A 72089-nucleotide genomic window follows, 5' to 3' on the forward strand; every position below is an offset into this window, starting at 1 on the left:
AGTCCTATTTAATGTCATCATAAACAGATTTACACTATTTTTCGTGTGCAAAAGAAATATTTCACTGTTTACTGAATATGTACATTTCATAATGTAATATGAATACGAGGATTTTTTAATTACTTTTATTTTTTTATATTCCAGTTATTGCACCCCCTCCTGGTCTCCCACAGTTCCTTCCAACTCCTCCTCCCTGCTGTGTCTGAGAGAGTGTCCTGACCCACCCCTTCCTGACCAGGCCTCCCTACTCCCTGGGGCCTCAAGTTTTTAAAGGGTTAGACATGTCTTCTCTCACTTAGGCCAGACCAGGCAGTCCTCTACTGTATATGTGTCAGAGGCCTCATATCAGCTGCTATATGCTGCCTGGTTGGTGGCTCAGTGTCTGACAGATTGTAGGGGTCCAGCTCAGTTGAGACTGCTGGTCTTCTTATGGGTTCGCTCTCCTCCTCAGCTTCTTCAGCTTTTTTCTAAACCAACCACAGGGGTCCCCAGCTTCTGTCTATTGCTTGAGTGTAAGTATCTGCAACTGACTCTTTCAGCTGTTTGATCTCTCAGAAGACTGCAATGCTAGGCCCCTGTCTGTAAGTACACCACAGCATCAGTATTAGTGTTAGGCTTTGGAACCTCCTCTTGAGCTGGATCCCAGTTTGGGCCTGTCACTGTACCTCTTTTCCCTCAGTCTGTCCTTTGTTTTTGTCCCTGCAGTTTATTTTAGACAGGAACAACTCTGGGTCAGAATTTTTGACTGCTGGATGGCAACCCCATTCCTCCATTTAATGGCCTGTCTTTCTACTGCAGGTAGACTCTACAAGTTCCCTTTCCCCACTTCTGGGCATTTCATCTAAGGTTCCTCACTTTGGGTCCTGAGAATCTCTCCCCTATCAGGTCTGTGGTATATTAAAGAGGGTCCCTCCACTTCCCACCTCTCATCTCTGGAGGTTGCTTATTTTCATTAATTCTGCTGGCCCACAGGGCTTCTCCCCTGTCCCCCAACTCCCCGAATATCTGACCATGTTCCCCCTTTTCTCTCCCCTGCCCTCTCTCACCCAGATCTCTCCCTCCCTCTGCCTCCCATGATTGCTCTCTTCTCCTTTCCAAGTCTGTTTAAAGCATCCTTACTTGGACCAAATGGAACTCTTTTTAAAACACTGAAAATGCTATGTTATCTTTTGTGGTCCTTAGTATACGGTAGATTAATTTTTAAATCCTGTACTACCAGAAAAATTTAAATTATTGGAGAAAAAAGCAAAGGTAGGTGGACCTCAATCCAACTGTGTATGTGTGTTTGAATGTATGCATTTATAAATAGCAAACTATTTTATTAATAGTATTTTCAGAATAATTTCCCCTGGAGATTACTATACGATGATAGTTTTTAGTATGAGATTTGGGTAATATTTCTGAATAGATCATTGTATCATATATTTAAAATGTTTAGGAAGTTCCATGCACAAAAAATATTTCTTTTTATAAGAAAAGTTTTCAATCTGTAAACCGGCCTGGAGACTTACATAGACCAGGCTGGCCTCAAACTAATTGAAATTTAACTACCTCTGTCTCTTAAAAGCAGAAATTAATTTGTGTATCAACATACCCCATCCCATCTAATAATATTTTTCTTGTTAGAATTATTTAAATTGTGTACTATTAGTAGTCCTTCAAAGTTGATTATAAAAATGTGCATAGTGGTATAAAAGTCAAAGAATATAAATAGTGTGTTTTGTTTGCATAGTTACACTTATAAAGCCAGCATTTCCTTTATCATCAGCTGCCAAAGACTCTAGTCTATTATGTATAAGGTATTTATTATCTAGTCAAAGCTTAGCTAGAATGTGTGGAGAAATGCAAGACATTCAAGAGGAAAACTATGAAGTCAGTCACTAGGATATCTTGAATGTTTCCTCATTTGCATTGGTTGTGTGAGATTTCAAAGAGAAACTCTTTCTGATTTTTCATTTATTTAATAGACATAGCATCTTAGATGAATATAGTGATAAGTAACAGACTGTGGGATTCTCTTGCAGGCTATGGCTGCTATCATACAGATCATATTTACAACCATTTTCATTTTGGAATTTATCATTGGGAACCTGTTAAATGGATTTATAGCACTGGTGAATTGCATCAGCTGGGTTCAGAAAAGAACAATTTCTCCAGTGGATCAAATCATCATTGCACTTACAATTTCCCGAGTTACTCAGCTCTGGCTTGTAGAAATAAATATATTTCTTTTTCTTGTTTACCGAGTAAAAATGACAGAAATAATTGTAAGAGTGACCAATATTGCCTGGGTTGTGACCAATCACTTTAATCTTTGGCTTTCTACTAAACTCAGCATTTTTTACCTTCTGAAGATAGTCAATTTTTCGAATTCAATTTTTCTTTACTTAAAATGGAGAGTTAGGCATGTGGTTTCCATAACCCTGATGCTGTCTTTGCCCCTCTTGGTTTTGAACATCACACTCATCAATGCCCATATTGATGTTTGGGTTGAACTAAACACAAGAATCATGCCTTATAATTTTAGTTCGAGGAACTCAACTTTATTTCTCAAACATCTTTTATTCACCAACTCTCTATTTTCGAGCATCCCCTTTGCTGTGTCACTGGTGGCTTTTTTCCTATTAATTTTCTCTTTGTGGAAACATGAGAAGAAGATGCATCACAATACCAGGGGTTCCAGAGATTCCAAAACCAAGGCCCACATTAAAGCCTTAAAAACTGTCCTTGCTTTCCTCTCTCTTTATGCCATTTTTTTACTTTCTGTTGTTATACATGTCTGGAGCATTGGCTTACAGGAGAATTATATGATATTTTTACTTAGCCTATTTACTGGAATAGCATTTTCTTCATGCCACTCCTATATCCTGATTCTAGGAAACACTAAGCTGAGACAGGCTTCTCTTTCTGTGCTGTGGTGGCTGAGGCACAGGCTCGAAGATGTAAGATCCTCTGGTTCCTAATAAGGTTTGGAGCATCATGCATGTTCTAAAGCCAAGTCAATTTCTAAGAAATTCTTTCACATTTATCTTTGTTTTTATTTCTGATCTTTTCTTGTTTACAATATTATTACATTGTTTATTTAAAAGTACGTTTGGAATTAGCATTACCCAAACATGCTACAATCAAAATGTGATCTTTATAAAATATAATGATTTTATCACCATTATAATAGTGTAAATTAAGGCTCACAGAAAAAAATTTCATTCATGTCCAAGATTCTACTAAAAACCTATTTATTTACTAAAATTTCTTCAGTAGTGATCAATTTGAATCTTACAGAATCAGAGTTGTGTTGTCAGGAGATACCTCCCTTACAGGTAATAGCTATTCCTCTGTGTCTGACCTAACATCATTTAGACTAACAGGTAAAGTCTTTGTAATATATTCTTAGAAAAATAGAGATTTTTTCCAAATCAAAAGCTAAAAAAGTTTCATCAGGTAGCATTCAAAATCTCCATAGACAGTTGTATTGTTTAGTCTAAATTGTCTAACTGTGGTCTCCAGCAGTGTATTTGACAAATTACATAGTACATGATATTTTTGTTTATTTGTTTTGTTATGTGATTATTAACACATTCTGTACTATCTCAGTGTTGGAATACATATTTAAACATACTGAATCCATATTACTTGTGTAATTATCATATTGGTGTTAATAAACTACCATTCATTCCATCTGATGGTATAGATTCACATTCATCAATAATAGTTTTTTCCAAGATTTTAAATTCAGACTCTTAAAAAAGACATATTGTTTATGTGTGTGAGATATAGCTATTAATATATAAATTTATAGTTTTAGATAAATTTAAAATAATTGTAATGAAGGTATGCTTAAAGTTGTATATTTAAAATGAAGATGCAAACCTGATTTAGAAATCAGAGCTTCCAACTCTTTACTCCAAATATGAGATTCAATTAACAAATCTTTCAGATCGCTTGGGGGAGGTTTATTGATATTTTACATCTTTATCATTATATTTAAGATAATGAATCTTAAATATATCTATATAATTGTGAATATGTATTTTACATTCAGAAATGAACTATCTTCCCAATGTAATCTCCAAATATGCAGAACATTGAGTTGAATTTAACCTGTAAGCTAACAAATTTTGACTGATATAGTCTTCTAATTGAGATCAATGGATGTATTATAATTTATATCACTATGTACCCATAATAGATTTGGCAGAAACATAGTATGATTATAAAAAGAAATTTACATAATTTGAGTGATCAGTATATACCATTAGTTTGCTTATATGGATATATTATTGGTATGACTTTTGTGGAAAATTGGAGGTAAAAGTTTTAAAAACTGTACAAAAATTATAAATATATTAAATTTATATTAAAAGGTATTCCTTTTTCTTTGTCTTATTTTCTGTCTTCTAAGTTGCTAACACTTCAGCAAGACTTTGACTTTTTCTATATTTTGGAAATGAAGATTTATTTATTTAAACTCATTTTTTCAAAAGAAATCAGTCACAGTGTGTTTTGGTTTAATGAATTTCTTCTTTCATATTTAGGCCCTCACTCTTATTAATTCTTTGACTCCGTATTACAGTGTTTTTAATCACTTCCTTTTATTTATGTACTTTTACACTCTAGATTTTATCCCTCTCCCAGTCCACACTCTGACTGTTCCACATCCCATACCTACTCCACTCCCCTTGTCTCCACGAGGATATTCCCTCACCCACCCCATCCCACCAGACCTCTAAAGTCCCTGGGGCCTCCAGTCTCTTCAGGGTTAGGTGCACCTTCTCTGATTGAACCAAGATCCGACAGTCCTCTGCTTTATATGTGTTGGGAGCCTCATATCAACTGGTGAATGCTGTCTGATTGGTGATCCAGTGTCTGAGAAGTCTGGGAAGGGAGGGTCCAGATTAATTGAGACTGCTGGTTCTCCTAAAAGGTTGCACTCATCAGCTTCTTCCAGCTTTTCCCTAATTCAACTACAAGAGTCAGCATCTTTTGTCCATTGCTTGGGTACAAATATCTGCATCTGACTCTTTCAGCTGCTTGTTGGGTCTTTTGGAGGGCAGTTGTGATAGTTTCCCTTTTGTGAGGACACCATAGCCTCAGCAATAGCGTCAGACATTGGGGCCTCCTCCTTGAGTAGGATCCCAGTTTGGGCCTGGTGCTGGACCTTCTTTTCTGAGAGTCCTCTCCATTTTCATCCTTGCAGTACTTAAGGGAATGTAGAATAATCGAAAGACAAGCCTCCGTGTGGGCCTACTTGAAATAGGTTTTCTATATGTCTATAGAGAATCATCTTGAATATGTTAATTGAAGTGAGAAGATTGATTTCTTATAGATCCCAAGGTTGGGATTCTGTGCTACACACACACACACACACACACACAAATACACACACATGCACACACACACATACAGACACACACACAGAGAGAGAGAGAGAGAGAGAGAGAGAGAGAGAGACAGACAGACAGACAGACAGACAGAGACAGACACAAAGAAAGGCAGAGACAGAGGCAGAAGCAGAGAGATAGAGGAAGAGATAAAAACATAGAGAAAGCTGTGAAGCAGTGAGCATTCTGTTTCCTCTGCTTCCTGACTTAAAATTTGATGTGATTGCTTCAAGCTTTTATTACACTGGTTTCTCTTTCACTGAACTGTAAGCCAAAATAAACCCATGCTATTGTTACTGTAATTTGCTTTCATCAGTGTATTTTGTTATAGAAATGTGAAGAGAAACTAAGATACAAAATAAAAAATAATTAACAGCTATGAAAATAACCCCTATTACGGTTTCTACACTCTATACTCAGTTAAACTGAAACTTTGTAACACATTTTCATTTGCATACACTGGATTGAAACTGCAGCCAGTACAGGCAAACTGAAACTTAAAACATAGAAATTATTGTGGGCTATATGTTTTAATGTCAGGACTCAACTATTTAAAGGATTGGATAAATATTATCAAATTATGATCCATAAGGGAGTAGAATCATGCTTCTCAGGGTAAAAGAGGTATAATTATAATTCTAAATATAGCCCAAAACTTATACAAAAAATTATATTAATTAATATAAATCTCAAAATATGCTGTTGGTACTTTCTACTCCAACTAAATCATTGTAATAGCTGTAATGGTTTTATTTCAGATTATGTGTCATGGACAGAATTGTTTGAATCCCATACAAAACAAAGCAAAACAAAACTCAAAAAAAAAATGCCATCTATTCTGCCTGCACTACACAGGGTGACAAATAGTTAAAATTGTCAGGAGGATTAGGCCTCTATTCCAAACAGGACTTCAAAGAAATAGGAACTAAATCAGGATGACATGTGTTTTGCAATGACTGCACAAGCTCAGAGAAACTATCAAACACAATGACTGCACAAGCTCAGAGAAACTGTCATCTGATAAGGTGACATACCAGCATGCCAGTGAGAGACATGTCTCTAGAAAACTGTTAAGGCTAACATCAGATATCAACTTTTCCATACCACATATCTTTCCAATTGTTTCATTTACAGAATAAAAACATCACTGAACACAGTTTTATGAACCTAATCCATAAAACTGATGTTTCTTTACTCCAATGAATCTGCTTTCTTTGAGAACATCAGCGAGTCTCTGTTCATAGTCATATATCATATGATATTTCAGTTCCCTAGATTAAGTTTTTGTGGGTAGTAGAAAATTCACTTTGTGTTTTATATCTTTGTCCATTTAGCCTTCTTCTCAGTCTATACTTAACTTTCACTCTTCTCTAAAGAGAAAATATTAAGCAGACCAAATTTCTGCTTTACAAACTAATCAGTCATGGTAATCTTTCATACCTTGCCTTTGTGGTAAACACAGCTAACTAGATACTGTGAAGCTAAATACATTAAACAGAATGTAAAATTTATGGATATTAATCTGATAAATATCTTTTTAGTTCATGTTGGTTCTGCAGAAAAATGGAAACAGTTTAATGTTGGATTACAACAATAACAACGGTCACAACTATTCAGTGCAAGGCTATCTTGTCTTTTATTCTCCAATGGTCATGTTTTTATTTTAGGAGAGGAGATGGAAATTGAAAAGTGAACCCTCATACAGTTATGTCAAAATGAAGTAGTTGATTCTCTAAACTTGGTTGTTGCTGTGCCTCAGTCTTAGTATCTCATCTTTTTATATGACCTTCAGGAATGAACTTAATCATCTCAGTGACTATTTTAAGGAACCACAATGTATTTGTATAAAAGAACCTATTACACAATGTTAAACAGTTTAATGTATACTTTGAAACAATTTCTGATAACTTAAAAATGAAGACCAAGCTCAATGCATGAAAATTGTTAAGTAAAAAGAAGAAAATCTTTATTAATGAAATGAAAATAATGAGAATTTAGATTTCAAATAGGTATGGTTATATAATGGTATAGACATTTTATGTTGTAAATGTATAGACACTTTATCTAGACAGTTTAAATTGTCTTCAATATTTAAGAACTCTCATAGTCTGACAACTTGTTGTCTCCAAAGGTCGTAGAATGTTTTGAATACATCTGGCCCAGAACTCAAATTGTCAATTAAAATATGTAAAGAAAGAAAAACTAAGAATCCAATGCAAATCAACACACCTTTATTTACATTTCAGCATTGAGGTCCCAGCCTTTCCTTCATCATCAGAGGCAGTAGATTCCAGGTTACTCTAGGACACACAGAATCTGGATGTAACTCAGTGGGATCATTTCAAAAAACAATACTTCCATAAATACAGCTACGTTCACCTACATTGATAAATCTTGATGTTTTCTTGTTTGTCATTATATTGGGAGTTTTAGAAGAATGTTATAAATTTCCAGAAAAAGTATTCAAATTGAACACAGTAACAAATTCTTCAGTGATTACTGATATCAAGACTTTCTCTTATGGACGATGGGTATTGCCATAGAGATCATATGTGCAGTTACTATCATTGTACAATTCATAATTGGGAATGTTGCCAATGGATTCATAGCACTGGTGAACATCATAGACTGGGTGAAGAGAAGAAAAATCTCTTTAGCGGATCAGATCATTACTGCTTTGGCAATCTCCAGGATAGATATGGTATGTTCTATATACTTCATTACACTAATATCTTTACTGCATCCAGATTTACAAATGGCTGTGAAAATGGTAAGAATAAGCAATAACACCTGGATTGTTGCAAATCATTTCAGTATTTGGCTTGCTACATGTCTCAGCATCTTTTATTTTCTCAAGATAGCCAATTTTTCAAATTATATTTTTCTCTATTTAAGGTGGAGATTTAAAAAAGTGGTTTCAGTGACATTGCTGGTCTCTCTGGTCTTCTTGCTTTTGAATATTTTAGTGATGAACATACATATTGATATCTGGAATGATGAATCCAAAAGAAACCTCTCTTTTGGTTTCAGATCAAAGAATTACACTCGTTTTTTCAGACTTTCTCTTTTAATCAACACAATGTTCACACTCATCCCCTTCACTGTGTCCCTGCTTGCTTTTCTGCTCCTCATCTTCTCCCTGTGGAGACACCTGAAGAACATTCAGTACCATGATAAAGACTTCAAAGACCTCAGTACCGCAGCGCATATAGAGGCCTTATACATGGTGGTGACCTTTCTCCTGTTCTACATACTTTTCTTTTTGTCTCTTGCCATACAACTTTGGACCTCTACGCCTCAAGGGAAAAAAAATCTGTTTTATGCCTCTATTATAATTACTTTCCCCTCAGTCCATTCCTGCATCCTGATTCTGAGAAACCGTAAGCTGAGGCAGGCATCTCTTTTGGTGCTGTGGTGGCTTCTGTGCAGGTCTAAAGAGGTACAGACATTGGTTCCCTGATATATTTGTCAATATTCTTTAGTGGTGAAGAAGAAAATAACTTAGGTAAGAAAGTTCTTTTTTATTACCAAAGTATAATTTCAAGTTTATCTATCCTGTGTTGCTTTGTTTATTAGTTGTGTTTAGGATCAATGCTATCTAAACATCTTAGAAATTTATCTGGATATTCACAAATATATATTAGTATCATTTTACAAAGGAACTTAAGATTTTGGCCTACCTAAATGTAAGACTACCTTAAGTTAGCAGATATAATTTACTAGCATTAAGACTCTAAACTGAGACTTTTAATTGGTTATTTTATAAAGTATAAATCATAGGTCAATATATATGCAAGCAAGATATAGTAAAAATAATACTTTGCAATTTAATACTCATAAGAATACATCAAAATGTAGAAAAAAAACATTATTTGAATTAGAAATTAAGAATTACATAGAGATATTAGACTAAAATGTTAGTAAAATTATCTCAGACCCTTGATTATGTGATTATGTTATAATTCAGTTATTCTGTGAGTATTATTAGTTTGTAATGTATAACACTTGGACCATAGAGAATGCATTTAGAATATGTAATTCATGTTTGGAAGTATAGTACACATTTCTTGATAGTTGTCTATCACAAATCACATTCCAGTTTAATTTTACTGCTAGAAAAAATCTATGAAAATGAGTTTGCTTATTCAACATCACACTAGGATATTATTGTTTTGCTTTTCTTTATCCCCTCAGGTACCACCAGTATTTTACTACAGTCAGCATCCTGTTTGTCATATGAAGAAAATTTAATCACATAAAGTTAATAAAATAATTGCATGAATGGTTGTGGTATGCAACTGCTTTCTGATTCATTTTACAACCTGACTCAGGTGATGGAACACAAGGCAGTTAATGTTAAATGAATTAAATACAGACTTTTATAAAAAAATATTGCTATAAAACATCACTATTAATTAGATTATATTTTATAACAAGTTTGAAATGCCTTAATTCACTATAAAATTTATAATTATTTAATAAGATTCAAAATTAAACTGAAGCTAATATAAATGGTTGGCAAATTTGAAATAAAATATGTATATCAAATTAAATGAATAAAAATAAACTAACGACAGAACTACTGTCATGAGGAATTTTGTTGCAAAAAATGTTGGATGGTGAGTTGTCCTGAGAGAAGGCTGTCATCTGTTACCTTATGCAGTAACTGATTTCTAAGTGACTGGTTGATCTTGGCACGTTGAAAAATCATTTTCTAAACACTAACATTTGAAATCTCCATATCTTATTTTTGTGTAGTTTTTATGTATTTCCTTGAGCAATACTGTCTACGATGCTGTTGTCATATTTCTGTTTCCTGTTGACTGCTAGTTCTTTGAATCTGACATTCAGGATGTGAAATATTTTCATAAATCAATGAGTGAACAGGTGGATAGATCAACTACATTAATCCTGGAAATGGGCTTAAGTCTACATTGAGTGGGGAACAGGATGACTGCAGGAGGTGGAGGAAGGGATGTGGGAGGAAGAAAGGAGGAATAGGAAATATGGGGAGCAGTATCAAGTACTGGAGGGGACTAAATAGAGGTACAGAGGGTCAGGAAATCGAATAAAATTATGTAGTGGGTGGATGAGGAATTGGAGATACCCACTGGAGGGTCCCAGATGCCATGGAAACAAGAGACTCCCAGGAACCCTCGGGGATGATTTTAGCACAGAAGAGGAGATAAAACCTGTACAGATCACCTTCAGTAAATAGGCATGGTCCTCCCTTGGGGATTGGGCCACACAGCCATCTCAAAGTTTTAAACCCAGAAATGTTCCTGGCTAAAGGAAGGACAGGGACAAAAAATGGAGTAGTGACTGAAGGATGGGCCATCCGGAGCTGCCTCACCAGGGGATCCATCATATCTGTAGACACTATACCCAACACTGATGACCTTGCCAAGAGGCACTTGCTGACAGGATACCTGCTTCTTGGGAGGTTCAGCAGCAACTGATCCATACAGATGTGAATGATTGAAGCCAACCATCAGACTGAGCTAAGGGACCCTGGTGGGGGAGCTGGAGTAAGTACTGGACGAGCTGAAGGGAATTGAAACTCCATAGGAAGAACAACATTAGCTGGTCGGTCCATCTCCTGCTCCCAGGGACTAGACCACCAACTAAGGAGTATACAGGGTGGGATCCATGTCCCCAGAGACATAGGTAGCAGAGGGTGGACTTTTCTGACATCAATGGGAGGGGAGATCCTTAGTCCTGTAGAAGTTTGATGCCCCAGCAGGGGGATGTTGGAGGGGTGAGGCAGGAGGTAGTAGGTGGGTAGGTGAGAACACTCATAGAGGTAAACAGGAGAGAGGAGAGAAAGGTTATGGGTGGGGGGGGGCTTGTGGGCGGGAAACCAAGAAGTAGGATATCATGTGAGATGTAAAGGAATGGAATGATTAATTTTAAAAAGTTAAAAAAAACTGGAAAAGATGAAAATAAAACTCATTACTAAATCTATAGGCAGCATAAATATCCTGATCTGGTTTCGTAATGAGGTCATAAGGTTTTCCAAATAGAAGCATGTTTGAGAGCAAAACATGACCATTTCACAGTTCCACTATTTACCAAGCTATAACCTTGCTACAGCCATATCAGGAAAGAAATTGGAAAGATAAGATGAAACTATTAAAAGTTATTATGTTGTGCCAAAATGTTCATGAACTCCAAAAGATCACTAAGGAGCTGAATGCAGTGAAATCACACCTGGGTCTTTATTTACAAGCTGGAGCTCAGCTCAACTCACCTCCAACCCACAGGATGGAGGAGACAAGTACCAAAAACACTCACCCACGACAAGGTTTTATAGAAAGTGACAGGAAGGGGTGAATGTTTCTAGCCTGGTTAGCATCTTTTTGGGGTGCTACTGTGGTCTTTAGCAAAATTGTCTAGTGGTGGGAACCAAATCATAAACTTAACTTCTGCTTTCCTACTGATTAGTGATTGTTAGGCAAGTACTGGCTTGTAACCTAGGAGTGCAGATTTGTTGGGGGAATAGCCTAGAGACTGGTGCTAGACACTCGATTTATTGGGGTGTATAACCTGGAGATGCAGGTCTTGTTGAGGGGTGGCCTGGAAATTGGAGTTAGGCTCAGGTTTTTTTGGGTGTGGGTAACTTGGAAACTGAAGCTAGGTACCAGCCTGTTAGTTTAAACTTAGGTCAGGTTCTCTAAAATGAAATTTGAACCCAAAAATATGGACTCTCATTATAATTCACTATATCTCATTATTTAGGAAAGAGGCACAATAAATTCTAATATGTGTGAATTCATTCTTCTATTGTGATGACAGATTCTCATAATGATGTTTTCTAATCCTGGATTTCCTACACAAAAGTGGAAACTGACTTTATGTAATGCAGTGACACATTTCTTTTCTAAAGTGATACTTGAAGTGATATTTTGTCAGTACATTTTCTATGTAAATTTAACATGTTACGGTATCATGTGATACCCTATTTATCAATTCTTTATTTAGAGTGTGAGTCATTGGAGTTCTGTTTAGGAAATGTCTCCCTGTGCCAATGAGTTCAAAGCTCTTTCCCACTTTCTCTTCTATTAGATTCAGTGTTTCTGTTTTATGTTGAGGTCCTTGATCCACTTGGACTTGAGCTTTGGGCAGGGTTACAAATATGGGTTTATTTTCATATTTCTACATACCAACTGCCAGAAGTAGAGAACAATACTGAACTGTATAATTGAGTTACTTAGAGTAAGGTACATCCCAAGCTTCTACCAAGAATAATGCAGAACAGGACACAACCAATTCTCATCAACTATGACCATCACAAGCATGTTTCAGAACTGAAAAAATTTGAAGGTGTGCTTTCCTTTACATACTTTCATTAAGTTAGGCCTTATGAATTCACATTGAATAAATGATGGTAACTATGTATTATACTGTTCCATGTAGGCACTAAAATGTGTGAGCTTTGGATTGTTATTACAGATGTACTGATTGAAGTGGAGAATTATTTAAAGTATTTTATTTACTTCAATTCAATATTATCAGAATGTAAAACTTAAATGACAAAATTAAAACAAATTCAGTATTTCTTTTCTTCACACAATTTTATTTGTTCATTTATTATGTTTTAATAGTCGCAAATTTAACAAAATCCAGATTCAAATTTCAATTATGAGATGATATTAGAGGTATATGAAAAAATAAATATTGCATTAAATTCTTATAGTCTTTTTCTTTTGTTATCCTTTCCTTTAAAATTGAAAATAAAATTTTCTCTTACATAATACCCTGACCACAGTTTCCCTACCTTCTTCTCCTCTCAGGACTAAATATGTGTTCATTAAAATTTACAAGGAAATTAATAAAGACCCAATTATCTCTGAAGAATTGACTTGCCACCTTGCTTTGCAATAAAGTGCTGTTTCCATTCTCATGTTTCTCAAGGAGCTGTTATTCAGATGAAATGTAAGGTATCTTCAATCCAGTATAAGGTACAGGGATGGTTACAGAAATAGTCCTCAGAGCTGTCTGGAGTCACAAGTTTGTCTCTGTTACTTCTGCACCTGCACATATCCATAGTTACTTATATTTTTCTTTGTCTCTTTTTTATTCCCTTTTTCTTACAAGATAAAACAAATGCCAAAGACTTTCCAGTCTCTGAGATGATACAACAATTTTGCAACTGAAATTTCCAAGATAAATATCATGTTATACTCCCTTCCTTAACAGATCACTGTTCCTTCAAGGATCACAATATATTAATTCTTCATAAGATACCTAGACTTTTTCTAACACTGCTCGTAGTTGACAATGCCCTTTGCTGGTTCAATTGGGAGTTGTTTCTGCATTGTTTCATTATTTCCTTGTTTTAGCTTCTGTTGTTGCAGAACAGTGGCATCTTGCTGGTTATTTTCTCACTCAAGCAAAGATTGTGGCCATAGCTGTTAGTTGACTATAGAGCCAATGTTGGTAAGGGATAAAGGAAGGTCAACAAAATCTCAGTCCTTGATGTTCATGACAAATTTGCCATGTTGGGTGAAGAGGAGACAGAAAAGGAATATCAGAAAATTTTTTATTATTTTCATATGAAAAGAGTATTTTACTCAGGATATTTGAATCATTATATTAAGTACTACTCTGTTCACTTGGAATAACATTTATACATCATGTCTGTCTTAATATTAAGAATGAGTTACATGCTAATAAATGTTGAGTAAATGTTAAAACCTGAGATATAGAAATGGAAAATGATTTAAATAAAAATAAATGTGAGTTGTATGTATATGTGCCAGTATAATTGATGAAGTAATTCCCATTAATAAATATTCGAGGACTAATGATATACATCAAGTTGTTACATAGACAATCATTAGGACTTAAGCATGTGTCTCTCTAGAGTTCTAATTTGAACTGCTGAAATACCATAACATAAGAAAAATCTCGTGCTGGTTTAAATTATGGTTTACCCCTGCATGGCTTGGCTTTTAGCTCTTTGAAAATTGCTTTCCCAGAACTCAAGTTATCAGATTAAAATATGAAAATAAATCAAATCCATGAAGTTAATGCAAACAAATTCAAATAAATTTGCATGATAGCACAGGAAACTTCAGCATTTCCATTATCATAAAGTTAAAAAAGACTCTTTGCTGCTGCAGAACAAAGAATCTGGATGGAATCCAAGCAGACTTACAAAGTGCAGTGTTTTTATGAAGACAGCTGAGCCTATTTGTTTATCACTGCATATGAAAGCTATAACACATGAGTATGCTATTTGTTTTTTAGCACAACATATAGAGCTAACATTTAAAATAATCGCATTAACACCTTTTCATCAGTGACTTTTGCAGCCAAAACATCTTCTTACAGACAATGGGTGCTGCTACACTAGTGATGACTGAAACAATAGTTAATGTGGAGTTCATAATTGGAAATGTTGGGAATGGATTCATCACTGTGGCAAACATAATGGACTGGATTAAGAGAAGAAAGCTTTCTTCAGTGGATCAGCTCCTCACTGTGCTGGCCATCTCCAGAATCACTCTGCTGTGGTCATTGTACCTAATGAAATCAACATTTTCAATGGAGCCAAACTTTGATGGAGTCGTGCAACTAACAAGACTGACTAATCTTATATGGATAATTACTAACCATTTTAATATATGGCTGGCCACCATCCTCAGCATCTTTTATTTTCTCAAGATAGCAAATTTTCTAACTCTATTTTCTATTACTTAAGGTGGAGATTTAAAAAGATAGTTTTGATGGCAATGCTAGGGTCTCTGGTCCTCTTGTTTATAGATATTTCAGTGACAAACATACACATCAGTATCTGGACTGATGAATTCAAAGCAAACATATCTTACAATTACATATTAAAGATTTTTTTTTACAGGTTTCCAGGTTTCTTGTGTTAACAAATACTATGTTCACATTCATACCCTTCACTGTGTCCATGGTAATGTTTTTGCTGCTCATCTCTTCCCTGTGGAAAAATCTAAAGATGACGAAGACCATTGCCCAAAACTCTCAAAATGCCAGCACCACAGCCCACATCTATGCCTTGAAAGCTGTAGTTGCCTTCCTCCTACTGTATGTCATTTTTATCTTATCCCTCTTTACACGTTTGGAGCTTTGAGTTTTGAGAAAAGACAAGTTTTATTTTCTTTTGCCTTGTTGGTTTATTTGCCTTACAATCACTCCATTCATGCATCTTGATTCTGGGAAACAGTAAATTGAGGCAGATTTCTCTTTTGACACTCTCAGTGTTAAAGTGCAAGATCCATGTATGTGAATTTCAGGGCCCATGGTACACTAGCAGGGATACTTTTGAATAATTTCAATGAAAATTATTTCATAAAAATTTTTCTTCACATTCATTATATATACTGCAAATATATTTGTATTTTGTGTAGCATCTGTATGAAATAAGTGCTGTTAAAACAAAAAATAGCATTGAGAAAAATAGGAATATGAAACACCAACATGTAAGAACATTTTAGGTAATATAATTTCAGTGGCATTATTTGAGATTCTGTATATATGTATATATGAGTATACATATAACATTTTATTTATTTTATTCTTTAATCCTTTTTACAGTCCAGGCTTTATCCCCCTCTGGGTCTGCCCCACCATTGTCCATCCCATACCTACCCACCATCTCCAAGAGGATATCCCTACCCCCACCACCCTACAAGGTCTCCCCACTCCCTGGGGCCTCAAATCTCTCAAGAGTTAGGTGCAACTTCTCTCACTGTGGCCAGAACAGGTAGTTCTCTTCTATATATGTGTTGGAGGCCTCATATCAGCTGATGTACACTGCCTGTATTTATAAAAATATAATTTATATTATATAGTTTGTAAAGATGGCTCAGTACATAATATTTTGGGAATTTTGTTTGTTTGTTTGTTTACTGTAAAAGCATAAAGACCAGAGATCAGTACCCCACTAACCAAGTAAAAGCTAGGCAGTATGAGGATCCAGCACAACCATATCATTGCTGACCAGTCTAGCTGAAATGTCAAACTCCAGTTTTAAATGAGAAACGCTATATCAAGTATACATGGTTTCTTTCGTGAAGTAAACATTTAGTATCTACCTCTGAACAAACAGACATATACAGAGAAGCACACCCAAATACATATGTATGACATACTTATAAATGTTGATAAATAATAATAAAAAGTAAAAGTAAATGTGTATATCAATAAGATGGTAAAAATAAAATTGATAACTTTTATACATATTAAACAATTTAAAATCTAAATAAATTGCCTTATTCCTCATAGAATATTACTTATAGATTTACAAATCAAATGATTTTTGGATTTTTCTTAGAATCATGGTGACACTTTACAAAATTACATTATGGTAGTTAGTTTCACAAAGAAGAATGATAAGTCATGTATAATATTATTGGGAATATAAAATTTACATTTGTAAATACATTACCATTTAAATGGAAAATAGTCATTATAAAAGAAAAGTTGTTTGATAGGGACTCAATAAGCACATGATGTTATTTATGTTTTAGGAACTCATGTATTTCTATATCTTATATTGAACAGAAGTGCAATATCAGTTTTCATATGGAGAAATTGAGATTCTTCTGATGGAGCAAAACTTTAGAACCTAGTAATACACATAAGGAGATGTAGGGATTGCATTTCTTTTCTGAACTAGCAGCCATGTATTTGAATTTTCTGTGTCAAGGTTACTCTTTATGGCTCATAAAATCCAAATTAATTATTTATAATTACTAATTTCTTTAGCATTTAACCATTACAAGTTTATCTCCTGATATTAGTCTCAAAATGGAATGCCATCATAGAGACAAAACATTCCGATGGAAACCAGAATGGATTTCAGGGTATCTTTAAAATTCCTAGATATTTTTTGCTTAATGATGAGTAATTAAACGTACAGATTCAGGTCAGGAGATAAATTTTGATCAATAAGGCTGAAAGGCTGCAGTAGAAAAGAATTTACATTTTACTAAGTCCCCAGTAGCTGTTGTAAAAAGTTTAATAGAATTAATTCATGTTGCATAACTGCTTAGAGTGTTAACAAAAAGGGACATATGTAGATTGTTTGGGTGGAATCTGGAGTATGCATCTGTATCTATGCCCTTTGAACAAAAGAACTGTGTACAAGGCTAGTTTTCAACAGCAAACTGTATGAATGATTTATTAGCTTAGTTGGGGTTTAAGAAGAAAAATCAACTAGAAAATTTTAGGAGGAAAGCTTTTTAGAGAAGTTCTTCCAAACTCTTCTATTTGTAGCCAATATTTCTTTTTTTTCTTTTTTAATGGTTATTTTATTTATTTACATTTATTTTTTCATATTTATTGGTTATTTTATTTATTTACATTTCAAATATTATCTGCCTTCCTAGTTTCCCCTCCACAAACCACCTATCCCCTCTCCCTGCCCCTGCCTCTAAGGGGGTGCTCTCCTACCCACCCACCTACTCTTGCCCCAGCACCCTAGCATTGCCCTACTAGTCATTGAGCCTCCACAGGACAAAGTGCCTCCTGTTCCATTGCCAGATAAGGCAATCCTATGCTACATACCTAGATGGAGCTAAAGGTCCCCCCCTAACCCATATGTACTCTATGGTTGGTTGTTTAGTCCCTGGGAACTTTTATTTCTAATAAAATAACTTTCCTCTACATTGAGTCATTCATTTCATTTCCTGTGTTCTCAAGTTCATCTCTTGCTGTGGACATTTTAACATGCTAACTAAAATAAGTTTAAGATTTACTATCTACCATGTAGAAACATGGAAAACCTGAATTATGCAACTACTAAGCCAAGCAAAAGTCTCAACAGTGAAAAGAATGTATCTTCATTTGAATACTGCCAAATGAATTCAACTTACCTTCTAACAGCTGCAAGAAAAGACCTATTTAGTCAAAAAGTGGGATAGATTCACAAATTTGTTTTTTCATATTTTGCAAACAATGACGTTTTATAGAAAATTTACCAGTGATCATAATCATTAACACACTCTGATATTTCCACCACCTCCATGACATGGTTCACACAAAGATAAGGCCTTTCTTTGTTTCTGAACCCATGTGCAGGTAGATATCGAGGAAAGGACATTAACAAATCATGGCTTTGGTGTATATGCTTTCCAGTTTATTTTTCCTCATCTTAATTTTGCTACTGAGTAACATAAAAGAGTGTTAGAATTTTTTTTGAAAATCTTTTTTGAAAGCTTTATAGACCATAGTGATTGGATTTAAGTCTAAATGGCAGTACAAAATTATTTGTATGGCTTTGCTCATTGCATTGGTGAGTATAACAGTCAAGTTTTGGAATAAGCTTAGATGTCTGTCAACAGATAAAAGGATGATAAAATCTGTATTTGTCCTAGCATAGAGCAGGTCACAGGCAGCAGCTCAGCACCCAACCCCAGAAAACCGAGAGAAAAGAGGGACTCCCAGGAGTTTTAACTCAGGCACCATCTCAGGTAAAAATGAATCACCCGTGATGTATGCTGTTAGAAATTCTAATCCAGATGCTGGCCTCCGAACTTACACTACTCAGACCTTTGAAGGGCCACTGACAAGAACATCAAACAGCTAGAGATTGACATCACTAATCTGAAGAAATCCCTCGTTTCGCTGTCTGAACAGACCTCCTAAGATCGCAAAGATCCTTATTGGACTTGATCTACTCTATTACAATAGAAAAGGCTGTGTATAGCTCTTAACTGTGTACAGCTCTTAAAGAAGAAGGTTGCCTTTATATAGATAAGACAAGGAGGGTTAAAGAGAGCATGAAACAGGTAGTGAAGGCCCTAAGAAAAATCAGAGAGAGAAAGAGACAGATGAAGGCGGGTACAAGAATTGGTTTTCAGCCTCTCCAAGGTTGTCAACCCTATTTCCTCCAATCTTGGGACCATTATTTGGTTTCTTTTTGCTTTTTTCTGCTGGTCCCTGGCCCTCAAATAGGCAGACTAACTCTGTGATACAACAGATAAATAATTTGGTAGCAAAACCTACTGAGATACATTATCATAAGTTAGCTATGGAGGACCACGAGACTCAAGATGAGGTTGTTACTTTATACAGGGTGTCTCCAAAACCCATCTCCACCCAACCTAAAAGGGGGGACTTCTACCCCTAGACCAGGCAGAGAGGGGCCACCCAGAACCCCCTCTGTCAGGCGATCTGAATTCTTGCTTAGGCTGCGTGGCTAAGCACTGCAAAGGAATATAAATAAAAGATAAAAATATCTATCTGGGTTCCCTGAGGGACAAGCCTGACTGCATAAGGGTTGATGTCAAAAGTATCCCCTCTCCATGAAAAAGACATCGGGACAGGTATGGCCCTCATGCTTCCCTGGACAATGATAGGGAGACTGGAGCCATTACAAGGTCCCCTTCAAATACTGGAGGTCAGGCCTCTATCCCCACCATTGCAAGTTTAGAATTGCCACAGCCCTTCTATACTTAGAGAAGGGAGGAGATGTCAGGGGCAGCCCTGCTTACCCACTGAAGGCCTAAAATCAGCCATAGGCCTAAAGTCAGCAATAGGCCTGTCATACATGTATACTAACACCAAGTCTTAGGTCTCAGTGGAAAAACATTGAAACAGATGGCTATAAGCTAATGTCAACAGGCAGATTTTGTGGAAATTTATAGGCCTGAGTAGTCATAGACCTTGTAAATAGGTAGCCTGGGCAGACAATACCAACTTAGATAAGGACAAGTGAGTCATAGGCAGAGTCACAGTGACTTGTCCCTTGAACCTTCACCTAGTCAATACCCGGATCTGATGATATCTGTATTCCCCCTGATCACCCACACTCCAGTGTCATTCCCCTCCCCACATCCTGCCTTTCTGTGTTTATAACCCCTGTGTGAATGAATTACGATTTGAGAAAAAATAAATTATAAAAAAAGAAAAAAATCCGTATTTGTGTATGTGTATTAAAATTTTAATCAAAAAAGAGAAAGACACAAAGGTGTGTTATTTCAGGAAAGGAAGTAGGAGTGGATATTTTGTGTTAAGTGAAATGAGTCAGATTCACATACAGATGTTTTATTGTTAATTTCATATAGGTCCTAGATTTTATACATACAATCATGTACATGCTTGTTTTATTCATGTAATTTTATAGTCAGACTCTTTCCAGAATATTTATGGTACGGCATGTGTGTATGTTTGTGCACACATATACCCACATGTACACACACGCAAACATACAGAAATGAGACTCCCTAGAAAATAACAAAATCACTAAAAATGGGGAGAATTAAGAACTAAAGTGTTAAACTATATGACATACTTGTGTAAAATTCCTTTATAAAACCAATCACTATATATAGAGATTAAATATCATAACTACACTTTTTGTGTTAATCTTCTCTAGAGTTTGTTTGACTTGAGCAGGTTAGTACTTTGATACTTTACTGAAATTCATTCAGGTTGAAGAAGGAGACAAGGAAGAATTCTCATTCCTTATGCCTAGACAATGATGAAGCACTTTAACCCCAGGTTTACTCACAAAATTAAGATATTTACTTTGATCATGATAATTCATTTATTTAGCCTTAGTTTTCTTACCTAAAGAGAAGATATAAGAGTGTGTTCTAATGATGCTTCAGACCACTTGGTGCAGTTTGTTTCTTCCTCCTGCTGTAGAAAGTATAAATAAAAAGATCACTCAGCTCTAAAAATATTTTTTTAAAGTAAAAAGACTTGGGGAAATAAACTCTGAATTTTGTAATATTTTGATTACTATTTAATTAACATTAGGAAATTTCATAGTCTTCTACATTATACTGGCCTAATTTCTGGTATCAATGTCCTCCATATATAAACATTACAGGTTTATGCTTGTAGTAAGTCATCTGAAGATCCAGCAGAAAGGTACACATGAAGAACTTCTTTCATTTTATTTACTAGGTAAGACCTTTCTGTAACATATCAACAGGGAAGACTTATCTTTCATTTCTTAAATAACTCATTCCTGCAGTTATCATTATATCTGGATATAATAGATCAGTAAACCTGTGAAAAAACAACAGAGCAGACAATTTCTGGATGTTGCCAAGAAAGTGAGGATTTGATTAATAATGAGATCTTTTGTTATCTTGTCCTACTTCATGCAGTTCATTAGTGCCAAGAATTCATTTTCAAAGCTTCCAATTATTAATTTCATAGATAAAATGATCATAAGTGTGTTTTGGAAGATACTGCCTATTGCCTGCAGAAATTGTTCCACTTTTTTTTTATATCGGTTTAGATTTGTTAGCCCATTCCTTTAATGTACTTTCGAAAAGTTTTTGATTTCAGACTTGATTTTCAGACATACTTACTTTAAATTGTCCCACACACAATAAACAAAGGAGTAAACATGAAGGTTTATCAATTAAGTCTGAAGCTCTTTTCATGAAAATATGTTTCATCACATAGCTAAGTGTAGTCAGACCAGAACTATGTCGCTCACACAGAGATCCTATATTTTCTAGTCAATGATCAAGGAAAGATTGAAATCTCAGAGGATAGTGTGAAAATAAAAACAATTTAAAACATTACTTTCATTGTTTTCTTCTATATTTACTGTAGGCTACATGTTTGTTTCTGAGTTATGATCAAGAAGCCTTAAGAAATAAATGCCTTGCCGGGCGGTGGTGGCGCACGCCTTTAATCCCAGCACTCGGGAGGCAGAGGCAGGCGGATTTCTGAGTTCGAGGCCAGCCTGGTCTACAGAGTGAGTTCCAGGACAGCCAAGGCTATACAGAGAAACCCTGTCTCGAAAAACCAAAAAAAAAAAAAAAAAAAAAAGAAATAAATGCCTTAGTATATGAAGGCTAAAATATAAAAATGTCTACAGAACTCCACAGTGTTCGTGCATACTTACGTACATATACACATACTTACTCATGCATATATAGAGAAACAGATATATACATATATACATTTGGTGGATGGGAAAAAGCCCACCAAGCCACACACATAAATTTGATGGGTAGATGGGGCAGTGCCTCAGATGCCACACTTCATTCCTTCTCTCTGGCCTTCTTACACTTTCTTAGAAAAAAAATTCTTTAGAAAATTACATCATATATAAAATGTTACATAAAAGGGAAGTTACAGAAGAATGTTGATATTAATTTCAAAGCAGTGTTTCATTCCATAAGCTCATTATGAGTTCAAAACAACCGTTTCTCATGACCTCGCCTTCTATAGTGCACACCTGTGCCATTATCCTCAGATATGAACAAGAATGAATGTTCTTTCTTCATCACAAATTTGTCCCAAGCCTAATTTTCTTTCTGATGTAATTGTGAAAGCACATTTAATTCTGTATTAGGCAGCCTATACTTACTATACTATGAGGAGTGGGCACACTGTCTTCTTGATTCTAGCTCTATATTATCTTTCTGGCAAAACAACTAAAACTGTCTCTTAAAACTGTAAGAATTCAGTTAAACTTAAAAATTAACTGCCCCAGGGCACATCCCAGGAGGACCACATTCCTTAGTTAGAGGACACATACTAGATTAACATTCAGAGGAGGAAGAGAAAAACTTATTAACATTCCTCAGCCCACAGAGGAGGCAACCCACCTGTGGGTGAGAAAGGCCCAGAGCAGGTAGACACATTCCACAATCTGGACCAATCCTTGTCACTTACAGACAAGGGAGGTCCTTGCCACCTTATTCCCCAAAGACGAATCAGTTTAAAAGTCATACTGTTCTGCCAATCATATTGTGCCTAGTCACTGTTTCTCTAGTCCACCCCTTAAACTGTATAAAAACTGCTCTTAGCTTCAACTCAGGGTTCCTCTTGCATGTGTGTGAGGGAACCCCAGTGCACTGGTTATTATTATCATTAAACCTCATGTTTTTGCAGCGAATCCCCTGTCTCTGTGTGTTTCTGTGGGAGCATGTCCCTTTGTTTGGATCTTAGAGTCCAACAAAATCTTCTTTCTCAAATTATTTGCATCAAATCATGAATTATATAGATCATTATCAGGAATTATGAAATCACCAATTGGCCTACATAGCATTACTTTATGATAGTACATCTTTTTTGATCTCCAGAAAAATCAGCCCATTAGTGTGGGCTAATGCTCAGGATTCATTTGACTATGTATTAATGTCAACAAAGACATAGTAACAAGAAGCAATCCTGAGATGAAATTTCTTGGGGCCTTGCCTCAGAGCTCATTCATTGCAGACTATATGAAGTGCTGGACCATCTCCAGAAAACTTATATGCCATTAGCCTTTCCTAGATGGTTCCTGACAAAGAAGTGTTGTCAAAAGTTATATTTTGGGACACTCTGACAAATCTATAGCTTCCAGATTAGGATTTTCTTTGTGTGTGTTGGGAGGTTTTAAAGGCAGTGAGTTGGTAAAGAGTGATGAGGAGATAAGTGGGATTGGGATGTGTCATGTGAAATTCCCAAAGAATCAAGGAAAATTTAAAAATATTACAAAAACACACCCTTCGGGTGCAGCAGGAAAAAGTAAAAATAAGTAGAATATCTACTTATTAGCTGTGTCTACCCTGTTCACTAGTGAAAATAATGCCAGGTAAATGGATTGTGGAAAAAAAAAGGAATTCTTACTAAAATAGCCCAGATTCCAAAAGACAAGTATGCTGTTCTCTACTGTACACAGATATTAGTTTAGCTTTTAAGCCTTGAAATACGTACTATAGTTTATATAATTACAGATGGTAGGACTTAGGTTAGAGACTAGTTGGGAGGGGAGGATATCCCAAGGAAGGGAAGGTAGAGCACATAGATAAAAAGAGACAGGGGAGGACTAGAAATGGGATAACTAAATAGGGAGAAAGATGGACAAGAGAGGTAAAGGAGGAAATATGTTGAGGGACAACTAACACTAAGTCATTTGAAGGGATATATAGAAACATACTATTAGAGAAGTTTCCTAAAGCATATATGCATATCAAAGATCTAAATGGAATTGCCAAATAATCTGGTAGACAGTCTTCAGCTAGTTAAGTCACTGGCTAATGGTCACTCTGGAAACTCCCAAATACCATAGGCTATTGCCAATTGGAATGATTGCTCTCCTGTTTTTGAAGACAACATGTATCATTTGCATGGAGAAGTCAAACTTGGCCTGCTTATCATTATTGTGCTCAGAATCAACACCTATATAAGACTGTTAATATCTTTGGTTCTCCAACAGCATCGGTTGTATATTTTGACAATATGGCCATTAGCCCACAGCGTGTAAATGTCATGATTATTTTTAGTTTGATGTATGGGTTGTATCTTAAGAGTGTGGTGTCTTCAAGAGGATTTTACTTTCTGAAGCTTACACTGTTCTCCCTGATCACCAATTAATAAGGAAAAGATGTTATACCTGACAGTAGAATTTTTTTTTAAGAACCACCTATGGCTTTTAGGAAAACTAGCTTTTGCTTACCCAACAGAAAAACAGACAGTAAGATCTTCTTGATGAAGACACAACACCCTTGAGATGCATCAGATACATTAACCTTAAAATAAGCAGTACATCTTACCTGTCTAGGCTGGTGTCCATAGTGTCAAAATAGGAACTCAATCAGGACTGGGATGAGAACCTGGAGACAGGAGCAGAGGATAACAGGGAAGAGGTGTTCTTTACTTGCTCAATTGACTTCTTCAGCCTGTTGTCTTTATAGAATCCAGAACTAACAACAGCAGAAGGATTGCATCACCTGCCATGAGCAGGGCCATCCTTCATTAGTGACTAAGAAAATGCATTACAACTGAATTTTATGGATGCATTTTCTCAGCTGCGCTTAGCTCACTTCAGAAAAATTTAGTTGACATAGAAGTATCAAACAAACTCTGTTCATACTTTTTTGTTTGTTAGTTTGGTATGGTTTCGTTTTGGGTTTTAAGAGTCAGGGTTTCTCTGTGTAGCACTAACTATCTTGTAGCTCATTCTTTAGACCATGCTGGTCTTAATCTCACAGAGATCCACCTATCTCTGCCTATCAAATACTGGAATTAAAGATATATGCCACCATGGCCCATAAAATGTTTCAAACCAATTACATATATTTGTAGCTTAAGAATGAGTAGTTTTAAAATATGTTTTTCCAATATCTCATGTTTATTGTCTCCAACATCTTCTCTCATCTCTATCTAAATCAGTGTTTCTTAACATTTCAAATGCCAAGACCCTTTAATAGTTATGTCATGTTGTGGAAAGACCCAACCATAACATTATTTTGTTGCTGCTTCATAAATGTAATTTTGTTAATTTTACAAATTTTAGTTTGTATCTGATGATCAGGATATCTGACAGGCAACTCCTGTTAAAGGCTCATTCCATCTCCAAAGGGATCATGATGAAGGGTTGGGAAACACTACTTGAAATCTTATTAGTTCAAGTCTTCCCATGACTATGCTTTAATATTAATCCTCCCACAAATATCATTCATGACAAATATGTTGATACCTGGCCTCTGTAGACATTCACTTCAATTTAAATTCAGAAATATTTGTTTGTTTGTTTTTGTTTTTTTTAAACATTGTTTTTCAATGTAGGCCTAGATATCTTGGGGAGGCTGGTTCTTCTTCCAAAGTGCTGGTATTGAAGGCATATGCCACCATATCCAACAAAAAGAAATCTGAAATGCTAAGTGTGTGATCTACTTATGCCAGACAAAACTTATCTGTAGCTTAACTATTCCTTATTTTCTAAGTTACGTATGGTTGTATTTTCTGTGGATTCTGAGACAAATGTAGGAAGATATAAGAAAACTCAACAAATATATTCCTTTTATCTGATCCACCTTTTTTTAGTTTTGATAAGTCTATATAATTATTTATTTACTTACTTGTATTTTTCACATATTATATCATATTTTTTCTTTTCCCTCAGATTCTTCCATATCCTTCTTAGCTCCTTATCCACCAAGTTTATGTTCTTGCTCTTAAAATAATATCAAATGAGCAAACAAAAATCACAATAAGACACAAATATCAAATACTGTACAATACAATAAAATAGAGTAATTTTTATTGGCCAACTATGCTTAAGTATGGGATCTGCTTTGCAGTGTGGTTAATATACCCTATAAAACTCCATTGGAGAACAGAGAAATTTATTGATTGAATCAAATCAATTTTATTATTTATCATTTGTTTAATTGAATCAAATAAGTGTGAAATATTGCCAAATACAATAAAAGTTATTTACCAGTCAAGACAATTTAGAGTACGAAATTTGAAATGTAGTAATAACAAAATCATTTAAAAAGGGCATGATAATATGTGTCAAAACTCAAAGTTTATTTAGATGACTAGTTTTTAAATAGAAACAATCAGTTCCAAGTTAACTAATAAGATATTATTGAAAGAAACACTTATGACTTCAATGAGTATCTATAAAACACTCATTAAATATTGAAGAGCTAAATATTAAATAATGTTCATGCAAAGTAAGTGAGAGTGATATGCATTATCGGATGAGAACATTGAGTATGAGAAAGAGAATTCTTTGAGGATCATTATGAAAAATACAGTGTAACAATTAATGTATATATGTGAGTTGGTCCTAGGTGGTAGTGTATACTGATTCATAGCTTATTTTTGGCATGGTATATAAATTATAAAATATTGAATTTCCTTCTGGAGAGTTTGAGAAAAATGTAGAAAGATATTAATAAAAAAAACTCAACAGGTATTTTACTTTAATCCTCTCCACATCTTTGTGATAATAAGCCATTCAAATCATTTTCAGGACTTGAGTTTGACACTTCCTACATAATTCACATTTCAGATTTCAAATGTTAACTGACATCTATACCTGATGAGCCCAAATGAAGTAGATGTTAGACAATGTTAAAGTCTGTATAACCATGAAAGAGAGTATGTCTTCATTTACATTCTAGCAAATGGGAAATCAACTTTTCTTCCAGAACCTGCTGTGGAAAATTCTTGCCAATGATGTAATATGTGGATAGAACTTATGAGCTTTGTGAAGACATTTTTTTCTCTGCAAACTGTTGTGCTTTTTTCCCCTGCAGCTAAGTGTGTTTTGATCACAGCCAGTAAAATGCTACAGAAATCTCCATGTACAACTACAGACCCAATGTTAATTAAATGAACTTAGATTAAGAAATCACGTATATCTATATACTTCTGCCTCTGTATTTATATTTGTTTGCCACAATTTCCATCTAAGTAATGGGTGAAAAAGCTTCTGTTGATTTGGGTTGTCTTCAGTGTATTGGTGTGCCTGTAGTGACTGTGTCAAGAAAAATAAATGAATACCTTTTTTGGTTATCTACAGAGCTGATTTGGAGAAGTTTAAGGCATTGATTTGAAACAATTAACAAACATACATTTATAGAATAGTCAAATACAAATTATGTATGACCTATGATGAAGAGCTAACAGACACAGCAAGATCCCATGAACAGTCTCAGTACCAAGGCTCACAGAAAGGTCTAGAAATTGCTGTTTTCATCTTTCAAATGCGACGTGCATTGTGTCTGCAGTTTGCCTGGTGTCAAATCTCTTAGGCATCTAAATGAAACAGAATACAAAATAGTTCATCCTCTAAGTAATGGATTTGTCCTAAGTTTGAAGCAAACAGCCAGCACAGCATTCTGGTTGTTGTGAGTGATGCAAGACAGTGACAGAAATAATGAAACAATGAAATTTTAGTTAATTGATAAGTATTAGGGACATGATATGACATTTCACAGAAACCAAACTGAAGGCATTTGTGTTTCTTTATATGTCCTGTCATGAAATCGCCAAAATGTTGGTGTTTGACTAAATTCTAAAGAGATTTACACTAGATTTTAGTTATTCTAATCAAATTGAATACCTTCCAGGTCCATAGGTGTTTGACAAATTTATGAAAATAACTAAAATGTGTTGATAATCTCTAGTTATATAAAATGTACTAGGATATTTTATTCAATTGGAAAGGCAGGTTTATTATGTTCTTTCTCTTTTCTTCTCTTTTTGAGGTATTTATGATATATGTTTATGGACTATACAAAACACTGTTTTATATCACTATAGTAACCATGTTAAGTTATGCCACATACACACACAAACACACACACACACAAACACAGACATATATACTTCCATATATATAGTACTTCCAGCATAGTAGGGAGACAAGACTCCACAATTTTAAATCATATAGAAAATGTGTTTGAGGTACCTATTTTATCATCCTGATTTCTTAAAGGTCATAACTTGTCATAAAGTGAGATCTAAGTATCATAAATAGAATAATTACAGTATACAATGATACATGCACACATTACTGTTGAATAGTAGCAATAAGTATATTTAGAATAGACTAGATACATTATTGCTACAAGCAACACTAACTCATACTAGCTTCAATAAATGGATGAAAAGCTCAGAGGTTTAGCCATTTAATGACAGGGAAGAACACTAAATGGGACATTATGTTGACTTCAATGTTTTTACAAGTTATCGGTGGAACTTCGTATCTGTTTCTTTTTTCAGAGGATTCATATTTTTCCATAGATGGTTTCTTTATATTAAAGTCATCAAAAGAACTTACTTTTTCCTATCATAATAAATATTCCAATTCAAGTAATATGGAATTTATAATAATACAATTGATTCATCACCAACTATTAAAATGACAAATATAAAAGCATTCCATAGTAGTAAAGAATGTCTTACACTTTGATTGTTCATCATTTTTTGAGTATGGTGAAATGAAAAACCTTGATGGCATAATTATTAATCACACTTTTTCTTGCAAGAAGGAGATTAATTAACTTGAAAGATAACAGAGATATATGAATTTATTCAGCACTACTAAATGTTACTGTTTTCTTCCAACTTTTAAGAAAAATATTGACACAGAACTTTACATTTCCGCTGGTTATAAAACCATACTCTCAGCATGGCAGGAACCATTGAAAATGAGATCCAGTTAATCTTATAAGGGATAATGTCTAGAAACTTGATTCTGGAGCATTAGATACTCAGTGAAAATGATAGCTTAGTTAAAATTTGTTGAAAGAACAGAAAAGTAAGCACTAAGAACAGCAGTCCACAGAGGGGGAAAAAATGTTACCCATGTTATCACTGTAGATTGCATGTGCTGGCGCCATGCTGCATCAGTGTGCTTCCATAAGTGGAAACATTAATAAGAGCAAATGTTTGAAAATTCAACAATTCTAACCAGAATATCAGTAGGATATACAATTTGTGCAAATATATTAGTAGTATGACTGCTGGCAAGGTAAATATAAAAGGTATATGGAGTTTGTAAAAATAAAGTAGGTTTGGAGTATATATAATCTGTTTTGGAAGATTTGTATGTGTTTTGTTTAATAGCAAGCAATTAACTTCTTTAGTGATGTTTTTTGGCTTTCTATATATAAATGACACTCATTCCATGATTATTTGTAGTTAGTAACAGTTTCCTTCACAAGAAGTCATTTGATTTAATATTTTTCAAAAATATTTTCTATTATTTTAAAAACTATATTAAAACAATGACAACAACAGGGAAGTAAACACGGGACTGTCATGAAGTTCTATGAATTATTTTCATAAGACTTCTACAACATGAGTAAAGACCATAATAAAGAATATGATTATTTGAGAAATCATGCTTAGTCCAAAAATGCAGAGAATGTATCTTGACAGGGAAGAATGAACAACATGATATTTTGTGTTTCACGATCACCTGTTAAATTATTTAAGAATCTTACCATTTATTTACTGGTCCTTATTAGCAAAGTATCATTGAATTAAAATTATATGTCTTAAAATGTCAATAAAGTTGGTAGTATAGAATAGGAATGTTGTTTGCCGTCACAAGATAAGCACTTAGTTTGGAAGATCCTGGTTTTAATCTGTGTTGTTATAAATGAGACAAATTTAAAGTCTGACAATAATAGAATTTCTACAGTACAGAAGAATCATGGGAAGTGCACTGTTGTTTTTAAAATATAAAATGGAATTGAATTTTACAACAAAACCTATAGACATTCCTGGGAAAAAAGTCCAAGTTACAAACAATGTATCGGGGGCATGTTGGCTTTATCATAAGACTCTATCATGGAGAACAGCGGATCATGAATCTGTGAAGTTCTGCATTCATCTTGTGTTCTTACCATTTGTCATTTTTGTTGGTGGTTAAAGACAATGTGAAAAATTTTGGCAGTTGCCAAAACTGAGTATCACTTACACATTCAGGTAAATTACAACTTATCTATTCATCCCACAGCACAATCCATTAAGAGAGGCATGTGTCAAGACTCTAAATGTAATTTTACATTCAAAGAGCATCAGGGCACATTAGCTGTTAGCATCTCCTGGTGGTGGGATCACTTACCTCATCCAATCTTGTCCCAGGTAATCACATAGAATAGGATCATGTGCCTTCTTTACTGTGGTTGGCAATTGATCATTGAGAAACTATCTCATGGCATGTCCTGGAGATGCTGGTGGCATTCTTTCTGGTTTTTCACCGAGGGATCATAGACTGATGCCAGTCCTTGGATGGTAGTCATTTTATAGCCTCAATGCTAATAAGTGAGAGGAGCCCTTACACTATCATTGCAAAGTTTAACCTCAGGAAGACACCTTCCAGTTCAGTCTTCTAGGGTTAGAGAATTAGCTAGATCTGATCTTGAAAATCCATGTCATCTGCTGTCACCTTCTCTACATCCATGAATCTGACATCTCCATTATCATCAGCCTGAACTTCAAGTATCACTGGAGACAGCTGGTCCAAGTTCTTGCACCTCTACAGAAGCAGGTGTTTCTTTAATCAGAACAATGAAGGCAAAAGCTCCTATGTAGGTGCAGAGACTTTTATCATTGAGAGTTAGTGAGGATGGTGTTGGATATAGATAGAAAGCAAATGTTGGGGTGGAATATTTCATTAGCAGATCTCTTCCTCTATAACCACAAGGTTTTAAATACCAATACAATAAGTTTTATGAGGTGCATTCCAGATCCTAACTTGCTGAATTGATGTCATTAGCATAACAACTTCCCTATCTGGAGTTTCTCAGGTATTCTGGGTGTTTAACCTCATTAGTCCTTCACTGCTATTTATTGATCTTTTTCCATCTTACAGAGGACCACTTCTCAGCTGCCTTCCTTCTCTCCCCAAATGTATGTCCTCCAAACATAGGGGTCAGTGCTTTTATTCACTTCAAATTTCAGTTTGCTAACTTCCATTTTTTTCCAGTGAGAAGACAGCTAAGCTAAACATATCTCCTGAGTTTGATAGGGATTAATGCTTAGAGGCAGAATAAGACAAACTTTCCACTATTATCAAGTGTCTTTAGCATTGATTCTAAAAATATTTCAGAAGGAGAAATTTCAAAAATACTTACTTTAAATTTTGCTAAATTAGAATAATGGTGATCCAGAATTGAAACTAATGCTATATTTAGTACAACATTTTAAATATTTATCAAAATATGTTTATTATATAAGAATTATAGGTATAATGACCCAGATAGAAAGAAGTTTGGATAAAATCTTCTTTGATTTCTAGAATTCATTAGAATCATGATAAAAGACAGGGTCTCAATGGAAAATGTAAAGACATTGAAAGCTTGCAAAATGTACTTACAATAACATGGGCTCTAAAATGGGTAAAGGCTCTGCCCCTTTCTTTGATACTCACCTCATATTTTGGTTTATAGATGAAATATGTTAAAATTGTCCTTGGTATTATATCACGTGTCTAGAAAGATACTCTTTCCCTAGGTGAAACCTATGTTTTCTATGCATAATGAAAAGCACAGTTCTCAAACTAGGCAAAGACACCCACAGTGAAAACAACCCTCCCTTGCAGTAAACAAAACTTTCTTTTCTAATAACTTGTTCTGTATGGTATAGAGAATGATCTATAAAAGACATATTTTGAATTTTGGATGAGTCAATTTATTAAACCAACCAAAGTAAATGAACAAACAAAAAATATACATAGATGATAAATGTCACAGTTGCACCTTATCCAATGCTGAAAATATCCACCATTAATTAACTAGACGAAATCCTTTAAGGCAAACAAATGGATTTTCCATTAGATAGTTTTAGGTGATGCAGAATGGTCACTTTGCTGAGGCATCTGAAGACAAAAAAAAAGGATAGCAAGAGACAAAGATTTTGGAACAGGCTTCTCACAGCTTGCACCTGAAAATGGACTGAAGAAGTTAAAATTGTCAGCTAAAATTCCAGTTGAGATTTCTCCCCAGACACGAGAGCCTCATCACTGAAATTTTAGCCACACTTTTCCTTTTTGGCAGCTTTATATAATTGAATAAAAGATAGTAACATCTATTGAAATGTTTGCCTTTTGCTGTTCTCAAGGGCGCATAGTTGGTCTGTTTGTCCTCCCTTAACTCTGAGTTAAATGGGCAACCCATCCCCAGAAAAGATTTTGGAGGTCACTTTAAAATAATCATGTTTAGGACAGAAAAGAAGGAAGCCTCACTCCCATAGCCATATTCCCAGTGAACACTAACAGTACATATCAATTTGCCAATGTAATAGTGATTACATAGCCCTTTAAACACTACCATCTCTACCTACTTTAAACAACCACAACCCAGGTGTTTGCATTCCTGTTTGTCCTCTTACTTGAGCTCATCTTTGTCACCAGAAAGAACAGGCAGTGTGTTTCTTCCCCTGAAGGTTGGTGCATTTTTCAATTCTTAGGAATTGACTCAAAAATTTCCCGTTCTCTTCTTTTTCCCTTGTTTATATATCTTTTACGTAAATATCGTAAAACTGAGAATTTTTAGTATATAGTCAGTTTTTAGAAGATGATTGATATAGGAGGCTGAAGATTGTATTGAACCTTTTTAGTGAAATTCACATGTGTTTTGTTTTGATTTCTAAAACTAACAATATGTATTTTCCTTTTATTTTCAGCATTTATTTCTAAATTTACTTCTTGGTCCCTTCACTATCTCTAGTTATTGATTAATGACTGTGCCTTGAAGCTCATTTTAAAAACTTAACCAACCTGTTTTATTTGCCTTTGTTTCTGTGAGTGATCATAACTAAAATGTTGGAAGATCCTGTGAGAAGTTAGGGATTGTCATTTGTTAGTAACTTGGTATTAATGAAGAAATAAAATGGGCAAGGGGAAAGTAGAGAGTGATGAGAATTCTTGCTGAGTCCATGAACTCATCCCTGTTCAGTTCTGTTTCATAATACAACAGCAATGTTAGTAATACTCTACATGGACGGTTAGAAAGTTCTAAGTTTGTGGAATTTTACATTAATTCTGAGGCATTGATACAGTAAAGCATTTTAGAAAGTTTAGAACAACTGAAGCAGGACTATGTGTGGAAACATACTAAAAGTTGAGACCATTTTTAAATGTGTGAATGTGAAACAAAAACATTGTAATTCAAGTAGATGCATATGTGTTGGCTATTTGTGCATGTGCCTCAAATGTAAAATAGTATACATGTTCAATTATCTGATCAGTAGTAATGTTTAGATGAATTTTAATGTCTGTGGTATTATCAGACAAATCCAAATGTCTGCTATAAGAGCTTTTGCAAATCTTTAACTCTGTCACGCCTAGTACTCAGAAAGCTATTTACAAAGTCTAGGTTTTGATTGCCCTCTACCCATTAGAATATATTGAGTTACTTGCTAATAACTACAACAGCCAGCTTAAAATGTTATTTTGGCAGAGTCGTGAAAGCAATACAAATAATATGTATTTATTTCATCTTAGAACATGAAGACTTAGTATTACCTTTAGGATTCACTGAAAAATGTTCCACACCACTCGGTCTAAAGAGTGTATTCTGGATAGAGCTTGGTAGAACTGAACGGGAAAAAATATGTAACTCTGAGTTGAATACTGTCAAAGCTTGATATTTGAAATTTGTTACTACACAGAACATTTTTAAATTTGAGTATGTTATGAGGATTTAAGACTCAGAGCTCTTTAAATTTTCTACAGCGTCCTCAGGAATCATAACTTGCTTTACAGACAATGGATGGAATCATACAGAACATGTTTATATACATTGTAATTGTAGAAATAATAATAGGATGGATTGGAAATGGATTCATAGCTCTGGTGAACTGCATGCAATGGGTCAAGAGAAGAAAGATCTCTGCAGTGAATCAAATACTCACAGCTTTGGCTTTCTCCAGAATCTACCTTCTTACGACAGTGTTCACTGATATATCAGTGTCTGCACTGTACTCACATGTCTTAAAAAGTATAAAGGTGGTAAAATTGATTAATTTCCATTTGATTTTCAGCAATCATTTTAGCATGTGGCTTGCTGCATGCCTTGGTCTTTTTTATTTTCTTAAAATAGCTAATTTTTCTAACTCTATTTTTGTTTACTTAAAGATGAGAATTAACCAGGTTGTTTCAGGGACTTTGCTCATGTCTTTGTCCCTCTTGTTTCTAAACACTCTGCTGATAAACTCATACATTGATACCCAGATCGGTGACAACAGAGGACCTCTGCTATATGATTTCACTTTGAATAACACTTCATCATTTTACAGGGTTATTTTAGTCATAAACTGTATTTTCACATCCATACCCTTTACACTTTCACAGTCAACTTTTCTCCTGCTCATCTTCTCCCTGTGGAGACATCACAAGAAGATGCAACAGCATGCACAAAGATGCAGAGATGCCCTTGCCAGTGCCCACATCAAAGTCTTGCAAACCATGATCACCTATGTCCTTCTCTGTGCCATTTTCTTTCTGGCTCTTTCCATGCAAGTTTGGAGTACTGAGTTGTTGAAGAACATTCTTTATATCAGGTTCTGTGAGACTCTTGCAGCACTTTTTCCTTCAGGACACTCGTGTGTCTTGATCTGGGGAGACACAAACCTGAGAGGTACCTCTCTTTCTGTGGTATGGTGGCTGAAGCACAGGTTCACATCATGGGTCCCGAAAATATATTGCATATCATCTTGCATATTCTAAGAAAACCTGAGTTCGTCAGAAATTCTCCAATATTATTTTCTTTAAAAATGTTTTACATTGCTTTATCAATTTTGTGTGTTATAGCTGATAAAATTCTCTGCAAATATTTCACATGAGAAGCACAATACACATGTATAATTTCAAATTATAAAGTTATAATATATAAGATAAAGTATATTTTAGATATCAGATTAACTAAAATGATTTCTTGCTTTAGGTTTAATTGAAAAGGTTTAGAAAATGCTGAGAGTTATAATTATAATTATGTTACCAAAAGTTCTAGTTACAGAATTTAAAATTCTTAAATACACTTATAATTTTAGGACTATATAATGTCTATTTGCAAATATATGTTTACACAATTTGTCAGTCATGTTCTATAATTATTGCTAATTTTTAAATATGTAAAATAAGTAGACCTCATGATAATTTAATTAAATTCTAGTTACCCATTGATGCTTCTTTTTTTGATTGGGTACCAGGGCTGAAATTGCATTGGCTGTCAAACAAATAGAAATTTACAATATTTTGTGAGGGGGAAAAATCATAATCAACATAAACATTTTAAAAATCTTTTATTTATTATATATACAGTGGTATGTGTGTGTGTGTGCGTGTGTATGTGTGTGTGTGTACATTTAAATGACAAAACGCATGAGTGACTGTTAGAAGACAGCCTGAAGAATTTGGTTCTTATCACCATGTAGGTTCGAAAGATAAAGTAAGTGTCATCAGACTTGGCAGCAAGAAGTGTTAACCACTGAGGTAACTCATTATCCCTAACTCATCCAATTTTACATGTTGTAAATAGTAGAAATTAAATAAATGTATAAAAAATATTTTTTAAAAGTTCAAATGTTTTACGATATGAAACAGAGGAAAACACAATTTGTGCTGTATTCAGGGTGTGAAATATGGTGTTCAGTATGATATAATTGTACTTATTTTAGAATGATAGATTTTTTTCACTCCCTCAGAGAAGAAGGGGAAGGAGGTTTGGAAGAAAGACTGTGGGAGAGGGCGACCTGGAATGGTGGAGTGAGCTGGATTTAAAGTGAATAAGTAAAAAATAAAATTAAAATTAAAAATTACAAAAAGGAGAAGAAATGAGGTACAGATCTAAACAGGGAATTTATAACAGAAAAATCTAAAATGCCCAAGAAGAACTTAAAGAAATGCTGAAAGTCCTTAGTCATCAAAGAAATCAAAATCAAACAGATCATGAGATTTCACTATACTCTAACCAGAATGGCTGAGATCAAAAGTTCAACTGATTGCACATACTAGTGAGGGAGTAAAGGAAACAGTCCTCTTTTGGTGGGAGTGCAAAGTTGTACAACCACTCTGGAAATCAATCTGTCAGTTTCTCAGAAAATTAGCAATAGTGCTACTTCAAGACCCACATATACAACCCCTGGGCATATACCCAAAAAATGTTCCATGATCCCACAAAGTCACTTGCTGAACTGTATTTATGCCAGCTCTATTGTTAATAGCAAGAAACTGAAAGTAACCCAGATGCCCCTCAACCTAGGGATGGACACAAATTGTTGTTTATTTGCACAATGAAATAAGGTTCCACTTAGCTATTAAAATCAAAGACACCATAAATTTTGTAAATTCATGGATGGAACTAGAAGTTATCATCCTGAGTGAGGTAACCTAGACCCAAAAGTACATTCATTACAAAAGTCTAGCATAAATGTTCTTTGAGAGACTTCATCCAGCAGATAACTGAAACAGATTCAGAGACCCATAGCCAAACATCAGGGCAGCAGCTCAGAGAGTGTAATGGAAGAGTTAGGAAAGGATTGAGAGCCCTGATGGGGATAGGAACTCCACAGGAAGACCACCAGGGTCAACAAATCTGGGCCCTTGAGAGCTCTATTAAAATAGAAAAGGAAGGTTGTCTCTTAAACTTGAGTGGATGAAAGTTGAGTTTGCCAGTCCAATAGGCTGATTACTGAGAGTCTGGACTATCTATGCATACCAAAGCTTAGCTCAGAAAAGTTGCTTGCTGTTTATGGACAGAGTTCCCTTAAGGATTTATTTCTGTCTTTTCTAACCTGTGTTCTGCTCTGTTAAAATAAAAACAATATCATTAATAAATGGGGTGATGTTAGAATTAGATTCTATGTTATGTTCAGTAGATTATTAAAGTCTTGCCTTTATTTCCTTCCTTCTTTGATAAGACTAGCATTTCTTTTCAGTTCATTTTGTTTGAATGTTACTACTTCCTCAGATTACTGAGTCTTCTCTTTTGGAAAGCTTGGCTGAAGAATTCACAGCTAAGGGCTTGGTATATGTAAAACCTTTTCCTTCTGTTCTGACTCACGAAAATATTACATGAGATACATGCAAATGCTTGTTGAGAAAGGAAGAAGTCATTTAGTTCATGTGCGTCTACGTTATGAAATATGTCCCTGATTGTTTCAGAAAGCTGCTTTATAACAAATAAAAATCAGAAGCTGGGAGGCAGACTCTCAGTAAGACTCCTGGTATTTTCTTTTAAAACACTTGTGAGGGAGGGAAGGAAGAAGAAAGAGAGACCGAGAGCAAGAGCGAGAGCAAGAGCGAGAGCCAGAGACAGAGCGAGAGTGAGAGCCAGAGCAAGAGCCAGAGCAAGAGCTAGAGCAATAAACAAAGAAATTAAAAGATAAAAAAACAAAAAAAAATTAAGCTGTGGGTCCACTCCAGGCTCCAGGAAGGATGAGAAGTCCATAGGGTCTTTGAGAAGAAGGCAGCAGAGGATAAGCTTGCAGAGTTTTCAATATCTCGAGAGTAATTTATAAGAGGCAGTTCTTATGGGATGATGCTTTTAAAACTTGGTTTTGTAGAACTGGATGAAAAGACGGTGGAATGGAGTCATACAAGACCTGAGAGAACAACCAGAAAAGGGGTAGCAAAGACAGATACGGGAGTGTAGACAAAGGCACATGTTGTTGTCAAGTAGGGCTGGCCCTCATGCCACCTGGAGCCTTGGGCCACCACTGGGCCTGCCTTGCCCAGGTGATACCTGATAGGCTGCCCAGAGGTATGGAACCACTGATGCTGCTGCTCCTGCAGCTCACCCTGCTAGGGGTAGGTAAGTACAAGAATGCATTGCTGTCCACAGGCTACATACATGATGGGCATGCCAGACACTAACAGCACCTGACACCGAACACAGGGTGGTATACAGCAGCTTGGAACTCTTGAAGGTCCTGTCCCCAAATATGGTGCCCAACTACACTATCACCCTGATTAAGCAACATCTGGATATCTAAGATGAAAAACAGTTCATTTTCTTTATTAAGCCTCCTCAAAATATCCTGGTTCTTGCTCCCAGAAATAATGTTTATATCCATGGTCCGTAATGGCACCTGAGTCCATTATGATGTTTGTGGTCCACGTTGTTGCCAGAAATCATGTTGATCTCACTGGTCCAGGCTGCTGCAAGCTTGTATAGGCAAGGAAATTTCTTTTGCAGTGGTATTGTAGTATTATGATTTCAGACTCATTACTAAGAATAAAAGACATCAAAGATTTCTGTGACAACCTCTTGACACCTTCACCCAACCCCACAAAAAAAAAAAAAAAAAAAAAAAAAAACAGAAATAGTCCACAAAGTACGCTATTGAAAACTGTCCTTTATATTTGGGATAAAAATGCTAAAGTGTAGCTCTTTGAAGTTGATGCCCTATGGTGGTGGTGAGGTGGGGGCTCAGTTTTCTTTAAGAGGTTGCCCACTGAGCATTTGGCCATGCTTCAATGAATATGTGGATAATACAAGTTGGATTAGGTGTTTTCTCTCTCTTTTTGGGGAGCAGGTTGTGCAGTGGTGAGAGGATTGACCTTCAAGGAGTGTAAAGCAAGGGTTTTCAGGATGCATTCTAGGATATTCACATATAATTAATAAAAATATTATATTTGTGCTATGAGGAAAGATTCTCATGAATGAATACAATCTCTAACAAAACTTGGGTTTGTATGAGAACATCAGAATATGATTACAGACAGTACATCTGCCTTACTATACAAACCTCAGACTGTAACCTCATCATTATGCAATGACCAAAACAGCAATGGGTCTGAGCTGTGGAGACAGAAAAGATGGCTCAGCAGGGAAGAGCACTTGTCCAGACAGGGGACTCAGGTTAGTTCCCAGTACAGAGTGTTACTCACAGCAATTTGTAACTGTATTTCCAGAGAATCTGATTCCCTCTAGTGAACTGCCTAGAAACTAGACACACATATGGTACAAAGACACACATGCAGAGAAAACATTTATACATATAAAGTAAATAAATAGAGAGAGAGAGAGAGAGAGAGAGAGAGAGAGAGAGAGCTTTAATATGATTTAAAATGTAAGTTGATGTTTTTCTCTCTGTAACTTGAGATTTTCTTAATCTCCTATCAACATTCTGCCCATCTTCTACTTATTGAGGCTTACAAGTAATTTTGATATCTAAGGAATCATAAACTTTCTCTGTAAATTGTAAGTTCATACCTTTTGCCTGTAAAAATTATCTATTCTCTTTGAAATATTTGAGAATATAAGTAACAACAATTGTAAGTGAATTATAAAAACATTGGTTTGTGTGTCATAACCTGACTGTGAGATGGTGTTTTTCTCATGAAAAGCAATATGCTCTAGTCCATATATGTCCAGCAGTACTTAAAAGAACTCAGAAGAAGAACAATTCACCAATGACCTTCCAAGTCTCCCTGTTAAGCTATAACCCTAGTGTAGACTGGAAATTATAGGAAGGAAGAGAATCAGCTCTTGAAGCTGTCTTTGAAGATGTTGCAGGGCACTCATTGCTCTCTGTCTAAGCTTGCTATTTCCCAGGATGAGAATTAATGAGTGAGTTAGGGGAAAGATGTTTAATGCGAAACAGACAAAACTAATTGACCTGTTCAATGAAAACAAAAATGCTAACCACTGTACCACCTGCATGCAAAAAATGTGAATTATAAAGAGAACGAGGAAAGACACCAGCATTTTCAGGGCCTTCTTGTGTATCTTGGTTCTGGAATCTTCAGAGGTGGTAGAAATCCGAGCAAGGTTTCGGGAGCACTTCACCAAGGAAAAAAATAATAGGAGCAATGATGCAAGAGACACAAGAAATGGGAATAAATACATAATATCAAAAACAATTATGTTTTGAAAACCAGTGGTCTTAATTGTGTCTGAAAATAAAGTCAGATTGATTTTAGGTATCACATAAATATCTCCCCAAATAGGAAGTATTTCAACCAGTAGAAAATAAAAGATCAATAAGAACAAAGAAAATCCAAGAAAAACCACAAGCACTCCTCTCAATCTCCACTTCAACCAGAGAAAAAGGGGATGGGAGAAGTGGGCGATTTTGAATAAGTAGAAAATGCTGAGGCAGGTGGCAAGCCATGTTGACAGTTGATCTGTTATAATCCAGGTTATGTTAGAGCACTTTGCTAGACTGTAAGAATAATACAAATGAGGAGCTAGTTCTAGTATAGTTACATCAATAAATACCACCAACAGAGAGCTGATTCTGGAAGCTGCCAAACAGAGCAGGATGAAGTTGATGAAGGTGATTTTCTGGTTCTTGATCCAGTCAGAGCAGTTTACCAGTCCAATGAACACATTCCCCAGCATTCCAGTTATAAATACTGCTATTACCAGTATCAGATACATTTGATCAATACTGTAAGCAGTTACATAGGAAAAGGGAATTCACACTTCTAGCAATTGCCTCGCTGGTCAATTCTCAAACACACTTCCACAGAAAATCACTCTTTGCCGTATTTATCTTTCTCCTTTCTGCTGTAATTTCAGTTTTGATTGAAAACTCCTTCAACTGAGTTGACATTCACATATACTTAAGAAAATTCTTAGTCCTAAGTTTTTGTCGTTTTTCAACTTTAGTCCCACACTAAATCTATAAAGATCTATCTATGAATACAGCCCCATATTTTTACTTAAAGCTGTTTTAAAAAAATATTACATCCTAATACATATAATCTCTATGCCTACATCATCATCCACATGCCCTTAAATTTCCCATTGATGTTATGTCTAAAATGAAAAAGTCAAATATATTAAAATACAAATTTGAATCAGATTGTTTTACTGTAATATGTTCCTCCTCACCTGAAACACTAAACTCTGTGGAACCAGATATCTTTGTTACTGTTCAAAGTAAGTGCTAAGAGAATTCTCAATAATTTAGTTATGGATTCCATAAACATGCAGTGTATTTGTTATGTTTATGACATTTTTAAAAGAAATTTTTTAAAAGATAAAATTAAAGAATACATAGAATAACAACAACAGGAAGAATAAGTGAACTATTTTTTAAAAAATAGTGTGTAAATACAGAAAAGGAGTTACTATGTACTTAAAACATCTTTCTAGAGGAGAAAGGAGAAAAGTGATAATTGGATCTTGGAGAAATTTAGAATTTATGGAGAACTAATAGGTTACATTTTAGATGAACTAAACAAACTACAAAAAGATAGTCAAATATAGCTATTCTTCTGAGATTGAAGCCTTATCTTTGGTAATTTCTTGTAGCTTCCTTCTAGATGTTTCTCGGGAATGTTTGAGTGGTCTTCACAATTAAATATATTCCCAAGTTTTGAGCTTTAACATTCTATGTATTACATTTGTTTTGGCTAGAGGCATGACAGTGGCAGTTTAGATTTAAAAGACAGGTAGAAAAGTGCTTTAAGTGAGACTTTTTAAAGGAAAGGAGAGACACACTTGTGTGTGTGTGTCTGTGTGTATTTGTGTGTGTGTCTCTGTGTGTGTGTCTGTGTGTTTCTGCATGTGTGTTTGTGTGTGTGTGAGTGTGTGTAGGTGATAGTATTAGAACAAAACTAAAAGAAAGTAAAGAAATTTCATAGTTTTACTTTTTAAAGTGCGAATGATACTTTGGGCCATATTCATCTATAAAGATGGAAAAAAACTAATAATGATGACAGACTCTGAGATGAAGAATCAATGAATCTTTGCGACAAATGTGGTAGTATGTAATGGCCCTTTCTGCTACTTTGTAATGGCCCGTTCTGCTGCAACTGTCTTCAGGTCAGGGTCTAGCTAGAGAGAGAGTGGGGATGGAGGGGCAAGAGATGCGAAAAATGGATACAAGCAGATTCTGGTCAAGTCTCTTTTATTGAAAGGAAATTCTGGGTATTTATATCCTTTACCACATGCCTTGCCCTCTTGGACAAGTTCAACTGAAGGCACTACGTCACGTACCTAGCTGTGTGGAGACCACGTGCACCTAGCTAGCAGTGTGGAGACCACACGTGCCTAGGTGCTGGCAGCACTAAACAGCAAAACAAGATGTTTATCAGAGTGTACTCAGCTGTTGTGGGCTGTTGAAAACAAGTCTCTTGTCAGGGTAAATGGTTCAAGATGGCAGTAAAAATGACAGCCTCTTTCAACTAAGAGTTGGCTCCCAACAGTAGTAGTGCAAGTCACATATACACCAGATCAGAGAACAGCAGATGTCTAACTTAGCTGAAGCAGTTTAGTTTACTAGAAGCCAAATGCTATGATGAAAGAGTCAGTGATGTCCCAATAAAGAAACTGAACATTATGAAAACTACTAATATATTAAAGTTGAAACTCCAAGAAAACAAAGAATCATGAAAGAATCTAGAATGGAAAATAAATCAAATAACAAATAACTCTTGATCAAATCTACAATATATATTATAACATTCTTAGTAATTGGAGAATAGAAATAAATTCTTCTCTATTAAAAAGTTGTCAGCAAACCTGAGAGTAAATATGGTGCTTACCTCTCACTGAATTCATTGTTCTTTATTTTGAGGCAAAGTTTTTGATAAATTGTCATCCCATATATATCGTTTTCAATTTTGCAAAGTTTTCCTCATTCAAGTAAGGCAAGAAAAATACATAGAAGATTAAAAGAATCAAAACAAGGTGAATGAAGTTTTTGATATGTTCTTGCATTTGGTTTGTGAAAACTTTATTTAACATTTTTGCATTGATATTCATGAGTAAGATTGGTCTGAAGTTCACTTTCTTTGTTGCATCTTTATGTGGCTTAGGTGTCAGAGTAACTGACTTCATAGAACGAATTATGTCATGTCCCTTCTGTTCTATTTTGGGGAATGGTTTGAGGAATATTGTTATTATCACTTCTTTGAAGGTCTGGTAGAATTCTGCATTAAAAACATCTGCTTCTAGGCTTTTTTTGATTGGGATTTTTTTAATGGAAAATTCTATTTGCTTAGGGGATGTGAGACTGTATAGATAATTTACTGATCTTGATTTAACATTGGTACATGGTATCTGTCTAGAAAATCATCCATTTAATTTATATTTTCCAGTCTTGTAGAATATAGTCTTTTCTAGTAGGTTCTGATGATTTTTTAAATTTCTTCATTTTCTGTTGTCATGTCTCCCTTTTCATTTCTGATTTTGTTAAAATGGATACTGTCTCTGTACCCTTTAGTTTGTTTGGGTAAGAGTTTATCTTATTTACTTTGCCAAAGAACTAGCTCTTGGTTTAGTTGATTCTTTGTATAATTCTCTTTATTTTTAACTAGTTGACTTCAGCCCTGATTTTGAGTATTTCCTGCTCTGTACTTCTCTTGGTTTTGTTTGTTTTTCTGTTTTAAAGCTTTCAGATGTGCCATTAAGTTGCCTGGAAGGGGTCTCTCCAGGTTTTTATTATTATTATTATTATTATTATTATTATGGCACTTAGTGCTATAACTTTTCCTCTTATCACTGCTTTCATTGTTTCTCATAAGTTTGAGTATGATGTGTTTTCATTTTCATTGAAATATATGAAGTCTTGCAGTTTGTTCTTTATTTCTTCCCTGACCACATTCAGTTTACACGAGTATGTGGGCTTTCGTTTTTTTTCTTGTAGCCTTCATTCCAGGGATGCAGGGATGGTTCAATATATGAAAATACCTCAAAGTAATACACTACACAAATAAACCCTAGGAAATAAAGGACATGATCATCTCAATACAACTTCATGTTAAAAAGTTTTTGAGAGATTAAAGCATATACCTCAGTATAATAAAAGTAAATATTGCCTTTTTGCTGGGGCAGACTCCTATCTGGCCTGCTCCTGTGAAGACACCATACTCTGACCCATCCTAGAGGAACTACTGTATTCAGAGCAGTGGATAACTACTTCCCCCAACACCCTACACCCCAGAGCTGCTACTGGGAGCCTGCAGTACTCAGGACCCATCACCGACCCACACTGTGCCCTGTGGAATACCACTTCCCTTTCATCCTCACTTGGTCCTTTTTACTGGGGCAAACTCCTAACTGGTCAGTTCCCATGAAGTCATGACATCCTGACCCATTGTAGAGGAAACACTACTCTCATATCAGTAGAAAATCTGCTGCACTTAGAGCAGTTTCAGAAGCTGGACTTCCAGGAGCTCTAACTTGCCCAGGATCATAGGATTTCAGGATTCCAGAGGCAACCTTAGTCCCAAGAGCTCTTCCGTGAAGAAGCTCAGGCTCACAGGATCCACAGATCACAGAGACAGCTGGACTCTGAGGAATTCTGACACAAGCAATAATGACAGGAGAGAGGCTCCAGCCAGAGACAGTGAGTGCAGGTAGCACTAGAGAAAACTAGATGGAGAAAGACAAGCACAAGAACATAAGCAACAGAAACAAAGGTTACCTGGCATCATTAGAATCCAGTTCTCCCTTCATAGCAAGTCTTGGATACCCCCATCACACTGGCAAAGCAGGATTCAGATTTAAAGTTACTTCTCATGATGATGATGATGATGATGATGATGATGATGATAGAAGACTTTAAGAAGGACATAAACAACTCCCTTAAAAAATAAAGGAGAACACAGGTAAACAGGTAGAAGCCTTTAAGGTGGAAACACAAAATCCCTTAAAGAATTGAAAAACAAACAAACAAAAAACAATCAGTTGAAGGAAATAAACAAAACTATCCAGGATCTAACAATGGAAGTAGAAACCATAAAGAAATCTCAAAGGGAGACTACCCTGGAGATAGAAAAGCAAGGAAAGTAATAAGGAGTCATATACACAAGCATCACCAACAGAATACAAGAGATAGAAGAGAGACTTTCATGTGCAGAAGGTACCATGAAAAACATTGACAAAACTGTAAAAGAAAATACAAAATGCAAAAAGCTTTTAACCCAAAACATCCAGGAAATCCAGGACACAATGAGAAGAGCGAACCTAAGGATAATAGTTATAGATGAGAGTGAAGATTCCAACTTAAAGTGCCAGTAAATATCTTCAATAAAATTATAGAAGAAAACTTTTTCTAACCTAAACAAAGAGATACCCATGAACATACAAGAAGCCTACAGAACTTCAAATAGATTAGACCAGAAAAGAAACTGCTCCCATCACATAATAATCAAAATATCAGCTACACAAAGCAAAGAAAAAAATATTCAAAGCAGTAAGGGAAAATGGTCAAGTAACATATAAAGGCAGACTTATAAGAATTACAACAGACTTCTCACCAGAGAGTATAAAAGCCAGACAATCCTGGACTGATAGCAAACAGACCATAAGAGAACACAAATGCCAGGCCAGACTACTATACCCAACTAAACTCTCAATGAGTGTAGATGGAGAAACCAAGATATTCCATGACAAAACCAAATTTATATAGTATCTTTCCACAAATCCAGCCCTACAAAGGATAATAGATAGAAAACTCTGATACAAGGAAGAAAACTAAAAGGAAGAACAAGCAAAAGACTAATCTTCCAGCAAATTCAAAAGAAGGTAGCTACACAAACATAATACTACCTCTAATAATAATAATAGTGGGAAGCAACAATCATTTTTTCTTAATATCTTTTAACATCATTGGACTCAATTCTTCAATAAAAAGAGGTAGACTAACAGACTGGATACATAAACAGGACACAGAGTTTGCTGCATATAGGAAACATACCTCAGTGACAAAGACAGATACTACCTTACAATAAACTGCTGGAAAAAAACATTTCAAACAAATGGTCCCAAAAACACGGTGGAGTAGCCACTCTAATATTGAATAAAATCGACTTTAAACCAAAAGTTATCAAAAGGATAAAGAAAGAACCTCCATACACATCAAAAGAAATGTCAACCAAGATCAACTCTCAATTCTGAACAACTATGTTCCAAATGAAAGGTTACCCACATTGATAAAAGACACTTTACTAAAGCTCAAAGACACATGTCACCTTGCACAATGATAGTGGGGGGCTTAAACACCCCACTCTCAGCAATGAATATTCCATTGAATAAGAAACTAAACAGAGACAGTGAAACTAACAGAAGTTATGAAACAAATGGATTTAACAGATATCTATAGAACATTTCATCCTAAAAGAAAATTTCTCAGCACATTATGGTGACTTCAACAAAATTGATCATATCATTGGTCACATAACAGGCCTCAACAAACAGGTACAAAAAAAATTTGAAATAATCCCTTGTATCCCATCAGATCACCATGGACAAAGGTTGCCCTTCAATAATAACAAAAACAATGGAAAGCCCACATACATGTGGAAACTGAACAATGCTCTCCTCAATGATAACTTGATCAATAGAGAATTAAAGAAAGAAATTGAAGACTTTTAGAATTTAATGAAAATGAAGGCTTGTCACACCAAAACTTTTGGGACACAATGAAAGCAGTGCTAAGAGGAAAACTCGTATCTCTAACTGCCTACAAAAAGAAACTGGAGAGAGCATACACTAGCAACATGAAGGCACACCTGAAAGCTCTAGAACAAAAAAAGCAAATACACCCAAGAGGAATAGAAGGCAGGAAATGATCAAAGGCAGGGCTGAAATCAACCAAGTAGAAAAAAAAAAGAACTATAGAAAGTATCAAAAAATCAAGAACTGGTTCTTTGAGGAAATCAACAAGGTAGATAAACCCTTAGCCAGATAAACCAGAAGACTCAAAGACAGTTTCCAAATTTATAAGATCATAACTGAAAATGGAGACATAGCAAAATAAACTGAGGAAATTCAAAAAAATCATGAGATACTACTACAAAAGCCTATACTCAACCAAACTAGAAAATCTGGATAAAGTAGGCAATTAGATAGAGAGATACCAGTTACCAAAGTTACATCTGGAGCAAATAAACCATCAAAACAGTCTCATAACCCCTAAAGAAATAGCAGTGGTCATTAAGTCTCCACATCAAAAAAATTCCCAGGACCAGATGGTTTTAGTGCAGAATTCTATCAGACCTTCAAGGGAAACCTAATACCAATTCTCTTCAAAATAGCCCACAAAACAGCAACAGAAATAACACTACACTATTCATTCTATGAAGCTACAATTATGCTCATATCTAAACCATACATAGACACAACAAAAAAACAGAACTTCAGACGAATCTCCCTTATAAATATTGATGCAGAAATAATCAATAAAATTCTCACAAACTGAATCCAAGTGGACATCAAAACAATCATCCATCATGATCAAGTAGTCTTTATCCTAGGAATGCAGGGTTGGTTCAATATACAGAAACCCATCAATGTAATCCACTATATAAACAAACTCAAAGAAAAAAATCATATGATAATCTCCTAGACTCTGAGGAAGCATTTTACAAAATTCAACATCCCTTCATGACAAAAGTCGTAGAAATATCAGGAAGTCAAGGCCCATACATAAAGACAGAAAAAGCAATATACAGCAAGTCAGTAGCCAACATCAACCTAAAGGGAGAGAACCTTAAAGCAATTGCACTAACATCAGCTACTAGACAAGGCTGCCCACTCTCTCCCTATCTATTCAATACAGTACTGGGATTCCTGTTCAGAGCAATTAGTCAACAAATTAAGACAAAGGGATACAAATAGGAAAGGAAGAAGTCAAAATTTCACTATTTGCAGATGATAAGATAGTGACCCTAAAGCTTCAACCAGAGAATTTCTAAATCTGATAAACAACTTCAGCAAAGTGGCTGGATATAAAATCAACACAAACAAATGAGTAACCTTCCTCTATTCTAAAAACAGGCTGAGAAAGAAATTAGGGAAATGACACCCTTCACAACAGTCACAAATAATATAAAATACATTGGTGTGAATCTAACCAAGCAAAGGAAAGATCTGTTTGACAAGAACTTCAAGTCTCTGAAGAAAGAAATCAAAGAACATCTCAGAAGATGGAAAGATCTCCCATGATCATGGATTGGCAAGATTAATATAGTAAAATGGTCATCTTTCCAAAAGTAACCTACAGATTCATTGCAATACCCATCAAAATTCAAATCAATTCTTCATAGAGATAGGAAGAGCAATTTTCAAATTCATTTGGAATAACAAAAATCCAGGATAGCTAAAATCATTCTCAACAATAAAAAAACTTCTGGGGGAATCACCATCCCTGAGTTCAAGCTGTACTAACAGCAATAGTGGTAAAAACTGCATGGTATTGGTACAGAGACAGGCATGGAAGTCAATGGAGTAGAATTGAGACCCAGAAACGAACCCACACACATATAGTGACTTTATCTTTGATAAAGGAGCTAAAACTGTCCAGTGGAAAAAGAACAGCACTTTCAACAAATGGTGTGGGTTCAACTTGAGGTCAATATGTCAAAGAATGCAAATTGATCTATTCTTATCTCCTTGTACATGCTCAATTCCAAGTGGATCAAAAACCTTCACATAAAACCAGATACACTGAAACTAATAGAAGAACAGACTGGGAAGAGCCTTGAATACCTGGACACAGGGGAAATGTTCCTGAACAGAGCACCAATGGCTTATGATCTAAGATCAAGAATTTACAAATGGGACCTCATAAAATTGCAAAGCTTCTGTAAGACAAAGATTCTGTCAATATGACAAAATGGCAACTAACGGATTGAAAAAAGATTTATACCAATCCTACATCCAATAGAGAGCTAATATCCAGTATATACAAAGAACTCAACAAATTAGTCTCCAGAAAACCAAATAACCCTTTTAAAAAATGAGGTATAAAGACGTCTCAAGTGAGGAAACTCAAATGGCCGAGATGTACTTAAAGAAATGTATAATGTCCTTAGTCATCAGGGAAATGCAAATCAAAACAACCCTGAGAATGCATCTCACTCCAGTTAGAATGGCTAAAATCACAAATTTGGGTAATAGCAGATGCTGGTGAGGATGTGGAGAAAGAGGAACACTCCTCAATTGTTGGTGGGATTGCAAGATGATACAACCACTCTGGGAATCAGTCTTGGGGTTCCTCAGAAAATTGGGTATAGTGTTACCTTAAGACCCAGATATACTAATCCTGGGCATATACAAAGAAGATGCTCCAACATATAACAAGTATACATGCTTCACTATATTCATAGCAGCCTTATTGACAATAGCCAGAAGTTGGAAAGAACTCAGATTTGCTTCAACAGAAGAATGAATACAGAAAACGTAAATTTACTCAATGCAGTATTACACAGTAACTTAAAACAATGAATTCATGAACTTCTTAGGCAAATGTATAGAACTAGAAAATATCATCCTGAGTGAGGTAACCCAATCACAAAAGAACACACCTGGTATTAGCCCAAAAGCTAGCAATACCCAAGATACAAATCACAGACCACATGAAGAGCATGAAGAAGGAAGGCCAAAGTGTGGGTGCTTTGCTTCTTCTTAGAATTAGTAACAAAATTCTCATGGGAGCAAATATTTAGACAAAGTGTCAGGCAGAAACTGGAGGAAGAGCCTTCTGTAGACTGCTCCACTTTACTATCCATACCATGTGCAGTCACCAAAGGCACATACCCATGTGGAAGTGCATGCTGACAAGAGCCTGATACAGCTGTCTCCTTTGAGGTCTGCCAAAACCTGATATATACAGAGGCAGATGCTCACAGCTGACTACTGAACTGATCTCAAGGTTCTCAATGGAGGAGGTAAAGACTGAAGGAACTGAAAGGGTTTGTGGTCCCATGGGGAGAGCAACAATACCAATCAACCAGAGATCCCAGGGTCTAATCCACCAGACTGGGAACACACAGGGAGGGACCCATGGTTTCAGCTGTCTACATAGGGGAGGATGTCTTTGTTGGGCACTGTAAAGGGATATATTCCTAAATGAGGAGCCCAGCCCAGGCTTGTTTTTAGGTAGACATCATCTTTCCTACTAGATGCTGCCAGAAGTCAAGAGCAGCTCTGTATTCCTGCTGCTGCTTGGCTCAGAGTGCAGCTCTGGCCAGCCAGAAGCACCGACCCATGACATCCACAAGATGTCAGTATGGTGGATGGCTCAGCCAATTCACCATGCTGTCTCCACAAAATGCTTGGTTGAGCCCAGACAAGCCATCCATCCACGTGGTACCTGATAGAAATGAGACTATAATGTTTAATTATTATCTAAAGGCTTTATGTATTTGGAAATGTTCATTAACAAGATGCCCAAACAATTAGAGGTGCTTCCCAATACCTAACCTAGATATTACAACTACCACAAACTGCTAGAGACATAAGGAGATTCTCTGCCATCTTCTGCTCATCCTCCTAATCACCCCTTCTCTCTCTCTATCTCACTCCTCCTTTACCCTTCTCCTTCCTTTCTTCTGTCCTCTCTCATCAGCTCCTCCCATATAAGCTCCACTGCATACAATGTGGCAGCCACGGGTAACCATTCTGCTACAATATCATCCTTCTTGTTAGAATAAAACAACAAAAAACTTTCTTTTAAAATATAATTAGAACACAACTGTATCGATTTGTTATTGTAAGGTACAAGATAAGCCTAATACCCAGTCTAATATAATGTCAATACAAAGACTATTATCATCTATCTTAACTTAAAAGACTATCTAGTTCTGAACCTGGCTTATGTCTTAGCTTTGGAATGAGTGCCATCTGAAAACCATCTTCTCAAATCCCCTCTCTTGGGGACTGAGGTGGTTATTATTAGGCTGCCTTTCTAGGGAAAAGTAATGATTTTATTGGAACAGGGAAGAAAAGCTAAAATTGATTACATAGCCATAACCTATTAGTAGAAATCTGTATAACTGTTACTAAGCTGAAGTTATAAATTCTTAGACAGTACAAAATTTATTTTGATGCGTATTCAAGTGTTTCATTGGTATAATTTCTTCTATTAATTCAAAATTGGTGGGTACCCAGTCCTTTAAAAATTTTTAACTGATCTGATATGGTTAGCCTGTGAGTTTAGAACCTATAACAAATTCATGGCTCTGAGTTTATTGTTAGAGTGTTTTCTATATTTTAATTAAAAGCACTTGAGAGGAATTAACAGGCAACAGTCCAGATTGCTTTACATTAATAGTTAGTTTTCAAAAACATCAAAAGTCCACAGAATTGACATTACAAACATTTTTTTTTATTATAGATCATTTGATTATAGACCTATCTGCTCCTGAAAGCTTCCCCTTCTTGGATTTCAAGAAGAAATTGAGCATCTTTGGAGTCATTCCAGTAGTGGTGAGAGAGCCACTAGGCAAGAATTTCTTCATTTCATCTACAGACAATACAGTACAGAAATAGGAAACATTATGTGGAATAGTCAACTGGCAATCACTACCCGACAGTGAAATCAGTCCTTAGAAATTCTACATTACTAGGTCTGTTAGATGATCCTGGGCCAGAAGGCTGAAGATCAGATGCTTCAACATCTGATCTTGAAGCATAGGGACTGTCCAGGTGTTCAGTGATCTCTATAAATTGGAAAAATTTTAGAAGCTATGCTTTGTGCTACCTATATTTTCAGTTGATTCTGTCATTCTGGATTTCTGACGGGGTTGAAGACTTATAGTCTCATAGCCAACCCAGACTATTTAATTTGAGAGAACAGATCTAAGGATATGGTTTTCAGATGGCATTCATTCTAAAGCCAAGACATAAGTCAGGTACAGAACTATAGTCTTTTAAGTTAAGATATATGACAATGGTCTTTTTATTGATAATATATTGGACTGGGTTTTTAGGTCTGTCTTGTACCTTACTGTTTAAAATTCGTATAGATGTGCTCTATTTATATTTTGAGGAAAAGTTTTTATTTTTTTTTATTCTAACAAGAAGGGTGATATGTAGCAGAATAATTTCATGCTATTGCTACAGTATTTGCAATAGCTTGTTGATGTTGGAGGAGTGAAGGAAGAGGAGGAGAAAGAGGAGGATTTAGAAACAGAACAGGGAGAGGAGGAGAAGACAGCTGAAGATATCTGTGTGTGTCTACTAGTTGAAGGCAGATATAATATTAAGGTTAGGTATTGGGTAACAATGCTAATTGTGTGGACATCCTGCTAATTGAGCATTTCCAAATATATAAAGCCATTGGATAATAATTAAGCTTTATAGTCTCATTTCTACTGGGTACCTTGTGGATGGCAGGCATTATCAGGGACTCAGTCAAACATTGTGGAGACAGCGTGGTGGATTGGCAGAGCCAACTACCTCTCTGGCAATTTATGGGTGCCAGGGCTGGTGCTTCTGGTTGGCCAGAGCATAGGTCTGAGCCATCCAGGAGCGGGAGCAGATTTGTTCTTGGTCTCTGGCGACTTCTTGTCGAGAACATGGAGGCAGCTTAAGAATAAGCCTAGGCTGGACACAACATTTTTAAGCATTACCCTCTACAGGGCATAAGTACGAGAGGAAGTTCTTGGTCCTATGAAGGCTGGATGCCCCAGTGTGAGAGAATACGAGGGCAAGGAGTTGGGCATGGGTGGGTGGGGGCACATCGTCATAAAAGCAGGAGGAAGGGGTATGGAATAGGAGATTTCTGGGTGTGGGGAAATGGGGAACGATGATAACATCTGAAATATGAATAAAATATCCATAAAAATTAATTTAAAAACGTAATATATTGCAAACCAATAGCCAACATCAAATTAAATGGCGAGAAACTTGAAGCAATCCCACTAAAAAATTGGAGGAGAAAAGATTGCCCACAGTTTCCCTACCTGTTTTCTATAGTACTTGGAAGTTCTAGCTATAGCGATTAGTCAACAAAAGGATATGCAGGTGATACAAATTGGAAAAGAAGGAGTCAAAGTATAACTATTTGCAGATGATATGATAGTATACATAAGTGACTCCCAAAATTCCAGCAGAGAACTCTTATATCTAATAAACAACCTCAGCAAAGTGGCAGGATATAAAGTTAACTAAAACAAATAAGTAGCCTTTTTTTCTATAAATGATAAACAGGTTGAGAAAGAAGTTAGAGAGACAAAACACTTCACAGTAGCCACAAACAGTATAAGATATCTTGGTATAACTCTTACCAAGCAAGTATAAGATCTGTTGAACAAGAACTTCTAATCCGTGAAAGAAAAAATTGAGGAAGACCTAAGAAGATAAAAGGATCTCCCATGTTCATGGATAGGTAGGATTACCATAGTGAAAATGGCCATCTTAAAACCAGCAATCTACAGATTCAATCCAATTCCCTTCAAATTTCCACCACAAATTATCACAGACATGGAAAGAATAATTCTCAACTTCATATCAGAAAAATAAAAAAAACAGAATTGCCAAAACAATTCCCAATAATAAAATAAATGTCATGGGAATCACTATTCCTGACCTCAAGCTGTACTACAAAACAATAATGAGAAAAACAATTATGGTACAGGTACATAGACAAAAATATTGACACAGTGGAACAGAATCAAGAGACCCAGAAGTAAATGACTACACCTAAGGACACTTGATCTTTGACCAAGAATGCCAAAACATACAGTGGAAAAAAGAAAGCATCTAATCATGCCGGTCTAATGCATGCAGCATGTAGGAAAATGAAAATAGATCCATATTTGTCATGTTTAGTAAGCTCAAGACCAAGTGGGTCAAGGACCTCAACATAAAACCAGATACACTGAATCTAATTAAAAAGGAAAATGGGAAAGAGTCTCGAACTCTTTGGGACAAGGGAAAATTTTCTGAACAGAACATTAATGGATCAGGCTTTAAATCAGCAATTGATAAATGGAACATCATGAAACTGAAAAGCTTTTGTATAGCAAAAGACACCATCAACAGTACATATTGGCAACCTACAGATTGGAAAAAAATTCACTAATTCTATGTCTAACAGAGAACTAACATCCAAAACATATAAAGAACTCAAGAAGTCAAAAAGGAAAACTCAAATGTTCAATTTAAAAACTTGTATATAGAGCTAAACAGAATTCACAACAAAAGTATCTCAAATGGCTACGAATCAGTTAAAGAAATGATTGAAGTGTTAGTTATTGGAGAAATGGATTTAATATTTAATATGTCACATCTCCTACAAAGAATGAGTTCTCTTGACTAAAGAGAGCTAAAGAGAAATATCTAAGGAAGGAGAGATTTGAAAAGCATTCTATCTATAAGATTTAGGTGAGGTCTGTCTTCACAGAGAGCAAAATGTCACCAATCTCAGCTTTATGCATGGAACGCAACATTTTTGTCTTTTCCATTGAGGAGCCCCTGCTACATGTTTAACTCCTGGTTTCTCTGATGATCTGTGGTGAAAGAACTTTGTGCTCCCAATACAAAACTAGAAGCAAACTATTCACAGTTTAGGGTGAAAAAAGAACTCTACTAAAGTGCTGCCTTAATGTCTTTTAAGTGAAAAAGATTTCATCTAAATTAGGTTTATTCCAATATCCATAACAATTGATAGACATAGGAATATCATTAAACCAATCACGCTACAAGCTAAAAACATGGGAAAATATGATTGCTGTATAGTTTTTGATGAATTACTGGCAAAGGGTGACAAAAGTGTCATAATACAACACTAACTTTCAGATACACCTACCTGCTGCATTAACTCATGGTGGGTAAAGATACTTTTTTGCCACAAAATAAACCTACCAGTTTATTTTGTGAGTGTCAAGTGTAGGAATTGTCCTCCAGTCCCTTCCCATCTATTTCTGAAGGAAAGTCTTTCCTTATAAGTTATTGTGCTGGTGGAATCTAAAGTGTTACAATCTAGAGTGAAAGGTGCCATAGTGGGATTGGGAAAGCTTCTTGATGTGTGTGCCACATGATAGGATCTAAGTTCTGTCTATTCTGATAGTTCATGAAATCTCAATATCAGCACCCATACCACAGCCCCACTACTAGGCCCATTTGAATTTTCAGATCTCTTATTATTTGTACTTGTCTTTGTCTCCTGAAAGAAGATAGGTCCACTTTGAAGGTAAGACTATTTTAATTATTAGAGTTTTCTATAAAATAACTTTTATTTTCTCAGATGAAGTGATTATGTGAGAGCTGTATCAAGATGTGCATTCACGAAGCTTGGCATGGGCACAGGGCAATTCCTTCTTTTTCTCTAAGTGTTCCTAGGCCTAGGACGGAAGCTTCTAGCCTCTATTGAATCTAGACTTCTGACAGGTCAGATCTTGAAGGTTTCAGCTTCTACCCTTTTTTGGTTAACCTTGGCCTAGAATGATTTCAGCCTCTGAGACTTACTACTGAGTAAACTCATCCTTTCTAATTCTCTCTGAACTCTAGCTAGCTGGTTCAATTCAGCTGTTCTGGATCAAATTCCTCTCCAAGATATCTGATTCAATCTGGCTTCTCTAAGCTTCTCAATGAATTTCTCTGTTTGTCCTCAAACCTACTTGGGCAGTTTGTTCTAATCTTCTCTCTCTTTCTTATTTTCTGGCTTCAGCTGCCTATGCTGACCTGCACAGTATTACATGAACTCGCAAATCAACTCAATTCCAATTCATTGAACTTTCTTGACTGATAGCAAACTTAATTTCTCTTTCTGAACTTCCCTTAAGTAGCTTTTCTTTCCTGTGATGTTTTCATGAGAATTGGGTATATCTTGTCTCTGACTTATTCTGTTAAATATTTCTTTGATTCATCACTTTGTCTACTCATGAAATATGAGTCACTTTCAAGCATGATTGTTTCCTTCTAAAATCTAACCTTACCTTCATTGTTTTTTATTACAGATATCTCAATAGTCTAGTGAGAGAGATTGCTGAATTAAATTCTTCTACAGTTTTCATTATTTCTTTCTTACATTCTTTTTTTTTTTATATACAGATATCTCTGTATTCCAGCAGGAGAGTTTGAGAGAGACTGCGGAATTAAATTCTTCTACAGTTTTCATTATTTCTTTTTTACATTCTTCTTGTTTATTTATTTATTTATTTATTTATTTATATATTATTTGTATGTCTTTCAAATGATTACTGTATGGATGTGAGCATTTTGAAGATATTTTGGATTTTCTTTCTTTGTCCATTAATACATCAGGTCTCTGAAGGAAACACACTGTAACTCATTTACTCTGAAACCCTTATGCCCCTATGTGTCATTGGTAAAGTTAAGAAACTTGTTTTTCAATATATTTGTATATGTCTTAACTAAAAAATTTATTTGTTTAGAACTCTAGCAACTGAGCTTTCTTCTTTTCATATTATTCATATTCCCCCCTTTCCTAGGTTGCATTCCTTACTTCCTCTTCAATGACAGCTGTGAGTTATGATCATTAAAGAGATGTGAATGGGAGGGATGGTCTTTTGTGCTAATGAAAAAAATCAGGTCAAATGAGCAACAAAAATGTGGAATAATAAGAATCCTGGGTAGATAAACTCATTTCTCACCAGTGTACAATTCATAGCCAAATGGGAAAGCTGAACCCACTCAATGCCTATATAAAGTAGCCCCAAATATACTGATTATTTACATCATTTTTGCATCTGTTATTCAAAAACATCATTAACTACAGTATGATCAATTGGCACAGTACATCCATGAACTAGGTGGTTAACAATATTGCAAAATTTATAAATTAAAATGTAGAAAAGGGGAATTTCTACTTAGGAGTGAGTTTATTTGTGTGAATTTGACTGCGTATTAATCAATGAACTTGTTTAGAAAAATCAAATAAGAAAATCCCATTTTTTGTCCTAAACACTTCAACAATAGAATGCTTGGCCTGTGATATTATTAGATATCTTTATATTATAGGAAGAACCTTAGGAAAATATTGTTCTATTTTTATGCATTGCTGATAATCTCTGAGCTTAGGGAGTTCCATATATCTCTCTGACTTCTATATTCATTTTTCATTTCTTTTAATGTATTTTGTTCCCAATTCAAGTACTTTAATTAAAGTATACAGATAAGATATAAACAGGAAAAAATGCAATGTTTGGATATTAGCTCATGACAACTCAACATATCACATGTCATTGGTTAGAAAATATTTAAGGCTATTATATGTGCAGAGAAATGTTATGCATCTTAACCGTGAGGGAAAGTACACACATCTAAAGGAAGTGATGGACCCAATTCTTGGTTTAGCACATTTTGCTGTCTGCTTATAGTTATTTAAGATGAGAGATGGAGAAACAAAAATGTTATGAGTGTATGATGTAATCATCTCAAATTTTCTTCAAGGATTTTAAAACTGAGTCATGATGAAAGCCAGTGGATGACACTGCATTTAATACATTTAATTCTCAGAATTATGTATTTAATTCTCAAGACTCAGAAAGATAAGAGGATCATCTTGGGAACTACTTGTATAGATGTTCGGTTTCTTAATTTTGGAGCTTCTATTTCTCATGAAAACATATTCAAATGGTGTAATGAATGGATGTTATCAGTACACTTGTTTCAATGAATGTGTGAACATTTTGTTGGAATATAGGTAAGTATAAGTTTGACCCAGAAGTTTGAAAGAATTAAGGAAAACATATTTGAACAAAGAACCTTTCATCTCTAATAAAATTCAAAAACATATCATACTGATGATTTAACTGCATAAAACCCTGGGCATTTCCCCAAGATCTATTGCATATGTACTATATTCTACAACTAAATCTTTGAAACCACTTGAGGAATTTATATAATTTTAGAGATTTTTAAATGGCTACTAAATAATAAATACTAAGAAGAGGTATACATTTGAAGTTTTGCTATTGATTGTGTGGGAATCATCAATAACATATTTCACATGATAATAAGGATTCTGTAATATTAAAAATATAAAAATAACAATTTCAAATTAATATTTTAGAACTATAATAATCTTATGTATCTTATAATTATATGTTAAAGTAAAACAGGTTATATTACTTTCCCTAAAATGATATACTTTGCACCTAGAAATGAAAGTGACATTGTCACATGAAAGTATTTGAGAATAGTTGGTAATAAAAGTAGTAACAAATATGCAGTAACTCAAACACAGTAGCTTCATGGCTCCAAAGAATTGGAAAAAATAATTGCAATTGAGCTACATATTTCTTAAACTACATTTATTCCCACATATTAAAAATTCTATATTATACAACACATTTCTCCTTTTAAGCTTTATTCACATATTCTGTATTTTATTATATGGTTTCACTCATATGCTTTGACACAGTTTGTTATAGGTAACAACATATATGATAGAGGTCATAACTAAAATCTCTGTGATTAATGTTTGATACAAAAATTATATAATCTTGTCATACTTATGTTTTAGTGAAATATAAACAGGACCTTTTTGATAAAGGTATTAAGAAGTAACCTTGTACATACCTTGCTAAATTAATAATATCTTTAATTAGTGGTTATTTTAAATAAAGCATCAAGTTTATATAGTCGAGGTAAAATAATATTTAAAAATTGAAAATTCAAAAACAGGGAAATTTCATTCCACATAACTTGATCTGCATTTCAGCCACCACAACACAGAGAGAGAGGCTTCTCTCAGCTTCCTGTGTATGGAATTAAGGAAAAGCTATATGTACCACATAACAAAATAAAATAAAAAGACGTTTCTTCAGTAATTCATGTTTCCAAAGTTGTAGTAACAGAGACAGGATAAAAATGGTGTATTATAGGAGAAAGGCAATCACAGTTTACTAGGCTTTGAAGTGTGCCAATGTGCCGGCATCACTGTATCCTTGAACATGCTCCAGCATCTTCTTGTGATGTGTCCACAGGGAGAAGATGAGCAGGAGGAAAGTTGACAGGGACAAAACAGAGGAAACAGACATGAAAATAATGTGAAGCCATAACACATAATTTTGACAATTTTCATGGTAATAAGAAAAAAAAGCTGTATGACATGTTTATTTGATGATACTCATTTATACACATGTTAATTCCCAAGATAACTAGTAAAATATTTGAAAACAGAGGACCAGAGACACCAGTAATGTAACTGAAACTACTTTTGTAACTCTACACTTTAGGTAAAGAAAAGGAAAATTAGAAAAATTGGCTATCTTGAAAAATAAAAGACACTGAGGCATGTAGCAAGCCAGATGTTGATATGGCTAGCTGTAGTCCATAGATTACTAGTGAAATGTGCCATTGTTATAATAGTAGCTAAATCTGCATCCAGTAAGGTAATCAGGGAACCTATTAGTACAAACCAGAGGAGACAAATTCTGGAAGTTGCCAAAGTGGTGAGGATTTGGTTAACTAATGACATTTTGTTTCTCTTAACCCAATCCATGCAGTGCACCAAGGCCGTGAATCCATTTCCTATAATTCCAATAATTAATTCAACGAATAAACTGTTTTGAAGTGTGTTCTAGGAGATATCAAATATTCTCTTCAAAATATACTCCATTTTAAGTATTAGTTCTAAAGGTTTACAAGTGTATACATTTGAAGTGCTATTTTTTTTTTTTTTGAATGGATACATTTTTCATTTCCTCAGATTTCCAGAACTACCTGCGGACACAGACTGGGAACACGACCACCATCAATATCATCATCTGCACAGTACATTATCTCCTGCGGCTGCAGGTAAGGAAGGGTGGCCAGCCTCATGCGACCTGAGCCAGGGGATCCGACGGACTAATCATGGCTACAGCATTCTTCACGCCCTCCTGGGTCCACAGGAATCCATCAGTGACTTCTACTGGTACTACTCGGGCAAGGATGTCATCGAGGAGCAGGGAAAGAAAAACTTCTCCAAAGCCATGTCGGTAGCTAAACAAGTGTTCAACAGCCTCACCGAGTACATCCAGGTAGGGTCCGCACTCGGGGACCTGCTGAGGCAGAGCCTCCTGCATCCAGCACTCCTGCCTGGGACTTCAGGCCACCCTCTGTTCCCCAGGGACCCTGCACCGGAAACCAGCAGAGTCTGGCGCACAGTCGCCTCTGGGATGCCGTGGTGGGCTTCCTGCACGTGTTCGTACACATGATGATGAAGCTGGCTCAGGTCTGAGTTTGTCTGAGATCAGGTCTTTGCCTCCAGCCATTTCTTAGAATCCCCAGACCCTGAAGTGCTATTTTTAACATGCAATGTTGAAGATTTCTGAGTTGACTCTTCATGAAATATTTATGCTTAACTCTCCCACACACACTAATAGAGAAACAAACATAGAAATTTTACACTTATGGAGTCTAAAGCTCTTTCCATGGAAATATGTCTTGTCATACAGGTCAGGAGAGTCAGACCAGAAGTGCTTTGCTCATACACAGATCCTGTAGTATTTTCTAGACAAAGATGAAGAAAAGATTGGAAACTCCCATGCATTTGGGCAAGGGAAAACATATGAGTTTCACCACTTACCTATATTTGCACCATTCTATGTATGTAAAAACAACAAAATTTAAAAAGATATAGATCTCTCTTCTCTCTAAGTCTTTAAAAGTACAGCAAATTTCACAGACTTTACAATATGATATCCTTATCTCTCATATTCTTATCTCTGTACATTGTCATGAGGATATTTAATCTTCCACTACTAAAAAGTAAGCACAATATTTTCTCATTATCTTATATGTATATATACATCTATACAATGCTCACCTGTAAGTATGTTTATTGGGATTCAAATAATTTTTAAATGTTTATATACTGTATCTACATTGGCCAATATTACGTACACATAGATCATGCTCAGCATTGTCTAAGTTGGTCAGGTCATGTTAATTATGAGCTTTCCATGTTACCTGGTGGAATAGGACTACTTCATCCATGGACATATGAGGGGAAAACTCTACTTTTGATGTGACCAGTCAACAAAGAAGTTTAGCTCATCCACAACATAAGACACCTCCCTATTCCTGGCCCCTCTTTTTAATGTTACAACAGATTCTACCATTAGCAGCAAACACCATCCAACTGTAGCCACCTCTCACATAAAGTCTTTGTAGCATCTGCACTGTAACCATAACTGCTTGTCACCAAAGCAGAAGTCTGTCAGACATGCTGGAAAACATAAAGAAAGTATACTTTGATATAGTCATAAATCAGTATCTAAAGAGCAATGTAAAACATAATTCAACAAATTAATTACCAAATGCAGTTAGATGGCAAAAATAAGATGCAGTGATTTAAAGTCTCCGACTAATACTACTTTCAGCACCTGAAGCAATACTGTGGAAAGAAAGTAAACAATTTGAGAACACGGAAGTCTCCATCTTTTGGTGGCATGTTCTATGAAGAAGGCATAACAGACAGATGTGCAACATATCAGAGAAATATCTAAGAATGGAAAAAAACACATACCTTCATTGTAGAGGCAGGCTGTTTCCTGTGACTTAGAACCTTCCAGTTAGCAAATGTGGTCAAGCCTGAAGAGAAACAAATAGAAACAGGGCAAGGGGTGGAGCTGAGGGGAATGAGTAATGATAGTGAGACTTCGTGGGCTTTCAGAAAAGCCTCAGGTCTTAGATTTGCAGCAAGAATTAAACTGACCTGCAGGGAGCTCTTCACAATAACTACATTTTTCAACTTTTTAATAGATACCTTATTGACATTTAAAAGACATCTGTGGGTTTTCTTCCCATTCATTTGTGAACAAAAAATCAGAGTATCTTTGTGAGATTTAAGCATTTTTTTTCATTCCCCTCATGTGCACACACTACTGCAAATACACAGTATTTTTTTCCTTTTATTTCACTTCTTGACATTCTGTTCTATTCATACCAATCACAAATATTTTCTCATTTTTTTTACTTCTTTTTAAAATAAGTTTTAAGCAGTTCATAAGCTCTGGGGACATTTTCTTTCTAAATAGTCTTTTTTTTCTTTTTTATTGATCCAGATAATAAAGATATCTGGGTCCAGTAGCCATCTGTCTCTGAGGAAAATCACTCATAAAGTAAATTGTAAAGTATTCTTCAGAAAAGAAAAGTTGCTGTGACTTGGTAAAGAATTTCCCATTCATGAGTTCTGAACATCAATAATTGTATAATGCAGTAAAAAAGAAAATGATAGGAAAATTTCTATCTCTTTTAGTAGCAAGATTCCAAACTTCACCCACCATGCAAACTACCATGTCAATGTCACCTTTATTGTGTGCACACACCTTAAATTCGATAACATTCATTTTCATGTTTTAGAAAAGATTTTCTTTGATGAGCAGCCCACAAAATGATAATATAATTTGGAGTCAAGAAAAGACTGAGTGTAATAAAAATGCTTTTTGCTAAAATGTATATTATTTTAAGTGCTTTTGGAGCATCACATAGAAATTGTGAGGGTTCAAATTCTTTCCATTTCAGTCACTAACACTTCTATAGGTCTTTGTAACTAAATGAAGACATTAAAGGAAGAAGTATTTTGAATCACATCCTGATAAATTTCATTCTGATTTGCAATCATCATAGCTTCCTCCTGACCAACAGCAGATCCTGGGAAGAGAGTCTAAGTTGAGAATGGCACACAGCATTATTCTAACATTTCATCTACAAAGTAAAATTAAAAGTCAGCTTGAATTCAAAATCCAGAATAGAGTGGATTGAAAATGATACACTTTACTGTTTGTCAATCATCTGTCAATATTCCAGAATTTTCTTTAAAAGTAACTGCATCAAAGCAAAGAGCCCCCACTTACTCTAAACACAGTGTTAATGTATCTGTTTTATGTATAATTAATTGTATATTATTTTAATTTTTATTTATGACTGATTACACAAAAATTAAAAATTCACAAAATGTTTAGTCAACTATGATTTTATTTATTCCTCCATACCAAAATAAGTAAGGCAGTAGTTGTGATTTGATTTATATATTTCCATCAATATTTATTTTATTACATTAAAAGACAACTGAGCCAATTGCAACAGGCTTACAACAGCTGAGTCACCTAGAAAGAAACCCTCCAACTTGTTGAGCTGTGGGCCTTCCAAGTTATGCAATGCACTCCAAGTCTCCAGCTTTAAAGAAACATATAGGGTGGATTTTTAATGATGTAACTCTCTTTGAGTTACTGATGTTCCTATCAGTAAACCTTCATACATATTTCCATTAGTAACATCAATAAAACACATTAGGTCTCCAAGTTAAACTTTTCCAAGTTGATATGTCACCAGTCCCAAATAGGTGTGAGTAGATGCTTGTTCACTTCCCTAAAAAAGTATTTTCACGTCACAGTATTTAAATCCAATCTGAAAGTGGTTGGGTACTCCCAAGTGTTAATGGGCAAAATAATATGGAACTGTTAGATTTAAAGAAAAAGAATGACACAAGGTTAGATAGATATGAAATTGAGTGGATCTGGGAAGACTTGGGGTGAGGGTTAAAACATATCAAAATATACTGTATGAAATTCTCAAACACTAAGAAAATAGTTGCAAATCATGGTACCTCAGTGATAGCTGTTTAATTAGATTTACTTAGGCAAATCTCAGATGATCATGATCCTCCTAAAAATTTTAATTATTCTATTGTGATGTAGGTACTGAGTTTCAAAATTTTACTAGCTGACATAAAAGAAACCCAAAGGCTAAACATGGATTTGCAAAAAGAAATGCAGCATTAAAATGTAAGATACTATGCTTTTCCTACATGTGAGTTAATGAGATTATTTGCTTCAAGTGCAACCTTAACCTTGAAAGGTGAAGAAAGCAAAATATGAAATTCATGAAGAGGACCAAACTTGTTCTCTTTTAGGAAAAATAAGCCAGCCTTGAAATCATTGTATGTCACAGTGCTGTCTTTTTTTGTTTGAGGTATGTCAAATAATTAAAGAAAATTTTAACACATGACTAGCAACCAAACCATGATAGAATTTCATGTCAGATAGTGAATCCCAATTGCATGAGCATGACAGGCAGCATCTTTCAAACAAGAATCTGCATACACCCTGTTTCATTGTTCTTAGCTTCTGTTTAAAAACAAAAAAAAATAAAAAAATAAAAATAAAAAACCAAAAAAAAAAAAAAACCCATGGGAATATTTTTATATATAACACTAAAGCAGACCAGAAAGTCAACATCTGAATGGTACTTTTTGTCTCTCTGTGAGTGTAGTGAGTGTAGTAGAGGATCTGGAATGAGACTGCCTCATGCTTTCCATCTATTTCTATAAGCCATGCCATGCCCTTGAGTATGAGCTTGACTTACTTCACATCTAATAAAGAGAAAAGAACCATGGCATAGGGATGCCACTCCGGGCAGTCCTTTTTTTTGTTTGTTTCCTGTAGACAAATATGTCTCAAATCATCAAATTTATCTAAATTTTAGTTTCTTTAAATATGATCATGTTTTTACTCAGACAATTTAAAAGGAATGGACTATGTTACAAAGCATAGTTTCTCTGGACAATTCCCAGTGTAAATCTGAATCCTGACAAGGCCTAAGAAAACTTCAAAGTTGGTTAGCTTCCAATTATTTCCCAAATTTATGAAGTTGTAATTAAATTAAGCTTTACCTCAATCGTGTTGCTTAAAGCTATCCTGTTGAGGGAGTGGTTTGTGTTAAAGCCATAAATAATAAATACTTCAGAAGAGCAAGCTCATGATGTATTCTTATCAGTAAGCCTCAAATAACAGATACAAAAATAATAGAAACATAACCAATCATTTTTATTATAGAAAGTTTAAGTATTTTAGTAACAGCCTTGACATTCTCTGCAAGTGTCTCTACATATGATCAATGTCAGATACATGCTTAGCAAGAAAAGAATATAGAAAACTAATCCCCTGTCATGAATTGGATATCACAGACTAAGGGACATGTATATTTTTTACTGTTGATCTTGATGAGTATCTGTCCTGAAGAAGTCAAAACAAACTTTGGACACTTACTTAACTGAAAGTCACCTCAGTAATATTCATAAAGTCAGGACAGGAGGGTAAATTTCTCCATTTAGGTCTTTGAAATCAAAGATCAATTCATAGGTCCTTGTTAGGAGCCGCGTCCGCCATCGCAAGATGGCGCTGGTTTCCTGCTTCCTGGTTCTTCTTGCGAGCCTTGCTTGAATGTGCGCCTGCGCAAGGCGCGAAAACCAGTATGCTAATTTGGCGACATCATAAGAGCCAATGAGTGTGCGGCACATCTCCTAAAGCACTATATAAGCCACAAGCTTTTGGGGCTTGGGGTCCCTCGCCTCACTACCATCTAAGAGAGCTGTAACACTAAAAGAGCTGTAATAAAAATGCTGCCAGAAGAATCCTGAAGCGTGGCGTTCTCTTTTTCGGCGAGGTGGCGCCCCGCAACTGGTGAACGAAACTCGGGAGACGAAGCCGAAGGTCTCGGAGTTTTATCCAGTTTCGAGGGACCCTGTTAGCTCAACAGAGGATTCAGAACTGGCCGCGCGAGAGGTCTAGACGCTTTTCTGCAAGGTATGGTGGATCCTGTCTATTTTGCTATTGCTATCCCCGTTTGGGCCGTGGTAGTTCTTGTGCTCTGCTTCTGTCTTAACTGCCATACACAAGGGAAGGAGTGTACTTGCCCTCCATGTATTCAGGAGCTGTAAGTCACAGGTAGATAACTGTGCAAGTTCGTTCCCTCTAAGCAGTATGGGTAACCACCAAATGAAGCTGCTTCTCTCAGCAATGCAGGAGTTGTTGCGTGAGCGTGGTTTAAAGGTTCCCGAGAAAGTGTTGTGTAATTTTCTGCGAGATGTGGATAGAGTAGCTCCCTGGTTTGTATCCACGGGGTCCTTGTCAAAGGGCTCCTGGGGCAAGCTCGGCGGAGACTTTATTAATGAAAAGGAAAAGGGAAAGTTAAGACCAGGCACATGGCTGCTGTACAAAATGGTTAGAGCCTGTATAGAGGATGCAAAATGCCAAGATAAGGTAAGAGAGGGACAAAAAGCTTTGGCAGAACACCAGGATAGCCGATCAGAAGCAGAAAAGGAAAAGAGCGCTAAGAATAGAACGAAGAAAAAAGAAGAAATTAAAAAAGAAGTAGCTACAAAAGTGGAACAGAAAGGGCCTAAGAAAAGGTTGTACCCAGTGTTAACTGAGTTTCAGAATTTAAGAATTAATGACTCCGCCTCTGAGGAGACGTCCTCGGGGGATGAAGAAGATACAGAGGATACCGACACCTCATCCTCTGATAGTGTGTTAGATCTTGAGGAACAGGCAGAGTTAGATAAAGAAGCAGCTCGTTATGAGTCTGAAAGATACGGGCTGGATTCGCCTTATGCACCGGGGTATGCCCCATCTGCCCCACCACTGGAGGAAGTAGTTAGAGTTAAAAAGAAAAAAAAAACCAAAAGAGAGACAGGAAAGACTGCCGTCCAATTCTCTTATTACAGCTAAGGAGAGAAAAAAGATAAGAGTAGCCTTTCCTGTATGGGAAGATGCTAACCAAACCAGGCAACATTCACAGCTAGATTTAAAACAATTAAAAGCGCTAGCCAAATCAGTACAGACTTATGGAATCAATGCCTCTTTTACTCAGGCATTAATAGAAAGACTTGTGGTCAGTGCCATGACACCAGATGACTGGTATAATACTGTTAAGGCTTGCCTGACTATGGGACAGTATCTAGATTGGAAATCTATTTTTCAAGAATTTTGTGCTTCACAGGCAAGACAAAATTTAGCTCAGGGGCATCCACAATGGGACTTTGATATGCTTACAGGACAGGGACAATGGGCTATCAATCAAACGGCCTACCCTGTAGAAGTATATGAGCAAATTAATAAGGCAGCTGTAAAAGCATGGAAAAGCCTACCTAACAAAGGACAGGTTTCAGGAAACTTATTTTCAAAAAAAAAACCTAATTTTTGTTTCAGGAAACAAAAATTATCCAAGGGAACACTGAGCCATTCTCAGACTATGTGGCTAGGATGATGGAGGCGGCAGGAAGGATTTTTGGAGATCCTGAGACGGCCATGCCTCTCATAGAACAACTAATTTTTGAACAGTGTACTAGAGAGTGCAGAAATGCTATTACACCTTGGAAAGGAAAAGGACTAAATGCATGGATGAAGGCTTGTAGAGAAATAGGAGGACCTCTATCTAATGCTGGATTGGCAGCTGCTGTTTTAGCGGCTCAGAGGACCTCTAATGTTAAATGTTTCAGGTGTGGAAAGCTGGGACACATACAAAGACAATGTAGAGCACCTGGCACTACTAATAACAATCGTCCAAAGGTGCCTGGAATGTGTCCTAGGTGTAATGTGCTATTGTAGCGATAGTGTTGCAAAGATTTTCAGAGCCTATAAACATAATTTCAGATTCACATTATGTTGTAGGAGCTGTTAAACAATTAGAAGTGGCTGATTTTATCCACCCTAAAAGCATGGTTGCTGAGATATTTAAAGATATTCAACACCATATTCGCAATAGGTGTCACCCATTTTTTATTCAACACATGAGAGCACATTCATTGCTTCCTGGGCCTATGTCTCAGGCTAATGCTATTGCTGATAAAGCCACTAAAAACCTATATTGGGTAAGCTCGCCATTAGAAGGCACAGTTGAATTCCATAAACTCTATCATGTACCAGCTAATACCCTAAGATCAAAGTTTCATTTAACTCATGCAGAAGCGCGAGATATTGTTCTGAAATGTACCTCCTGTGCAGAATTTAGACCCTCTCCATCTATAGGGGTCAATCCCAGAGGTCTGCAACCTCTTCATATCTGGCAAATGGATGTTACACATTGCAATGCCTTTGGAAAACAAAAATTTATTCATGTATCTGTGGATACATGCTCTGGCATCATTCATGCCACCCCCCTTGCAGGAGAAAAAGTGTCACATGTTATTACTCACTGTCTTGAAGCCTGGGCTGCTTGGGGCAAGCCCCTTCAGCTGAAGACTGATAATGCACCAGCTTATACATCTAAAACTTTTCAACAGTTTTGTCTGAGGCTTGGTGTCCGTCATATAACTGGCTTGCCATATAATCCTCAGGCACAAGGGATTGTGGAACGTGCCAATGGCACATTGAAAACTTATTTACAAAAACAAAAGGGAGGAATAGGCCCCAACATGGGACCTAAGACATCTATCTCCCTAGCCCTATTTACCTTAAATTTTTTAAATCTGGATTCTGATGGACAATCTGCTGCTGACAGACATGTGGCTCCAAGTCCTCAAAAAGAATACGTTAAATGGAAAGATATCTTAACTAACCAATGGAAGGGCCCGGATCCAGTTTTAGTGAGATCCCGGGGAGCTATCTGTGTTTTCCCACAGGATCAAGAAAATCCAATCTGGATACTAAGCCGACTGACCAGAACTGTGAAAGAGGACTCACCAACCCCTGAAGAAAATGCTAAAGATCCTGCTGATGATCTGCCTGCTTGAGAGAGCGATAAGTATACCATTGTGGGCTGTGGTAAGATCATGGCCAGTTCCCATCCCAGTACATTCCCACTCTAAAGTACTGCCAATGTTTACATCATCAAGCTGTCAGCTGGAGGCACCATGTGCCATACCTTTAAACAAAGAGATTGTCAAGTATAATGCATCAAAATTTAGATTAAATGATACCTTGTGTTTCACCATAACAAACAGGGCAGAGACCCCATGCGTTGTACTTCGCAATGCTACATTGGGACACTGGATTGATCCACTTGGAGATTCCCAAATAGGCACTGGTGTCTTGCTCGAGGTACTCAATAACATAGTGGCAATACAATCTGAGGCCAGTGGAAATACATCTAATAAAAAACAGTCCCCTGTGAATATCACTACATTATTGCTAAAAAGTAAGGTAACCATACTTGAACGATCATATTGGCAAACCAATAATGCCACTAATGTCAGAGTGTGGCCATGGTGCCCTCCAGATCAGTCATTTCCACCAGTGTTTACGCACTGCCAATCTAAAAGGATGCCTAAGGTAGAAGTATCTCGAGGCTTCACCTTATCGCCACCTCTAAAAAGGATGGCTATGACAGGAAATAAAACAGGGAATGTAAACGAATGGCCATTTTATCAATGGGTGTTGACAAATTTAGCGGGGGCTGCTACCAGTTTATCAGCCTTTGCAACTCTAGGTGAGTCACAACATGACATTTGGAATGTATCAGCAACCAGAACTAATACTACACCTGTGATATTGAATGAAATTAAATATAATAACTTGTTGGCAAATTATTCAGCCAAAAGGGCAGCAGTTTGTGTTTCGGCTCCCTTCTTTTTTATTTTAGCAGAATTTAAAAATAAAAGCAGCATATTAGATTGTGCGAATGTCACCTGCCAGTTGACAGAATGCTGGAATGGGTCCGCATCTTTAGCACTGCTGGTGCGGGTTCCGACCTTTGTCCCTATACCGGTGAATGCCGATCCCGATAAATTTCCAATAATCTCCTTAATTAGAGAAAAGAGAGATTTTGGCATCACGGCGGCCATTGTGACAGCAATTGCAATGTCGGCTGCTGCAGCGGTGACAGTGGGTATTGCCCTAGCCAATCAAGTTCAAGCAGCAGAAACAATAAATAATATAGTGAATGCCTCGGCAGATGCTATGGTAAAACAGCATAAAATGAATAGCCATTTGATTTCTGGGATACTGCTTGCTAATCAGCGAATAGATCTATTACAAAGCAAAATGGAAGAAATTGCTGATATTCTTCAAGTAAGCTGTGTAAGTCATACTAAACACATGTGTATCACACCCTTGAAATATAACAATGAGTCTTTTACAGAAAGTACTAAATTATCTAATTTTTTACAAGGAAATTGGTCACAACAGGATGAGGAGCTACAAGAAGAACTCCTGCTCATGATTGCTGTTTTGAATGGGACCAGAATAAACCCGATTGATGTTGACGACTTCACTTCCTGGCTCACTTCCGCCTTCTCCTTTTTTAAGGAGTGGGTGGGGGTAGGAATGTTTGGCTGTATGATCTTTGGCGGAGTGCTGATCACACTCTGGTTGCTCTGCAAATTTAAAAAACAACATCGTAGAGATAAAGTACTTATCACTCAAGCACTGCTTGCCTTAGAGCAGGGAACATCCCCTCAAGCTTGGTTGAATATGCTTAAACAATGAGACACTATCATTCAATGGGATACCCTGAGGGCTCGTGTTCCCATTGCACCAGGAATCCTGAGTGGTAGTCCTCCACACTTCCCAGGGCTCGGGTTCCCATTGCACGGGAGATAAGTGTGGAGGGTCTCACAACTGTTTAACTGCCTTGAACGCCTTACTGCTAGAACAGTGGGCTTGATCGGCAAAATAACAGTTGGAAAATTGTTGCAGCAATTTAATAAAAAAGGGGCAGATGTTAGGAGCCGCATCCGCCATCGCAAGATGGCGCCGGTTTCCTGCTTCCTGGTTCTTCTTGTGAGCCTTGCTTGAATGTACGCCTGCGCAAGGCGCGAAAACCAGTATGCTAATTTGGCGACATCATAAGAGCCAATGAGTGTGCGGCACATCTCCTGAAGCGCTATATAAGCCACAAGCTTTTGGGGCTTGGGGTCCCTCGCCTCACTACCATCTAAGAGAGCTGTAACACTAAAAGAGCTGTAATAAAAATGCTGCCAGAAGAATCCTGAAGCGTGGCGTTCTCCTTTTCGGCGAGGCGGCGCCCCGCAGGTCCTGAAATTCCTCTTCTCCATCCTGGTCTTACATTCTACCTCATTTCAATTCCATGATGCAGTGACAATATTGCAACACATTATTGGTTCTTATTTGCAAAACTAATTTTAAAGTCTTTTCATTATTCAAAATTAAATGTGTATTATGATACTCTTGAAGTGGGTTTTAGCTTTATAGACAGAATATAGTTAAGGAGAACAAGTGTTCATAAATCTAAGTGTAAACCCAAAGAGAACAAAAAGTGACCATTTCAAGTAATATTTTTGCAAAGTTAAAAGTTAAGGAAATTTTTGTTTTAAAATAATATTAACTAAATGTGAGCAGTTTTGAGGATTTCTCATTCCCTCCCTCCCTCTCTTCCTCCCTCCCTCCCTCCCTCCCTCCCTTCCTCCCTCTCTCTCCCTCTCTCTCTCTCTCTCTCTCTCTCTCTCTCTCTCTGTCTCTTTATTTCTTTCCTCCATCCTCTCTTCTATCTAGTCTCATGCTCATTTTCACAACTCTGTTTGAGTGGTATGATTTGGAGTTACATGAATAACTCTTTTTATTTACTCTGTTCTCTGTTGAGCCTAGTGTAAGAATACCTTAGTAAATCCTGTGTCAAATTGGCATACTTACTGCCTTGTTGTCTCCTTTATATTGAAGTTGCTCCACTGAGAGTGATGAGAGAAGCTCAAAATACCAGAAATAAGAATGTAAAAGGTTAGGGATGCTCCTATAATGCACAAGGCATAAGGCTCTTATCAAAGGTTATTTAGGCAACAGCGCCAATTGGGGAGAGGAGAATTTTTTTGCTTCTGATATGCCTGAATGCTGGGCATCTTTCCAAAATGCTGACTTTTGCTGGGATAGATTCCTTATAGATGCAGCTATCTTGAGACACCCATGACCCTGTAAGTAAGTAACACAATACCCATCCTCCCATAAGGAACTCAAATAAAATCATTTCTTTGATTTGTCATTAGTGTTTTATCTGGGTTGAATGTCTCCTCTGGAATACATCACAGTACGTCCTTCTAGTTTATATTAAGTTATCTGAAATTCGATCAACGTAAGGAGAGAAGACTTCACAATTTTAAATCATATAGAAAATGTGTTTGAGGTACCTATTTTATCATCCTGAT

The 72089-nt window shown here is 35.9% G+C and overlaps 3 protein-coding genes and 1 pseudogene across 3 annotated transcripts; 2 read left to right on the top strand and 2 right to left on the bottom strand.

The window, feature by feature from the left end:
- Window positions 1-7908: 7908 nt before the first annotated feature.
- On the top strand, window positions 7909-8841 carry LOC114632320 (taste receptor type 2 member 125-like). The gene has a single exon (XM_028780856.1). The coding sequence runs from the start codon at window positions 7909-7911 to the stop codon at window positions 8839-8841; it is 933 nt and encodes a 310-aa protein (XP_028636689.1).
- A 25497-nt stretch (window positions 8842-34338) lies between these two features.
- LOC114632351 (taste receptor type 2 member 129-like) lies at window positions 34339-35298 on the top strand. Its single transcript, XM_028780888.1, has one exon. The coding sequence runs from the start codon at window positions 34339-34341 to the stop codon at window positions 35296-35298; it is 960 nt and encodes a 319-aa protein (XP_028636721.1).
- A 4723-nt stretch (window positions 35299-40021) lies between these two features.
- On the bottom strand, window positions 40022-40960 carry LOC114632356 (taste receptor type 2 member 42-like). The gene has a single exon (XM_028780894.1). The coding sequence runs from the start codon at window positions 40955-40957 to the stop codon at window positions 40022-40024; it is 936 nt and encodes a 311-aa protein (XP_028636727.1). The 5' UTR covers window positions 40958-40960.
- Window positions 40961-58986: 18026 nt separating this feature from the next.
- On the bottom strand, window positions 58987-59846 carry LOC114632397 (annotated as a pseudogene).
- Between the last annotated feature and the right edge of the window lie 12243 nt (window positions 59847-72089).

The sequence above is a fragment of the Grammomys surdaster genome, unplaced genomic scaffold, assembly GCF_004785775.1.
Source record: "Grammomys surdaster isolate TR1022 unplaced genomic scaffold, NIH_TR_1.0 373, whole genome shotgun sequence".
NCBI classification, from domain to species: domain Eukaryota; kingdom Metazoa; phylum Chordata; class Mammalia; order Rodentia; family Muridae; genus Grammomys; species Grammomys surdaster.

What these genes read in the sequence shown, in the direction of transcription:
- LOC114632320 (XM_028780856.1), top strand. Translation starts at nt 7,909, where the DNA reads ATGGGTATTGCCATAGAGATCATATGTGCAGTTACTATCATTGTACAA.
- LOC114632351 (XM_028780888.1), top strand. Translation starts at nt 34,339, where the DNA reads ATGGATGGAATCATACAGAACATGTTTATATACATTGTAATTGTAGAA.
- LOC114632356 (XM_028780894.1), bottom strand. Translation starts at nt 40,957, where the DNA reads ATGTATCTGATACTGGTAATAGCAGTATTTATAACTGGAATGCTGGGG.